Source organism: Nothobranchius furzeri, chromosome 1 (genome assembly GCF_043380555.1).
Source record: "Nothobranchius furzeri strain GRZ-AD chromosome 1, NfurGRZ-RIMD1, whole genome shotgun sequence".
In the NCBI taxonomy this organism is placed as follows: domain Eukaryota; kingdom Metazoa; phylum Chordata; class Actinopteri; order Cyprinodontiformes; family Nothobranchiidae; genus Nothobranchius; species Nothobranchius furzeri.
In genome coordinates, this window is record NC_091741.1 from 100,389,143 (window position 1) to 100,461,231 (window position 72,089).

The following is a 72,089-nucleotide window of genomic DNA, read 5'->3' on the forward strand; positions in this document are numbered from 1 at the left end:
ACACACACACACACACACACGGGACTGTCTCAGCTGTTATTTTTGTTAAGGTGTGTGCACGTACAGCATGTGCGCCTCGTGCACGAGCCTACTATTGAAGCTGCCATTATGCTTTTGGCCTGAGGGGGCAATCGCGAGCATAAAAATTCAAAACTCAGTAAAGTCCCTTTAAAACCACAACAAGAAGAAGTGATGAAAGCCTTTCTGCTAAAGAAAGATGTTTACGTGTTAAAAATAGCGCTCCCCCTTTTCAACAGATGAGTATGTTAAAAAGCCAAAAATTACTATTTTAGCTGGATACATTTGTGAGCACAAGTCATTTTGTGTTCAGTTTATGTTTGGTAGGTGCCTACCTCCATTTGACTGTGTAGCATTTGTATTAACAGGGTACAAAGTCAATAAAGTAGCTTGATAAGCTATCATCTTGTTTTTATTTTTAGATGGCACATAACTGACCACACTTCAAAATAGAAGCTAATGATGGGTATATTAGAGCATCCTGGTGCACTAAGCTAAACTTTTATGCATGACACGAATAAACGACTAATCATCAACAAAGCAGCGGTCTCATTTATCAAACATTGCGTAGAATCCTTACTAAAACCGTACTTAAGCTCAGCAAAAAAAAAATGTACTCACGCCAAGTAGGTTTGTGATCTATCAAACATGGAGTACGCACAGCTGCATGCAATCTCCGCTTCATAAATCGGAGACTAACAAGAATGTTTCTCAGCTGCATTTTAGTCACATCCTCACCACGCCCACTTACTGCCATAAATGGTCAATGCAAAGTGCCTTGTGGATCTCATGCATATACATAAGCCAGCTGTTGTAGCGCTCCGCCAATGACATGGCGACCGTAGATCAAGGCAGATCAAGGAAGCGCAATTTCACAGAAGCAGAAATTGAGGTACTTGTGGGTGAGGTGGAGAAATGAAAGGAAGTGCTTTTGCCAAACAAATAAGAGAAAATCCACGGAGTGGCACAGCGTTGCTGAAGCTGTCAATGTTGTGAGTTCTTCAGAGAGATCTGTGGCGGATATGGTCCAATCAGTATTCAATCCCCCGAGTCCCGGGTGAAAGTCACACACGCTAAACAGTCACCCAAACGAAGATCTCCCTTGACCAAGTAGCCAGGGCACATGATTAATCTTGTCAGTGACAGGACACACACACTGTCACAGACACATGACATTCTGTCTCAATCTGTCCCCCTGCTGATATTCTGCATTCCGTATTCTGCGCTTCAGGCTGTGTGTGTGTGTGTGTGTGTGTGTGTGTGTGTGTGTGTGTGTGTGTGTGTGTGTGTGTGTGTGTGTGTGTGTGTGTGTGTGTGTGTGTGCGCTGTTGGGGTTATTAGGAGCGAACAATTAGTAAGCTTCAACTTACTTTTGGATTCTTCAATAAATTCTGTAAATATGTAAATATTTACTGATTTATTAATTAATTAAGATATTCTTAGATATACGGGGCACCATTCCCCTTTAACCGGGGAAAAATTGAATCCAAAACTCTTATCAGTCTTTCTTGAAGTTCGTAGAATCCTTGGAGCAGAGACTTCTCTTCGACACAACAAAGCTACTGGAGACGAAAATCTGACTTTTATAACGTTTAATTAACAATTTGTCAAATGAATAAACAGTGGCATAAATGAATAATAACCATGTGATATAATAAAAGGATGTATATTCAAAATAATGTTCAAGGTGTTTTGTGTGTATGTATGTGTGTGTGTTTCTAAAATGGAGTCTGTATGCAAGATGGCTGACCCCTCTGTCTGCCTAAAGTGTGAGTGGCAACTTGCACTTTAACTTCCAAAGCACTTAAAATCAGTAGTAACTTAACCTTAAATCACTCAAAACATTTCAAAGGATCATGAAACAACACAAAAGATTAATCACAAGTTAATATCCTTAGTTTATCAGCCTGGCCATGGCCGAAACATTTAAAGATACCAAACAATGATTAATAAGCAGTTTATTCTTTCAAAATGACCCGAAGGACGAATTGGGAGCGAAAGAGGAAAACACGAAGCTACTTTTTAAGCAATAGCGCGGTTTTATTGCTTATTCTGGACTATAGAGGAAACGGGAGAAGAAAAGGAGAGAGAGAAATGAGTTTTCTGATCACCAGATGAGCGAGGCGTCCCCCGCTGTTATGATTTGACGGTTCTCCGTTTTTCTCCGCAGTTTTCAGCGTCATCCGTCGGTTTGATGCTTTCTCCGTTGTTTGGCGTTCTCCGGGAGTGTTTCTCCACGGGCTGGACACAAAGAGAACGAAGTTTCTTTTGTGCTGAGTTTGACAACTTACAGCGTCTCTGAGAGCTGGATGGAGCTCCGCTCGTTCCCAGTCAGGTCCCGATGATGGTTAGAGTGGTTTCCAGCGGTTGCGTGGCTCAACTTGGGCACTTAGAGCTTCCGCGTGCTCAAGTTGTCGGAGCGTTCGACAAGCGTGTCCTTACCGCCAGTTATCCTGGGCAAAAGAACGAGGTTTCTTTGTCTCTGCTGAAGATTTATGGTCTTAGTTCGCGGGAAAAGCTCCACGGCTTCCCGCACATGCGCAGAACGTGTTTCTGGTACTAGGCGGTGACGTCATCACAATGCTTCCGTGTGCAAAGCATCATGGGAAATGAAGTTTCTTGGCGCTGATGTGATTATTTGCTTTTCAGAGCAATTTAAGCACAGTCATTTTGGAGAAAATCACTGCATAGTAATTTCCTCATGAGGTCAGACCCTCAACAGCGCACATGTGTGTGTACACACGCGTGTGTGTGCGTGTGGGGGTCTTGTTCTGTGAGAAAACGAAGCAGTACAAGTGATAATGCTGCAGGATTTCATAATTGTATCTTCTCAGCAGCAGCACTGCAGGTGCTTTCCATGTCCAAAATGTGCGTAAGCCAGGTCCTTAGTCAACTTTAAGTTGCGCACATTTTTCCGCTAAGGTTTCTTTCATAAATCCCAAAGTTTGCGTGGAAAGTTGCTTACGCAGTTTTCCAACCCCGTTTTGTGCGTCAGCAAGCTTGATAAATGAGGCCCCTGGTGATTAGTCGACTATTAAAATAGTCATTAGTGGAAGCCCTGTGTGTCTTGACAAGTAGAAGCTAACCGTTAGCATTAGCAACTCCACTACATGGCAGAAATCCTTCATGCTTGAGTTATTTGTGTTATGTGCTGTTAGCAAATGAGAGACGAGATAACCGAAAATTAGGAAATAAGACTCCAAATTTTGCCACCTTCTGCTCACCTTTACTCTGGCTAACTTTTAGCTACTGAAACAGGAGCGCCAGAGCTGTCCTCCCACAGAGATTGACTCACAAGCCATTCATTTATACTAGAGACCACTGCAAAGGTGTTGAAAAAATGTGTTAACTTGCTCTTTAAATGTAACTGCAAATTCACGTCTGGGTCTTAGTACCTTTGACCCGGTCGTGCAAATTTCCGAGCAAGTGAGGGAGGCAAAAGCTGCGCGCAGAAGTCTGTGGTGATCTCCTTAATTAGTAAACAAAGATGGCCATGAGCAGTGTTGCTTTAAGAGAATCTGATATTACTTCCTGCTTTCTGTCCCAGCGAGAGTGCTGTTGGTGACAGCAGTCTGTCCTCATGCTACGCACACACACAGTCTCAGAGAGAGAGAGGGGGGGGGGTCAACTCGGAGATGTTTACTCCACAGTGTGATAATGAAATGCGCATGCGGGAGGCCCCCCGCTGGCTGATTCTATCCACCAATCTAAGGCTCCCTCTCGGAGGCGTGGATTTCAGCCAACCAATCAGTCGACAGTGGGTGTGTTCAGTCACCTCAGCCCCAGCCAGAACACTGAGGCGGAGGTTGGCTAAGGCAAACAAAAAAATACCACAGTATACACTAGCCAGGGTGGGTGCGTGCTGACCCAGATGTGAAAGCGTTATGTTTGACATCAGACCAGAAGTGAAAAACTGTGGCTGGTTCCAGTACATACTACAAATAAAACGTTCTCTTCACTTAATTACACATGTAAGTTCACAGTTGCTAAATAGTAATTTGTAAAATTCACTCAGTCAATTTAGCATAAATAATTCACTTTTGCATCATTTCCAGCAAGATTTTTTTTAATTGTTCCCTTTCTTCTCCATGATGACTGTTGGGAAGAGTTTGGTTGGTTGTCCTGTGTGTCTTTGTGTGGCCCTGCGATGAACTGGCAACCTGTCCAGGGTGCACCTGCCTGCTTGACCGAAGACAGCTGGAGAGGCACCAGCCCCCCACGACCCTGTGTGGATTAGCAGGTATAGAAAATGGATGAATGGATAATAAACTTTAAACTGACATGCAGACTCATACACAGAGTTTTTATTTTGGGTGTGTCATCGGGACTTCATAGGAGAATTGTTTACAAAAAACAATCTTGGTAACCTCACAACCTCAGCACAGACAATCTCGTGGGAACTCCCTTGAGGGCAATCTGCTGATCTGATGAACTTCTGCTCATGCTCATTCAGTAGTGGGTTCCTGTGTTATCCCTCACCATTCCTCCAATGCTCCTTTATTTTCCTTACTCATGATCACATTGTTTGTTTTTTAACATTTAACTGTTATCAGACTATTTGATTTTTTTCTTGTTCTTTGCGTATAAAGATTTTCCTTTTACTAACTTCTAAAATCCAGCTAGCTGGGTGATGTTTCACAATGTTTGTTGTTTCTCTATTTTAACACATCATTCCCAGCGTTTCTGTCCTCGCGCTGCAGGTTTTTATTAGTAAACGTTGCCAAGGTCTAGTTTTCTGAACTAGACCTTGGCTAGACTTTTTAGATAAAACTTGAACAGCTGATTTTGAACAGTAAAAACATCCTTTTCCTCATTTAATATTTTCCACAGGCTTCATCAGCTGCTTTTAATCAGCAGATGGGTTTCCTTCTCCTCTACCGTGGAACCAAAGATGTCCATTTCTATTTTTGTCTTTGCACTTTAGGGACTTCTTGTCCGTTCTTGTCCCAATCATGGAAACAGCAGTGCGGCGGGACAGACTTGCCACACACTGCTTAGGATCTTCCTGTCGCACCACATGATCTTGATCAGCAGACACTTTGCCAGCAGCACAAACTCCGAGTTTATACCGATCCTCTAAAAGCTGAACTCTGTTTGAGAGCGGGTGTTCAGTTGTCTACTTACACCTTCCCAAAAGAATCTGATTCTTCTTACACAGATGATGAAAATATTCATCCGTCCATGTTTGAATGTTTTGGGGTTTCTAAATAAAAAATAAGAAGACCTGCTTATAAAAAACAGAGTGAGGGAGTAAATGCCATTTCTCTGAGGCTCTATAAAGGTATAAACAAAGAAATAATGATTCAGAGCGGAAGAACAAAACAAGGAAGACAAAAAAACAAGCTTCTCCTTGAAAATCTGCGTCTTCTGGGACATGTTTTATGTTTGGATAAAATCTCTCAGGCTTCCAGCTCCAGGACAAACATTAATGACTGTCAGATTGTTACTTCATGAGGGACAACAGCTCTCTAAAAATAATTTATCTTGTCTTCTTCTTGACATTCCTCTTCCATCCTGAGCAAAAGGTCAGAGGGTGAGGTTTATGCATCCAGAGCCAAATACAGCAGCCACGGTGCCAGAGACGTCTTCACCGACCAGAGACAGCTTACTGCTCCTAATGACGTCTCAGAAATCTGAAAGAAAACTCAAACACAAACACATGCACACATTTCACTCAACCCCCAATCCTCCACATGTAATGAAAAGCAATCTGATTATTTCATTAAGATTGTATGAACAGCACTAAGGAAACTAGGAGATTGTGTTGAAGCTAAGCAAAAGAAGAAAATGCATGTTTTGAAGTGGATGGAAGGGAAGAACAGACAAAACACAATCCAAAAATGGGGGTAAAAGTCTCTTCTCCTCTAGAGAGCATTTTCCACCTGGTTAAGCTGCACAATCTACTCCAGTATGAGCAGAACATTAAAATCAGCTTCTCAAAGATGAGCCGGCTGAGATCAAAGCAGGCGCAGTGCTGCAGGAGAGCGGTAACCAAGGAAGCACAGGTTGTTCTGTCTCAGAAGCACATACAAGACACTGCCAGCTGCAGTTCACGTTGTCAAAATTAGCACTCCCATGGCTGCAAATTCATGCATCCTGAGGTTTGAGGCAACGTTTTAGGCAGCTCCAGGTGGCCTGTTTTTACCTTTTTGCACGCAGGCTTCATTGACAAGCTTTGAAAATGGTTCCACTCTTCTGCACACAGATTCCAACGTTAGCTGACATTGACGCGCGCTGGAAAATACAACAAAACTGGGCATAAGGGGGAAATAAAAGAGCCAAATGTGTTAGTGTGCTTTGTTTAGATTTAACAGCGTTTTGTTTCGTGCTGTGTTGTCATTTCAGTGTTACGACAGCTCAAATTGAGCGTTAAAAATCCCTCGCTTGTTTTCAGAAAGGCCAAAAGTCTCTGTGTGTGTGGTCTGTCAAGTCCAAATTAAAATCTAAATCTCAAACTGTCATGTTGGGTGGGAGTTTCTTGACCCACGACATGCAGAATCATCACAAAGAAACCGGCAAGTAAGTAAAACGCTTTTATTATTTAATGAGAGGAACGGGAACGGACGACGTGCAGGCTGGCAGCAAGAGTCCAGGAGAGGATTCTGAGGAGGGAGACGGAGAGAGTATATGGAGGGAATGACGGAGGATAATCTTAGGAGTGGAGCTTACTGATTGCAGATAGTGGTGAGGGCCTCAGGAAGGGCTAGGTCAGGTCCGGTTGAGCAGGAAGGCTCCAGAAGGAGAAGGAACTGTTGAACCAGAGAGGAGGTAGGAGCAGAGGCTTGGTGAGGGCAGGTGAGCGGCTGAGAGCGGGTGGCCAGGGGAGGAGACAGCGTGATCTGGGTTGCAGGAATCCAAGCAGGTATGGAGATAGTGGAGTGTGGAGTGAAACCTGGAGCAGAGCAGGGAAGAGTAGTCAGGGTCTTTTCTGGCGATAGGACATTCAGCAAATATTTACAAGATCAGGTAAACAAACTGGAACCAGAAAAACCACAGGACCAATACAGGTCAAAGGCTAGAGCTACCCAAAACAGCGTAATCATCCAGCGAAGTGAAGTGTCACACTGCTCCTTAAATCCCCTGGACCGTGATGACAGGATTAGCTGCAGCTGGTGGCTCTCAGACACGCCCACCTGAAACAATGCTCAGAGAAAAACAGGTTACATGCAGGAGGCTCACCACGGACCGTGACACAAACTCTCATCAGTCTGACTTACTGCAATCTAGCCACAACAATGGTGCATTTCTTTATGTGCTCCCGCCATCCTGTTGCTCCATCCCTGCAGTGGTGTGAGTGATGCTTCTGAATAAAGTGTCAGAGCTGACACGCTCCAGGACCTCCAGCCATCTGGCCTCTCCCCAGTGTGGCGATACAGACATTAGTGAACGACAGCGTGTGAACAGCCTCTTGTGGATTTGGAGGGATTGTACATCAACAACGGACAGCACGGACAATCCAATTAGCCTGGTTTGGTTCTTCAGTTTGTTTTCTCTGAAACATTCAAGCTGTTAGTTTTGTGAATCACAGACACCAGCCTCCAACCTCGAAGCTGCAAACCAACATAATTAATACTTTAGCAGACTTATGTGTCTGTTCTTTTCTTCTCTCTGTGCTGCTCGTCTCCCTTTACACTCTCATAATAGCTCACACCCTAACAGGCTTTCATTTGGGGCACTTATCCTCAGAGAAGTGGGGAACATTGGTGGGAAAAAAAAAGCTGCAGAAAATGTTCAAGGTAATTGAGAATATGTTGGCTTGGCTTCTGGCTGATTAGCTAGTGTGGTTCCATCCAATTCTCTGAAATGCTCATTGATTAGTTCTGTTTGTCTGGTTAAATCTCACTGAAACACAAGTAAACATATCAAAGGTTGTGTCTTATTGGTTGGATTCAGAAAGTGCTCTTCAGCTGAGAACAAACGTTAATCAAACAACGTTTCGTCCATCAGTCTTTGTCGAGAACAAAGGATGTGGCACATCTTATAAAGGAACAACAAATGTGGAAACCTGGTGATGATTTAGACATTCTTCCACTTCCGGTTGGATGGAAGAGCATTACACAAAAGTCTGAAACTCATCAAAATTTGTTTCAATGGTAATTCAACTGGAGACGGAATTTTGTCTATGAAAGTCACACACACACACACACACACACACACACACACACACACACACACACACACACACACACACACACACACACACACACACATAATCTTGTATTTCTATCCATATTAGGACTTTGCATTGACTTCCACTCAGTTTAGGCATTTATGCCTAACCCTTACCCTAACCCTAACCCTAACCATAACCAGTGTATTCCTAAACTTAACTGTAACAAAAATGCAATTCACATCTAATGTGTACACTTCACCCCTAAGCCTAAAACATGGACTCCACCATATCAGGACCGGGTTTTGGTCCTATCACAGCCCATCGGTCTTCAGAACATTAGTGAATATCCCTTTGATGCATGAATTATTATGAAATCTTCAACCATGATTTTTTAACAACTTTTTTCATTCATCTTTAGGTGTTAATGAAACAAAATTCATATTTACATATTTTTTGTAACATTTAATTTACACATAGTTTATTACATGTCCATCTCAGTGGACAGCGTGCATTCTGAACATGAAATACGTTGGCTTGACTTGCTGAAGTCCAAATGGAGGGGCTCAAATGCAATAAAGTCTTCAACAGCTGTGCTTAATAGCAAAAAATAAATAAATAACAATTTTGAGTACCTGTCCACTGTAGTGACGATTATGCATCAAAGGGTTATGCCATTTCTGGTCCTAAGTAGGGTAGCTGTGCAAGTACACACACATGCATGCACACACTCATGAGGTAGCCGTGTTGGATTTTGAGGTAAAAGTTGATCATGAGCTCTGATTTCAGGAAATGACGTCCAAACACAGTGCAGCAATACGTCAGACAGATTACAACCCTCTCTCTGCAGGTAAGTAAATGAGTGTTATTTTCCCAAATGTCAAATGTAGCGTGAGATCCAGGTGTCCTCGGGAGGAAAAGACAGTTCAGGCTGCCTTGCAACTTCCTTTTGCTATCATGTTTTTTTCATCCCAATCCTTTTGCTTTCATTTCAGTTCAAGGGTTCTAAATTCTCCCAGTTTCTGTCTTTTTTAACCACTTCATACACTCTTTCCATCGGTCTCCCAGTACCATGCTTTCTGCTTTGCTCTGAGTCCTGTTTTGTTATCAACACAGACATCAGTCCTTTTCTCTGCTCAGTGCTCCTTTGCAATCTCATTTCTACTCTCTCTCTCAGCTGGAACAGTTTGACTGGAATGCTGAACTGCAGCTTTTTCTGTCTCACTAGCTGCAGGCCTTTTTTTTCCCGAGTGGAGCTTTTTTATCTTTAATCAAGGAGAAGGAGAATATTCCTGGTTTCTTGACTGAACAAGTGTTTCCTGGCCTCACAGACTTTCATCCAGAACAGCATCAAACCAACAGCAAGAGGGAGGAGAGGACAAGGGGAATGAAAATGCAAAGCTGAGATCAAGGTCCTAACGGAGACCGTCCCTCCCACATGCCCCACGCTGATGATTCAGAGAAAGGATGTCTGTCTGCTTCCCCTCAAGTGCACATGTATGTGAAACAGGAAGAGAGAGAATCTCACCTCCTTCACCAAATATCAAAGATCAGGGTCGATGTGGGACTGCAGAGTGAACAAAACATCTACGCTCACAGCACATTACTGAAGTCAGAATCAGTGGTGCAGCATTAGTAGATATACAGTGATCCCTTGCTACTTCGCGGTTCGTTTATCGCAGATTCACGACTTTGCGGATTTTTTCTTTGGAGCCTTATTCAAGGGAAATTCGCAGATTTGCGGTATTTTTCACCAATTCGCTGCATTTTTGTATGCGAAATATCAAGAAATTCCTGTTTTTTTCATCAATTTCATCATAAAATGCACTTTTTGTAATAAAACTATAAAAAAACCAAGTAAAAAAATTTTTTTCTTGAGTTTTACCCACAAAAAGAGAATGTGATCATACGTCGTCGTCGTCGTCTTCGTCTTCCTCCGCTTATCCGGGTCCGGGTCGCGGGGGCAGCATCCCAACTAGGGAGCTCCAGGCCGTCCTCTCCCCGGCCTTGTCCACCAGCTCCTCCGGCAGGACCCCAAGGCGTTCCCGGACCAGATTGGAGATGTAACCTCTCCAACGTGTCCTGGGTCGACCCGGGGGCCTTCTGCCGGCAGGACATGCCCGAAACACCTCCCCGGGGAGGCGTCCAGGAGGCATCCTGACCAGATGCCCAAACCACCTCAACTGGCTCCTTTCGATCCGGAGGAGCAGCGGTTCTACTCCGAGTCCCTCCCGAATGTCCGAGCTCCTCACCCTATCTCTAAGGCTGAGCCCGGCCACCCTACGGAGGAAACTCATTTCGGCCGCTTGTATCCGCGATCTCGTTCTTTCGGTCATTACCCAAAGCTCATGACCATAGGTGAGGATTGGGACGTAGATCGACCGGTAAATCGAGAGCCTGGCTTTCTGGCTCAGCTCCCTCTTCCCCACGACAGATCGGCTCAGCGTCCGCATCACTGCAGTCGCCGAACCAATCCGCCTGTCGATCTCCCGATCCCTCCTACCCTCACTCGTGAACAAGACCCCGAGATACTTAAACTCCTCCACTTGAGGTAGGACCTCTCCCCCGACCCGGAGGTGGCAAGCCACCCTTTTCCGGTCGAGAACCATGGTCTCAGATTTGGAGGTGCTGATCCTCATCCCAGCCGCTTCACATTCGGCCGCGAACCTACCCAGCAAGAGCTGAAGGTCAGAGCTGGATGAAGCTAGGAGGACCACATCATCCGCAAAAAGCAGAGACGAGATTCTCCTGCCACCAAACTCGACACACTCCACACCACGGCTGCGTCTAGAAATTCTGTCCATAAAAGTTATGAACAGAACCGGTGACAAAGGGCAGCCCTGGCGGTGTCCAACCCTCACTGGGAACAGGTCCGACTTACTACCGGCTATGCGGACCAAACTCACGCTCCTCTGGTAAAGGGACTGAATGGCCCTTAACAGAAAGCCACCCACCCCATACCCCTGGAGCGTCCCCCACAGGGTGCCCCTGGGGACACGGTCATAAGCCTTCTCCAAATCCACAAAGCACATGTGGATTGGTTGGGCAAACTCCCATGCCCCCTCCATCACCCTTGCAAGGGTATAGAGCTGGTCCACAGTTCCACGGCCAGGACGAAAACCACATTGCTCCTCCTCTATCTGAGATTCAACTATCGATCGGACCCTCCTCTCCAGTACCTTGGAGTAGACCTTTCCAGGGAGGCTGAGGAGTGTGATCCCCCTATAGTTGGAACACACCCTCAGGTCACCCTTCTTAAAGATGGGGACCACCACCCCGGTCTGCCACTCCCTAGGAACTGCCCCCGATGACCACGCAATGTTGTAGAGACGTGTCAACCATGACAGCCCTACAACATCCATAGCCTTGAGATACCCAGGACGAACCTCATCCGCCCCCGGGGCTCCGCCGCTGTGTAGTTGTTTGACTACCTCAGCAACTTCTGCCCCCGAGATCGGACAGTCCATCCCCAGGCCTCCCAGCTCTGGTTCCTCCTCGGAATGCGCATTGGTGGGATTGAGGAGCTCCTCAAAGTATTCCTTCCACCGTCCGACTATAGCCTCAGTTGACGTCAGCAGCTCCCCATCCCCACTGTAAACAGTGTGAGCGAGTTGCTGCCTTCCTCTCCTGAGGCGCCGGACAGTTTGCCAGAACCTCTTCGGAGCCGATCGATAGTCTTTCTCCAAGGCCTCACCAAACTCCTCCCACGCCCGAGATTTTGCCTCGGCAACTGCCACTGCTGCACCCCGCTTGGCTATCCGGTACCTGTCTGCTGCCTCCGGAGACCCACAGACCAGCCACGCCCTGTAGGCCTCCTTCTTCAGCCTGACGGCTCCCCGAACCTCTGGTGTCCACCAGCGGGTACGGGAGTTGCCACCACGACTGGCACCGGCCACCTTACGACCACAGCTAGCAACAGCCGCCTCGACAATCGCAGAGTGGAACAAGGCCCACTCGGACTCAATGTCCCCCACTGCTCTCGGGATGTGGTCAAAGCTCTGCCGGAGGTGGGAGTTGAAGACCGTCTTGACAGGTTCTTCTGCCAGGCGTTCCCAGCAGACCCTCACTATGCGTTTGGGTCTGCCAGGTCTACGCGGCATGTTCCCTTGCCATCTGATCCAACTCACCACCAGGTGGTGATCAGTTGACAGCTCCGCCCCTCTCTTCACTCGGGTGTCCAAAACATACGGCCGCAGGTCAGATGATACGACTACAAAATCTATCATCGACCTGTGACCTAGGCTGCCCTGGTACCAAGTGTACCGGTGGGCATCCTTATGTTCGAACATGGTGTTCGTTATGGCCAAACTGCGGCTTGCACAGAAGTCCAATAACAAAACACCGCTCGAGTTCAGATTAGGTGGGCCGTTCCTCCCAGTCACACCCCTCCAGGTCAAGCTGTCATTGCCCACGTGAGCATTGAAGTCCCCCAGCAGGACAATGGAGTCCCCTGATGGAGCACTATCTAGCACTCGTCCCAGGGACTCCAAAAAGGGTGGGTACTCTGAACTGATATTTGGCCCATAAGCACAAACAACAGTCAGGACCCGTTCCCCGACCCGAAGGCGCAAGGAAGCTACCCTCTTGTCCCCCGGGGTAAACCCCAACACACAGGCAGAGAGTCTCGGGGCTAACAAAAAGCCAACCCCAGCCCTCCGCCTCTCACCCGGAGCAACTCCAGCAAAGTAGTGTCCAACCCCTCTCCAGGTCTCGGGTTCCAGAGCCAATGCAATGTGTCGAGGTGAGTCCGACTATATCTAGCCGGTACCGCTCAACCTCTGCCATAAGCTCCGGCTCCTTCCCCGCCAGCGAGGTGACGTTCCATGTCCCAAAAACTAGTTTTCTTGTCCGGGGATTGGACCGCCAAGGCTCCCGCCTTGGTCTGCCACCCGATTCGCATTGCACCGGACCCTTCATGTTCCTCCTGCGGGTGGTGGGTCCACAGTTGGACGAGCCCATGTATCCGGTTCGGGCTGGGCCCGGCCGGGCCCCATGGGCGAAAGCCCGGCCACCAGGCGCTCGCTCACGGGCCCCAACCCCAGGCCTGGCTCCAGGGTGGGACCCCGGTAACCCTCCGGGCCGGGTACTCCGACTCTTCGTTTTAACCGCCATGAAAGATCCTTCGAACCGTTCTTTGTCTCACCCTTCACCTAAGACCAATTTGTCATGGGAGACCCTACCAGGGGCACTAAGTGCCCCAGACAACATAGCTCCTAGGATCATTAGGGCACTCAAACTCCTCCACCACGATAAGGTGACGGTTCAAGGAGGAGCTCCAGGCCGTCCTCTCCCCGGCCTTGTCCACCAGCTCCTCCGGCACAAATGTGATCATACGATAATTCAATATAGTACTGTACTGTAAATATGGTGTCCCTACTTCACGGATTTTCACCTATCGCGGCCTGGTCTGGAACGCATCTACCGCGATAAACGAGGGATCACCTGTATATCCTGATTTGAGCTTTTGTGACATTTTTGCAATGTTTGATGATGTCGATGCATGTTAAGAGTCGTGAAACCTTCAAACTCTTCTTGTTGTCTTTGTAATCTTGGTGTGGTAGCTGAGTCCTTCACAACACAGTCTCCATGCTAATGGAGAAAGATGGTGTTGGTGTCATGATGTGACCAAAACAGCTTCCTCCATCATTTTTCAACTAATGATGATCTTCTGTGAAAGAAGAAGTGCTTAGTATGGATCACAGGGTTACCCTACCCCTAACCCTCACAAGCCAAAACCTGTAGCCTGTTGTTGAGCTTCTCAAACACGTTGAACCATTTATCCTGTTAGAAAAGGTCACTGCCTTCAGGGGATGCCGTTTCCATCGTGGTTTGTGCCCAACAGTTTTATGTGATACGCGTCAAAGTAGCTTGTATATAAATGGCAGGACTGAAGGTCTTCACATAGAAAACTGATCAAAGCAACGACTTTCTTTAGTTTCATTATTTGACTTGTCTAGTTTACCCATCTATGATGTAGGGGAAAGCACAGTTCGTCAGACCTGACTATGGCTTCCATCATCCCTCACTGGTTTCCATCAGCAGCAGGAAGTGAAAACGACAATTTAGTGGTCATTTTCATGAGGCTCTGATCAACAGTGACTCTCCTATTAGATGATGCAACACCAATGAGCCTTCTCTCCCTCGGCTCACCTGTAACACTGGTCTTCCCGCTCTGATGCTGCTTGTCTTGGTATCCCACCCAATAAGCAGGAAGAGGTGGCTGCAGAGGACCGTTTGGCATTCCTTTCTAGAGCTGCTGTCCACACGACCCAGACAGAAACATTTGTCAAGATGAAAACTGGTTACTACATCTTTATAAGTTCGGCCATAAAATCTTGTTGCTATGACTACATCTTCTTTGTGATTTGCTTTGCAGATGTTAAAACCTCTAAGGTTAACAATCAAGTCACTGCCAACCAACAAGGAGAGTGAAGCGTGACTTGTTTAGTTAAGGAAAGGGTTTGTAGTAACAGGAAAGTGTAGCCACCTATCTGAAGTTCACTCAAAATGAAAACCTTAACCGGCCTGTCTGTCTGCTTTTATTGAGCATGTTGCAGATTTGAAGCTGAACTTCTCTCATTTTATTGAGTAATGACTGCTTGGTGAAACCACAGCAGAGATTTTCACAAGTCTTGGCAGCGTTCACATAAATAGTTTATCCTCCACAAGCACAGGCAATGACTCAACTTCTACAAGCTGTAAACATTCAGCCGTCCTCGTTGTGCAGCATTTAGAGGCAGGCCGCAGAGGAAATGGGCTCTGAATGCTGCTACGGCGATGCTGTAATGAGCCCTTGGTAGAGTTCAACACATCTGTCATCTGTCAGCGCCAACAGCCATAAAGGTCAAAGACATTTTTCACAGTAGGCAGCAGCCTGCTGATTTTTTAAGATCCTAAATCAGATTTAAGTTGTTGGCATCTGCTATTTGTTGAATGATGGCGCTTGAATGAGTTATGGACCATTAACTCTAAATGTACAGAAGAGGGGGAAAAAATGGAAGAATATTACTCACACAGGCTTGTAGAATACTGAGCCATAGAGGGTTGTGTCCATCTAGTGGTAAAATGTGGTACTGACACGAACATCAAGAGAACACAATGTGGGTTTCCTGTGCCAAAAACAAGTGTTGTGTAAACATGTGACTCATCATGCTTCTTCACCTCAACATGACGTGTTCTGCAGTTTTTTCCACACTTCTGTGCAGCTATAAGGCAGCTGGGTGCTGCTTGAACAAACTTGTAAAAAACTGGCTTGTTTCATTTATTTTATTTTATTTTATTTAACCAGGTGAGTGGATTGAGAACTCATTCTCATTTACAACGACGATCTGGCCAAGAGGCAGCAGCAACAGACACATGAGCTTAACAGCTAATTACACTTGTAATTTAACTTTAATGCTAATTAATATTCATTCATTTCATTCATTTATAGAGCACCTTCCATGACCTTTAGCAGAAGCCCAAGGTGCTAAACACAACAATAAACAGGCAATCGCATAAATAAAAACAATCAAAAATAAAAACAGAATATAAAACAGCATGAAAAACAGATGAGAACAATTGTTAAACAATTAAAATCAAGACAAAATTGCCTGGACATAATAATGGGCCTTCATACGTGACTTAAAAATTTGGAAGGAAGGCGCCAACCTAACAGTCAAAGGTAGACCGTTCCACAAAGTTGGAGCAAGGACCACAAATGCACAATCTCCCCTAGATTTGCATCTGGAACGAGGGGCCACCAGTGATTCCTGGTCACCAGAGTAAAGAGAGCAGGTGTGGACATGCCTTTGTAGCAGTGCTGATAAATAGGCAGGAGCAGTACCGTGAAGAGCCCTGAACACGAGCATCAGCACTTTAAATTTTGCTCTGTACTGCATAGGAAGCCAGTGGTGTTCCGCCAACATTGGTGCGATATAGACATGACGTCTTGTGCCTGTCAGAAAACTAGCAGCGGAGTTCTGAACCAGCTGTAGGTGAGCAATCTCACCCTAACTCAAATCGGCAAACAGTACATTGCAGTAGTCAGGTCTGGATAGGACGAATGCACTTAAACCAGATTGTAGGTGCTCCCTAGACAACAGCGGCTTGATCTTAGCCAAGCGTGTCAAATGAAAAAATCTGGTACGTACTACTGTGTTCATGTGTGCATCAAATTTTAGTGCTGAATCAATTTTTTACACTCAGACTGGTAACAACATTTTTCTCATAGTGTGCCAAAGGGCCAAGGTCCACAGTGGAGGCTGAGCCCACTGCCGTACCTGGACGGAGTACTATGACCTCGGTTTTTGTCGCTGTTCAGATGCAAGAAGCTGGATGCCATCCAGGAAACAACATCGTTTAAACAGTCCAGCAGAGGATAAACGGATCCGCTAGTCCCACGGAGAATAGGGAGATATAACTGTCAGTCATCAGCATATAGATGGAATCTCACACCATGTCGATGGAGTAAATTCCCCAAAGGTAGGAGGTATAATGCAAACACTAGAGGCAGTGGCGGTTCTACATCAAATTACTCCCCGGGCGAGGCCCCCTTTGAGCCCCCCCCCCCACCACCACCACCACCACACCACCCCACCTGCATGAACACACGCATGTTTTCTACAAACAGGAATGTTTTATTAGAACGACTATTGAACATTCATTTTTCTAAGTTGCACATATTTACATTAATTACTATGAAGTTGTCAGAATGTAAAGCACTATACATTATATACTGTATCAAAATATATAGAATCAAATATACAAAAACAAACAATAACTAAATATTAAGAATATATGAACATAATAGATAATAAATATTCTAAATTGCAAAAATATTTCACACGTAACAAACTAAAGATAATCACTACAGCACTGCACTTAGAATAGAAAACACAAACTAAAATTAAAACCTAACCTTGATGCAACGTCATCAATAATGTCATCATATGAAATCTGCTCCCCTACTGAGTGATTGATACTAATCAGAGCCAGGTGAGTGAGCCGCCCCTGAAACATAGGTGACCTCAGGTATGACTTGATCAAGTTTTGAAAGCTCCTCTCAGCTTGAGCCACAGTGACTGGCAGAGCAGTCCAAAAGTTGGGGTAGATCTCCAATAGATCTCATGATCCATAATATTTTAGAATTGCCTCTGAAATTGTAATTTAAACTGACATAAAAAACTGTAGACTACCAAAAATGCCAACTTTTACAGAACAAATCATGTAAAAAATAATCAGTGCAGCCATCTGCAATAAATAAACAGGATAGTTAGTGGTGACTGGGGTGTTTTCTTCTGCTTGTACAGTTGTTTTATTTATTATTATGTGAACATGATCAACATGTGTTTGTTGTTGTTCAGGCAGGCCACAGGCTGCAGTGAGCATTTAACAAATCCTAGTTTGAATCAGTAAAAAACCATTCAAGGAATTTTTTCAAACCATTTGAATATTCGTTTCAATATTTCAGCCCTATTAGCTCTGTTAGCAATTAGTTGACCACATTTAACCGTTAAAATCCCAGTTAACTGGTTCAAAAAATTGAAAACATGCATCATGAGAGCTACATACCTTTATCTTTTTGCTCGTTTTTCTTTTTTTCCCCCTGAAAGGGGGCACCTGGTGGTTTTAGCCTTTTTATGTTCATCTCTTCTGTTTGGCTCCTGACTCAGTAAGTTTCCTTTAGTCAGGACTAAACTATGTAACCTTGATGTGGGGGTGACCACAAAATCGTTTTGTTTTTCCTTTTTTTATTCGGCCATTTCACACAATTCAGAGAAACCTGAAAGAATGATAGGCCTGTGTTTATGATATTATGAATGAAATATGGAAGAACGTTAAGATGTGATTGACTTTAGCCATGTTAATACAGTTGATTCAGCCCCTACCCGCTCATTTCATTTGGGAAAGACGCAGAGGTGAATTCCCCCGCCGCACCCCTCCCCTTCCTGTTCTTCATAGACACACGGTGCACGTGAACGTTCTCAGTCAGCAGGAGCGCCTGCAGCTGCAGGGGGCGCCAACTTGCTGTTTCCAATCCAGACACTGTCATATGACAGATAATAGAAAACCTCGGTGCGGCGCAGATTTCCTTTTTTTTTTTACTCCGCGCTTGTGCGCCCCTTTTGTGTCATGAAAAAATGCCGCCCCGGGCAACTGCCCTGTCTGCCCGTGCCTAAAACCGCTACTGACTAGAGGGGCAGAACAGATCCCTGCGGCACACCCCATTGCAGATCCACCCAGGGAAAAGATGCCTCATCCATCTTCACACAAAAACTCCTGCCCTGAAGGTATGATTGAAACCAATCCAGGGCTAGTCCCGAGATCCCCACCCAGCTCCACAGTCGGTCCAGAAGAATGTTGTGATCGACCGTATCAAAGGCCGCAGACAGATCTAACATTAACAGGACAACTGCATCACTTGCATCACTTGCCAAATAGGTGTCATTTAAGACCATAAGGAGAGCGGTCTCAGTACTGGGACCAGCCCTGAACCCTGACTGGTAAGTCCAGCAGATAGTTAACTCAGTTATCTCATAGACACAAATGCACCTTTATGTTCCAAAATGTGGATAATAAGGTAAAAAGATAAAGATAAACATGTTTAAGTACAAAAAATGATCTGAAAACCGACAGAAGCCACCAGTTGGTCTCCTGGCTTCTGTGGATCTCCATTGTAGGATCTGTAAGTTGAGTGCTTTAAGAGCTTAATATATTACCTCTACTTATGACAAATAAGCTGTGATACTCTATATAAATATAGAATATCAACCTGCTTGGTCTTTGGATGTTTAATCAGAAGATTCTAGGATTCTTGTTTATTCAGTGATTGTAAACACTTTGTTTTGATTCAAGGAAAGAGTCAGGTTTATAAAGGTAAGTATTTATTTTCCAAACAATTAAAACATGACAAGTTAACTAATATTTACTGTGAAGGATGAATCTAGATGGAGGAGATGTGGTATATGGTGCTGATAGGTAAATTTAGATTTATCGCATATTACCTTAAAGGACGACACACAGAGAGAGAGAGAGATTATTTGTAATGTCCATGAATCGTCATGCGAGAGCTGGGATGCAGAAACCCCCTCCATGGAGCTAATCAGGCCCCCTCTGCTCCTAGGGAAAGCCTTCAGCTCACTAGCTCTGCATCCCCAGCATCTCCACCAAATGTTAAGTAATTACATGTGGGGTAATATTTAATCTCCATAACCCTGGAACCTGAAATAAACACTCTTGACAACATGGAAGACATTTTACCCTGAGTCCCCAAAATAAATGGAGAGTTAACGCAGGGAAAAACCTCCTCCGAGGCTTTTCCCCCGTCACTCCCCTGTGCTCCCAGTTTGTCAGGGGCTTTATTCACAAAGGATGGAGGAGAAGGCGGGCCTTCACTATAGTAGCCTCCTGCTGCTGGGCAGTAGTCTTAATTTTGGCCCCCATACCGCGCCATATTCAGAGGCATGAAGAGTCCTGTAGAACGATAAGGAAAGCTTGAGGCCTTGAGGAGGGAACATGATTGTTGACAATACGTTATCATGTGTTCAGAGCTGCAGAGAGGCTCTGAACTCCAGCTGATGGGATGCAGGATCCGGCTGATTAAAGCAAACACATGCAGACTCCTGTCTCCATGTCGACCAGATATTGAAGGGCCAAACTGTACTTAAAACTGACCATTACTGGACATTACACCATCATCCTTCTTCATTTTCCAAATCTGGGAACTATTTATTACATCAGCACACACTTTTTGTACTTCTTTTGGTACAACCCCGCCCTCACAGCTTCAGCGAATGCATCTCTGACGCCACCCTGCTGCATCAGACGTGCATCATGAGTGCAGAACACTCCATGTATTTAACTGCCCCGATCTGCTTGGACAGCGTTGTCCTGCTAGTTGGTGGTAGGGGCCAGACCCTGCTCCTTTAGCTTTTTCACTGTTTCTGCGTCACCTCTCAGGTCCTTCTTGGTGCCCACCAGCAGGATGGGTACATTTGGACAGTGGTGAGACACCTCGGGTGCCACTTGTGTCTGACGTTGGCATAGGAGGAAGGACTGCCAATGGAGAAGCAGATTATGAAAATGTTGGTATCAGGATAGGCGAGAGCACGCGGACGTTCGTACCCATCATGACCCGCCGTGTCCCACAAGAGGAGGTTGACATCATGTCCATCCACATTTATTTGACCGTTGTAGTTGTCAAACGGAGCAGAATGATATTTCTCCTTGAAGACGTTGGTTCTGTAGGAGATGACAAGAAAGGTTTTACCCACTTCCTCGTCACCAACCAGCACACACTTAATGGTCTGTATCCTGCCAACAACCACTGAGACTACAGCACCTGAGAACACAATCATGATAATGACAATACGTGTACCTCTCACAAACATGCAAGTAAATTCATTCCTAATGTCGGACGTGCATCATGAGAACACGGGAAATCTCCCCATAACCTCGCTCTGTCCGACGTCTAAAACATCTGTATATGACCCAGTTATCTTCCAGTCTCTCTAAATTTCACTTGAGCCTATTAAAAAGCCCCAAACCTGAACATTATCTAACTTACCTCCTCTTGGGTTTGATGTAAAGGCACATCGGGGGCTGACGCGGTGCAAGATGGGACTTGTGATCTCTGCCCTAATCCAAGGGTTGTCCAATAACGGATGAATACACACAAAGGCATGTCTGGGTCTAGAGAGCATGGACTTCCTGCACTGTCCCCAGTGGATGGTGGCCCTGAGAATGGAAATTGTTATTTTCAAGCTAATTAAACAAAATCATGTCATGTTTCTATACGTACATCTTTCCTAACAGCATATCTTTGTAATGTGTTGCAGAAAAATGCAGCAAGGAGTTAATTGTTTTTCCTACTTTCTCTATTATTATTATTATTATTATTAATAATAATAATAATAATATTAATATTAATACTGCTGGTGGTTTGTCGGAGGGACCGGTGGCGCCAGTGCTCGGCAGCCTCGCCTTTGTCAGTGCGCCCCAGGGCAGCTGTGGCTACATCGTAGCTCATCACCATCAGTGTGTGAATGTGTGTGTGACTGGATGAATGATACACTGTAGTGTAAAGCTCTTTGGAGTCCTTACTCTGAGAGGCACTATACAAGTGCAGGTCATTTATTATTTATTTATTGTTGTTAATAATATTATTATTATTATTGTTGTTGTTGTTGTTGTTGCTGGTGTCCAGTTGCATTTGCATCTTACTATGTATGTTCTACCCATTAGATATTTTACTTGCATATCTGTTTGTAGCATTACAGGCTAACGGCTGTCCCCAGGGGAACGATGAGGATAAAACAGTGACTGAAAATGCACTGAACAGTCTTTCTGTTCTTGTCTGATTAATCCTGCTCAGAGCTGATGATGATGGCTGGTTATTATCTCATTATCATCACCGGGTCGACACACCACATCACACAGCTGTCAATTTAAAATTCACACTTTCCATCACACATGCATATTTTTATTCAGTGGAAGACAACTGGAAAAAGCTCACACATGGATTCCCAGACAGAAAGACCCAAACTGTCATCCTTTAGCTGTGCATCAAAGTGCTAACCACCTGTTCTGAACATCATAAAATCAGTTATTTCATGTTAAATAAAATATAATAAATCTGATGAGAATCTGCTTTACATAATGCAGAGATCAAGAACACTATAGTTTCCTACTGATGGCCATTGGATGCAACATGAATTTAACTGAAGATACAGATGGGAAGGCTGGATGATTTGTATTTGTTTTTGAATTTTCATTTTGTGTGAGTGGCTACACCTCTGCCTTTGAAGGTGATGGGCTGGAAACAGAAAGAGGACAGATTGTGGGATCCTGGTCTGCAGGGGTCAGGATTTACAGACAAAACTACTGAACCAGTGTGAGCAGCCAGAGGTCACTGATGCACATCAGGAGTTGCATGTTGTTGTTGAATTTTAACCTATTCTTATGAGAAAAGACCTCTCTGTGTAGGCTGCTGCCGATGGAAAATGGATAGATGGGAGGAAAAAGAAGACTCCATCTGCTGTTGAACTTACAATCAAGCAGGTATATATATATATATATATATATATATATATATATATATATATATATATATATTGGTCTCCATAAAGAATCAAATTTTAAAGCATTCCAAAATATAATGAAAAATACGTTTTTGTTGTGTTCGTTATTGTAAACTAGCATTCAAGTACAATTTGTTCCAGAAATCTCAATTTTCCTCAAAATCTAACAATGTGATTATAGTTCTTGGTATTGCATTTACATGTAAAAACTCCTAACATGGGGGCATAAAAACATTTACAGCGTAGCCTATTTTCTGGACTATAAGTCGCTCTGGAGTATAAACATGGACGTAATTTTGGGGGGGACAGGGGGGACATGTCCCCCCCACTTTCTCCAAAGTCAAGTTTTCAACCCTGCACTTTTTACCAATACTTTATATTAAATTGGCACTGGTTGAGCTCTAGGACCAAGCAGAAAACAACCATTTGTGTTGAAGCCTGTTTCCCATTAGAACATACTGTAAAGACCCCCCCCCCCCCCCACACACACACACACACACACACACACGTGTCCCCCCCACTTCTAAAGTGAAAATTACGTCCATGAGTATAAATCGCATTTTGGGGGGAAATTTTATTATTTTTCTTACAAATTTTGACACCAAGCGTTTCACATTGCAAGACAAGTACCGGTGTCAATAACAGAATAAACAACACGGCGCAGCAGCGCGCCACGGTCTCCAGCAGAGGATGGTGGTGTTTGAAACCCTCCCAGCGGGACAGGGGAGCTCATTCCTGGGTCGGATCCAGCCCGCAGCTGCGTGCCACGGTCTCCAGCAGGTGATGGCTGTGTGTTTTTAGTTTCCTGCGGGTCAGGGGAGCTCACTCCTGTGCTGGATCAGGTGCGTAATGGTGCGCCGCAGGCTCCAGCAGGTGATGGCTGTGTGTTTTTTATTCCCAGCGGGGCAGGGGAGCTCATTCCTGGTCCGGAGCCAGGCCCGCAGCAGCGTGGTTAGCCTACATAATTTGATATACATGTTGCTCCGGAGTATAAGTCGCAGGACCGGCCAGACTATGAAAAAAAGTGCAACGTATAGTCTGGAAAATACGGTAATTATAAGTTCCTGTAGTTACAAAATTCTTTTGGAAGCCTTGTGTTTATAAATTATACAATAAATCACAAAACAAAGAGAGAAAACAGTTCAGTCTAGTCATATATAAATGGACACCTGTGCTGATCTAAGCGTGTGTAATCCATCTGCTTTGGTTGTGTGTTGCAGATGTTCAGCCTCTTCTATCTCATTTAGAAAGGTCTGATTAGTCAAACCACAGCCGAGGCTTTCACAAGTCAGACTCAGCAGAGTTCATGTTTATCACCCATAAACACATGCATGACTCGACTTCCACAAGCTGTACACATTCAGTTGTCATCGTTGTGCAGCGTCTAGAGGCCGATCACAGAGGAAATGGGCTCTGAATGAATGCTGTTCCTGCTTGACTTCAGCTCATCTGTCAGAGCCACCGCCCATTAACGGTCAAGGAAATGCAAGCAGCAGCGTGCTGGATTGAAGGCCCCGTAATGGCTTGGATTTCTTGGTGTCTGCTTTGTTCAATGGGCTGTAGACCATTAGCTCCAAATGTACAAAAGCTAAAAAAAAAAAAGGTGAAAAATGTTAGTCATTCAGGTGCAGAGGGCTGTGTCCACCTAGTGCTCATGCATGGTAACTACAACAGCAGACTCAAAGATAATCCCACCCTGTAGTTTCCTGATAAAGCATGAACAGTGGCGCATCAGAGTGGCTGTGCATCTCTGACTCAGTATATTCCCTCTTCTGTAACTTCCTCATGGAGACAGTAATGTAGTGTTGGGTGTTCCCGAATGACAAGGCAACAAATCAAACAAAACTAAAACAGCTTGTTTGGGTTTAGGCACCATTTTATTTGGCATAATTTAAAATCATTTCACTGTTAGTTCATTTATACACATATGCTTTTTGTTATTTATAAAACAATTAGATTTCTACAGATCAAGTTCCCAGTGTAAAAGCATAGTACCACACACACGGTATCATACTGCTCCAGGACACAGGCTAAAGAGCCCACAGGTGTTTCTTCCACTTTTACTCAACTGACTGAAATAGGGACAAAAATAATACCTTACCACAGATGACTGTTTTACACATCGTGCATACATTCAACCTTTTTGCCACATCTTTTAGTTTTCAAAGCACATCAGGGGTCAAACATAACCCTGTGCTTATACTGTTCTTCATTTACTTCACACTTTGCCACAATTGAAGTTCATTTATTTACCACCTTACACAGGAAAGTACATCAAAAGTACACCAGGAGGGCTGCCATTATTGCTGGTCGGCGTTGCACTGAAATGTTAGAAAAATATTTTAGAAAAATATATAAACTTTTCAAAAGTGGCACCATGACACCAATGCAGCTCTGATAAGTTAACTTGCACTTTTGCTTTGCCCTCGATGCAACACGCAGAGCAGGGACGTAAACCACAATCTGTTAAGAGCTGTTAACCCCGTCTCTAATGCACACAGTTGCAGCGCAAGATGTCAGATTAGCACCCGTGTGTCACAAAAAAGGCTGCGGGGGAGTGTCGACTGACAGGAAGTGAGGCAGAAAGCGTCAATCTGAAATCTCGGAGCCTGAGCTTGTCACATAGTGCAGAATAACCTTTGGGTTGGAGCAGTTGTAAGGTCTTTGGTTTAGACAAGGCACCTGACCAAAGTAAAGGGCTCCTTCAATAATAAACTTGGGCTTACAGCTGTGGCGCTGCTGCTTCTATGGCAAAGTCACATTTAACCCAGCCAAACAACACAGGGACATAACCTGATGCAAACCAGCTAGAACATATTCTGGTAATATACACCACACTGAAATGATTATACAGTGGTATCTGTCTGCTGATCTTTCAACAATCATGTTAACTGACAAGGGAAGTGTTATGGAGTTCTAGTTCATCATAATTAACAATAGTAAATGTACAATTTACTGATCAAATAAACACGAGTTATTACAAAAATATATTCAACTTTGGCCATAACTGCATGTGGAAGTTAAAAACCTCACAGGATTAAGAAAAAAGTCATGTACAGAGTAAATTCACCATTAGACAAATAGTTTTCTGTGAAATTCTTAGGCATGTATAATAGCACTCGATGGGAGCCCTTCAGATGCAGACAGGCGAGCAGAGCAGAGCCGGTCTGACTAAATATGAATACATAGAGTCCTGAGGAATCCTGTACCAGTATGGTTAATTTGGCATTTACTCTTCTTTTACCAACAGGAGAAAGGCTTCGCTGCTCTTACAGAGTCCAGATTATTTTTTGAAGGCACACTGGCTCTTCCGTGAAGGGAAGCAAGAGCAGTGAAGGGAGTTGGAAGTGCCACCTGCCACACAACATACCAAACTTGGCACATACTATTGGGAAATCAATCTTTAATTTTTGCATTTGGTGAAGGGATGCTGGTATCTGTCCAGGAGTCGTAACGCCTCATGGACATCACTTGAAGTTTAAATCTTGTTCAACTTATGTTTGAATGTTTACTCCATCTTAAGAGGCAAGTAAAAAGATCTAGAAGGCATCTTGGCTCAAGACCCAATGAGATGCAATGTAGGTGAGAATATGAGGTAGTCATTAGTTCTCCACCTGCACAAACGCAGATCTCCTCTCTCCAGTCAATTGGGGAAGCTTTGTCGGTTTGTTTAGATGTTATGGCTTTTGGTAACCATGATCAGCATTATATAAGGCAAAGCGTAAAAGCTATAAATCAAGAACAGATGTAAAATTAAAATGTGTAAATATCAAAAGTTAAAAATGTAAGGAAATTTGAGGAGATGTGGTCTGTTGCCTTCATTCTGAGTCACTTTGGTGAATATGGCAACGCAGAGAGATCCTCCAGGAGATGAGTGAAAGGAGTAAACCAGGTGCTGAAAAGTGACAGGCAGAGCTGGAAGCAACCAGATATCATTTGCTGCTCAACCTTTAATTTGCATCTGTGGATCTCCATCATCCCCCTTCATAGTCCAAATCTGGGAACCATTCATTACAACAGCACACACTTCTTGTGATTCTTTTTTGTGACTGGATACAACACCGCCCTCACAGCTTCAGCGAACACATCTCTGACACCATCCTGCTGCAGCGCAGAACACTCCATGTATTTAACTGCCCCGATCTGCTTGGCCAGAGCGTTGCCCTGCTGGTTGGTGGTAGGGGCCAGACCCTGCTCCTTTAGCTTCTTCACTGTTTCTGCGTCGCCTCTCAGGTCCTTCTTGGTGCCCACCAGAAGGATGGGTACATTTGGACAGTGATGGGACACCTCAGGGTGCCACTTGTGTCTGACGTTGGCATGGGAGGAAGGACTTCCAATGGAGAAGCAGATTATGAAAACGTTGGTTTGAGGATAGGACAGGGTGCGCAGACGGTCATACTCCTCCTGGCCTGCTGTGTCCCACAGGTTTAGACTCACAGTGCGGCCATCCACACTCATTTGGGCACTGTAGTTGTCAAACACTGTGGGAATGTATTCTTCTGGGAAGGCATTGGTTGTATAGGAGATCAGCAGGCAGGTTTTTCCCACTGCCCCATCACCCACAACCACGCACTTAATGGTCTGCATCCTACCTACGACCACTCGGGCTGCAGCACCTGGCAGGAGAAAGAAAAACACCTGAATATAATACAATACCCTTTATTCTAGCAGACTAATACCAAGCCATTTTACTCTGAACACAGAAAAAATCGTGTTTCTAAAAAAAAGTCGATTAAATTGTTGGACTCATGGGTCTGAAACTTAAAACAGAAGTACCGATTTTAAACAAGTTAGCACCCAAGTTAGCCGTAGCTACCGTTAGCCCTTTGACGTAGCGTTATTTACCGTTACAGACGTAAGTAAGGTACAGCAGTTACGGTTCGGTAAATAAAAGCGGCAAAACAATAACAGCGACCAACGGCTAACACGTGAAGTCATAGTTAGACAGACTTTTTTTCTGTTGTTTATTATCTTTGGTTTTTCGCTAATAATACTAGGCGTTCCCCCAAGCTAAGGAACTAGCGCATTTGATACTAAACAGGCTAACTAGTTAGCAAACAAGCCAAGCAATTATTTGAAAACACCTCATAAAAAGTCGATATCTGGACCAGCAACTTCATAACAAGTAATCTAAAAAATATTATTTATCAAAATACACATCATACTGGCAGCATACAAGTATATTGTTGAGTAGTTAGTAACTTACCGCCACTTAGCTTTCGATCTTTTCTAGCCTGCTTTAGTCAATCACAGCCGCATCCGGGGAGTCGCCCTTTACGTAAATGCTGGCGTAAGCGTAAATGTGTGCTGGTAAATGTAGTTTTTTCCCCCACATTATCTTCCATCTTTATTTTTGACACTAGATGTCGGTGTTTAGCCTTTCTGGGAGTTTTTCCCTTAACTTTCTAAAACAAAGAGGATGTGAAAAACAAAATAAAGCGTATAAAATGATTCAGTTTCCCACACTTACGCTTAAAATGTAATCAGTTCTTTTCAGATCACTGTTGTTAAGTTTCCAAATCATATTTAGACAACTGAAATGCGTTGCTGAACTTTGCTCCAAAGACATGTCAACAGCTTCTCACATGTTTTTGAATACAAAAAATGTGAAAATATTCCAAAGTTTTCAGAATATTTAATGGATTTTGATGCAGCATGTTATCCATCACGCTATTGATTTATCAAAATAATATAAAAAATGTGTTTGCAGAATTATTATTATTAATCTCTGTGAACATTGTGCCGTTCTTCCAAAGGGAAAAAATTAAATCAACAAAACTAAATGAATATCAAGTAAAAATTAGCCTAGTAGTTAACCTAAAACTAAAATATAAGCATTAACACAACCGTGTTTGGTTTGATCACAAAAAAAAAGTCGGATCAAAATTAGATGGGCATCATAGTTTTTGTAACACGGTATTTCTTCTGCAACACGTGTAAGCTTTTTCAACAGTTTCATTCTTTTATATGAATGAAAAGAAATACCTTTTAAGTTATTTTGTTTTTACCTTCACTCAACCCTTAAAGCGGTTTGGTGCACATTTCAAGTGTACTTTTTTACATTTTCTCCTGAACAAGCAACATTTTAGTCACCTGCTATATGCTTATTGCATAAAGGTGTTCCCAGCATTGTTATCTCATCCTGTCTGCAATTATCTTTTAACCCCAGATTCACTTTTTCATGTTCAGGCATCTTATGATCTCACTCACCACTTGCTTTCAAATCAGTGCACAGATCTAACTTTAAAAACAGAAATGGCTTTAAACCCCTCCATCTTGTTGATGATGTCACCTTTATACACTACAGCAGGTTAAAAGGTCACCGCTGACCAACAGACTGAGACTCAAGAACACAAAGAGGCACCGGTTTATTGCCTTTCCCAAGAAGTTTTGGCGTCACTGCTGCCTTTAAAAAGGGAATTCCCGCTGGGACCCTTACCCATAGTCACCCTCCTCCGCAGCTCTTACACCCTCTCAATTCTGCCAGAAGATTCCCCCGGATGGCTGTAGCATTTCCATGACGACAGTCCCTAAAAGGATTGGGGGGAGACTGTGTCGAGAGATGCAATGAGCGGGAGTTGAGACGACAGAGAGTGAAATATGAAGGTGGCCGACAAGAGGGCAAGAGCAACTGTTGCTTTGGAGGGTGGAAACATGAATAGAAAACGTGATGGGGGGTAGGGGTGGGGGTTATACACATGACACTTTTATGGTCTTTATTTGTCACCTTTTTACAAATTCATGAGACATAGTGAAAAAGCTATACAATAAAGTTATAGATACTTTATATAAAATAAAACTGACAGCAAGCATCTTCTTACAGCCTCTTCTTCAGTTTGTAAAGTGCATCATTAGAACGAGGCCTGTCAATGGGAACAAAACAACAGTATTGTACCGAGTGCAGTTTTAAAACAATGGTCATTCAGGTGAGGAAGCCACAGTCAACATTTGGACAACCCTCTAAAAGAAAAGAATTAGACTTCTTCCCTTGGCTAAACATCTAGGACAGGTTTTCACCTCCAAATGACAGCACTTCATAGACACAGAGTTATGTTCACTTGGTGGAACTTTAATAAGGGTTACGGCTGTTCTATAAAGGAGGAGAAGGCATCGTCCATGGCTGCCCTGTTGCCTGCAAAGGACATGAATGAGTTTGGAAAGAGGTAGAATGCAGAGAATCCACTATCCTGCTATTATATTCAATGCAAAACATAAAATCGCATCACAACTTTCAGTGCAGCCTCCTTTAACACACAGAACCCTGCATGCAAATATACAGACAATTTCAGTGAGGTTGAACATTAAATAAAGATTTAGGAGGAACCATAAATCCACACCACAAAAATATGACAGTATCGGTTTAAGGTGGCCCTTCCATCACCTCCACATTGGCTGAGATGATGTAGCTCGAGCAATCTTTGGACCAGGTATCCGTGAAGTTGCTGGACTTTTAGAATTGGTAGGGGAAGCGCCTGAACTTGACGTCTTGGCAGTTTTAATGTGAGCAGCTGAAATAACAGCTGTGCGTATGGTCTTAGCCGTTGCTGAGGATTGGCTTTGAGCAGTCTGAGGCTGGGATGGGAGGTGTGTCTCAGTGTTCGAAGCGAGTCGTTTGGACACACGGACAGGAGCTCCTCGAATAAAGTTTATCTGGGTACTTCCAGAGACCTTATCCAGAACAGTTCTGGCTTTTGACCTGGGGGTCAAAGAGGGCTTTTCTAGAACTGACAGCTCAACAGTGCTTCTCTCCCGTGTGCTGCTGCTTCGTTTAACCTCTGCCTGAGCTGTTGGGCGAGATACAGCAGAGCGCCCTGAAACGCTGCGAGTTATGGACAGCCTTGTGGGTGGGTTTGGAGGAATTGGGGCTCCATTTAAAGGCTCAGTTTTTGAGCGCACTCTGGGAATGCCTGTGCTGCTTGAAGGGGCTGTCCGTGACACAAACCCCCTTTTGGACCCTATCCCACTGCGCACAGGAGTCTTCATGCCTCTTGTGTCTTCCTTTGATGCCGGAGACCCTGCAGTTGTCCCCTCCTCAAGGTCAACCTCCCTCTCCTTCCTCCATTTAGAGCAAAGGCTCGATGTGGGTCGTGGGAGTGGGGAGGTCGGGGGTGACAAGGCCTCGTAGGATCGGAGGCCTTTCACCAGAGTGTGGCACTCCAGTGTTTCCCCTACTCGTGAATATGACCTTGCCATCTCCCTCTCAGCAGTTGACATGTCAGAGGCTTCTTCTGGCTGTGACTGGCTGAAACCTGGAAGACCAGAGGGCATCCAGCCCTCCTCCACAGGTGTCAAAACCACTTCTGTCTGTTTTGATATACCTACATCATGAATTGCCTCGCTTATTTCAACAGATGGAATGTCTCTAGTTCCAGGTTGGGACGGTACTTCTTCAGTAGATGATTCCAATTTGGTCTCAGATTTTGGGTGCTTCAGCAGCTCAGCCTTGGTGTTGCTGTCAGAAAGAGTTCTGCTGGCATCATTGGACTCGCCGAATTGCAAGCTTTCAGTTTTATCCCGAGGAGAACATTTTGTGTCCGTCACTGGCAGGCCTAACAAAAGCCTGCAAGGGGAGACATGGTTCTGAACATCGTAGGCTGGTGTGTCAGTATTTATAGCAGCAGATTTTGTCCTGGAGCTGTTCTGCATGTGTTTTTGAAGTTCTGTTGTCTTCTGTTGGCCTTGTAGCAAGTAAGAAATGCTCTCAGGCCCATGTTGTTTTCCAGGCAAGCGATTTTCATGAGGAGAGGACGTAAGTGATGCAACCTGTGAGTCTTCAACCGTTTCCATGCCCTTGTTTGTTGCCCTGCTCTCTCTGCCTTGAGCGGATTCTTTTCGGTCACTGGGGGAGCATGTGCCGTCGGCCTCTGGTGAGCTGCGGAGCACAGTGCTGGCCTCGTGGTCAGACGAGCTGTTTGAGTAACAGCCGGCTGACGTGGGGCTACTGCCCAGCACAGGGAAGTTCTTGGGCATAGATGAGGTGTTAGGATGCATGTCATTTCTGAGGTGGTGAGTGAATCTGTGGGAATCAAAGCTTCTAAGACTACGACGACTCCATGTGTAGCTCAGATTCTTTTCTAGAAGTCTTTCCAGCTCATCTTTGTCCTCTTGACATTGTGGTTCTCTGGCAAGACTTAGACCCAAGTCCAGTCCCGTACAGACAGCCAGAGAGCGACGCTTTTCCACCATCTCACGTTGACGCTCTAGACGTTTCTGCTCCTTAAGCTCCCGTTCTTCATTTTCCTGTATAAAATGAATTGAGCAAAAGGAATATTGGTCATTTTAAAGGGTTCACTGGTTAAAGGGAATTGGTGGTTACTGCAGTATTTAACCTGGACAGCTCTTTGGAACCGATGACAAAACAAATGGAAGGTTTTACAAGCCTCCTCCAATTTGAAAGAGATGTCATCTTCACAGAGGAAGTCCATCAGAGCACGACTCGACATCCTCATACCCTCCACCTCATCATCTGCCTCCATCAGACGCTCCTCAGCCATCTGCAAACGTTTTCAAAAGATGTGCATCACGCCTGTTGGATTTTTGGAGAATTTTTGTTATGTTAGACTATAGATCCCATAGTGTGTTGACTACCTTCAGAAAAGACTGTGCATGCTGCAGAATCTCTGCCTCGGTTTGTATATTGGCCTTCAGGGCAGCCACTCTGCTTTTTAACTTTGCCAAGTCATCCAGCACAGCCTCCTCACACAACCTGCAGAGATTTACAACTATAATTAGAAATGTAGTAAAACAGATGTGTTTTTCTTCTGAAGAAAGGTTGCATGACAAAAATGGGCTGTAAATAGCTGACAGCTGAATGTGCATCATTCAAAGTGGACGGGGGTTATTACTTAGCACCTTCCTCTGGGTAAGAATCAAAGAATAACAGCATTACACTCAGACTGGCCCAGACTGTACTCTTAACCTTCTTTCCAAAGGCACTTAGCAACAAGTATCAAGAATATTAGATAACAGTAGTAGATTTAAATCCAGTTTAGGAGGTACTGTTTTTTTGAGCAGTGTTGGTATGTCCCCTCAGACTTATTCACAGCAGTATTGGAAGCAACCAACCTGGAGGCGGAGCCAACGTGGCCTAGTTGGCTGGGAAATGACAGTAAACTCTGGTATTTCTTCACTGCTTCCTGCGGAGACAAACACAATTGATTATCCAGCCATTGTCTGCAAAGAAAAAAAACCAATATCATTTAATGGTGACAAAACTCACCAGCCTATCAGCCTCTGTTCTGAACTTCAGCTCAGCTATGCTGACTGTTATGTCCCAGAATTTAGGTTTAGCACTGAACTTACGCGTCTAAACAGGTGAGAAGTTACTTAGTTATCTTTCACATGAATTCTATTGAATTACCCACTGGGGTAAGAATTTAATGAACAACATTTGTGTCATTGAATGTTTTAAAAAAATGCCAATCTTAGATGCATTTTAAGACTTAATTGTATTTGAATATTATCCAGAGTGCCAATTGTAAACTAATAGAGAAATGGGTTTATTATTGTTTGCAGAAAAAGTCATTAAAGTACAAAAATGACACATAAACTGCAGTTTTAGTTTGATGATTGAATCTGAAAAGTTGCTTCATTTGATAAATTTAATACCCCTCAGTCATGGGTCAATCTGACGATCCTCACTGGGATCAAACCTTGTATTCTCATACATACATACAGGCATCTATCCAACAGTCAGTCAGTCCATCCGTCCATCCATCCATGTTTATGTTTATTTATGTTTATTTATTTGGCAGACGCTTTTATCCAAAGCGACTTACAATTTATAACCTATAGGGCATGTTGTGAACTGTGGGGGAAACCGGAGTACCCGGAGGAAACCCACGCATGCATGGGGAGAACACGCAACTCCACGCAGAAAGGCCGCAGCCGAGTTTAAAACCTGCAACCTTCGTGCTGCGAGGCAACAGTGCTAACAACTGCGCCACCATGCAGCCTGTACATACATACATACATTTATTCATCCAGCAATCCATCCATCCATCCAACAATCCACCCAACAAGCAATCCATCAATCCCCTTCAATGAGGTACAAGATTCAGGAAGGAAAGTCAGACATCCTTCTCCCTAGCAACAGTGTCTAGTTGCTTCTAAGAAACAACAAAGCATTTCCAGACCAGAGGAAGTATAATCCATAAAGTTGGATCTGATTTCTTCCTAGTGGGGATGTGCCCAATAAACCTCAGGAGGAAGGTGACCAGGAGACATCCAAGTCCAAAGTGTAGACCACCACATCTGACATGTGCAAGAGCAGTGACTCCCTTATGCAAGAAAAATATATGCAACCATGTATTGATAAACAATATATGGAAGCAAAAATGTAGGAAAATCTGAGGTATTTGACAATATACCAGCATAATATATAACGATAATCTTCGTCTTTGTCTTCGTCTTCCTCCGCTTATCCGGGTCCGGGTCGCGGGGGCAGCATCCCAATTAGGGAGCTCCAGGCTGTCCTCTCCCCGGCCTTGTCCACCAGCTCCTCCGGCAGGACCCCAAGGCGTTCCCGGACCAGATTGGAGATGTAACCTCTCCAACGTGTCCTGGGTCGACCCGGGGGCCTTCTGCCCGCAGGACATGCCCGAAACACCTCCCCGGGGAGGCGTCCAGGAGGCATCCTGACCAGATGCCCAAACCACCTCAACTGGCTCCTTTCGATCCGGAGGAGCAGCGGTTCTACTCCGAGTCCCTCCCGAATGTCCGAGCTCCTCACCCTATCTCTAAGGCTGAGCCCGGCCACCCTACGGAGGAAACTCATTTCGGCCGCTTGTATCCGCGATCTCGTTCTTTCGGTCATTACCCAAAGCTCATGACCATAGGTGAGGATTGGGACGTAGATCGACCGGTAAATCGAGAGCCTGGCTATAACGATAATACATAAGGAATTGCTGCTGTTCTTTTATTGGTGAATATATTCCGTTATCTATTTAAGTAAGTGACCCATCATACAAGAAATAATATACCACTGAAATATATTGTCATATATATCTAATTATATATCTTTATAATATATTGCAATACTTGTGATAGTACATAAGTGCTGGTTTTCATATATTAGGATTTACATAAAATTATATGTTACATATAGATATGTGATAGAATAATACTTTACACATTGATACATTTTGTCATATCGTTCATTAATTAAAATTGCTGAACTAAATAGACAAATTTTTATATTATATAATTTCTTGCTATATATGACCTATATCTCCACTTAATACATGATTACACCTGGCTGTTTATTCTTTAATAAATATATATTTTAACCTGTGTCTGAATGCTATACCTCTCTCTCATAAATATTTAAGTACACACATATTTGTATGTGTATGAATATATTATATATATTCTCACATATATTCAGATATTTGGTGTTCATGTAACTTTGCATTTATTTTGGAATCAGTTATCAGATTTCTATATGTTGGATTATATTGTTCAACACGTTACTGTATATTGTACAGCATATTCCAATATGTTTTTCTTCCGTAAGGGCTCTTCTCTCTAGGTGACTGAGCATCTAAAATTTCCTCTAAAGCCGAGCCCAACCACCCCTTGGGGAAAGCTCCGTTAAGGTGCTTGTAGTCAGGATCAAATTGTTTCTGTTAAAATCAAAACTTTGAGACCAGAGGTAGGGTTGAAATATTAGCAGACCACTGAACAGGAGTTTTGCCATTTGGTTCAGAGGCAAAGACAAAGCCCTGATCAGCTGGCTAAGATTGCCTGTGGCAAAGACATATTCTCAACTCAAAGGTACAAATTTGCTTTTTCCAAGATGAAAACTACACTGTAAAACCTGTTTTAATGAAACTGATTACATTAAAAAAATGCTGAGTTAGTGAAACTCAAAAATAGTTGAAAAAACATATTTTATTTTGTTGCTTTAGATTCCTATTTTTAAGTTACGTGATTTTTTAAGTACATATATTTTTCTGGGTGTTCTCTACCTCATATTCTTAGTTTGTAGTTTTAATTTAAATCAAGTATAAAATACTTGAAATTTTGATTACCCTGCACTGTTAACCCAGATAAGTTGAATTGATGGGACGTTCGTAAACAAATCAAATCAAATCTTTTGAACAAGTTTTCAAAGTGAACGATTAGAGTCCAGTCCCTGTGGAAAGCCGTACATCTTTTCTTACAGGTAACAAACCTCCCTGGAAGTCGGTAAAGAGCACACGCTCAACCCCCACCCACTGCTGTGACGGATGTTGGCCTCACACACCCATAACTGCTGACAGCCTGGGAGAATAACACACATAGCCAAATCCAGAAAATTTGGTGTAAACCACCAAGTCATCATTGACATTGAACAGCACAGCGTGGTCATTCACTTGACCAACCTCCTCACTTACGGTGCCAACATGACACAACAGTAACTCCACATTTGCAACACTGAGCAAAGTAGTAACTACAAACAACACAACCCCTCTCAATAAACATGCATAAACACCCCCAAACAGAAAAAAATAACTCAAAACAAGATTTCCCACAATGCACCTCACCCACCAGTTCTTTATTGTTCCTGAAATCCATCAAAACTGATTGTCCTTGGTTGTTTCTTCTATAGGTCCACAAAAAACTATATATATATATATATATATATATATATATATATATATATATATATATATATATATATATATAATTCAGTTTATCAGGCACACTTAAGGTGACGTACAGATGAATAGAATAAAATAAAAACCTAAAATGATAAATAAATCCTTTTTTAGTTATTACTAATTCCAGTGAAGTTGTTCTTTATTAATTTTTTTAAGTTATGTTTACTAAAAAAAATAGCTTACAAAGTCTGAGTTCTATGTAATTAAAACAAGGAAAGGCCAGAACTAACTCAACAGATTGAGGCCTAGTCCACACGTAGCCGGGTTTTTTTTAAACGAATATCCGCCCCTCCAGAAACTTGCATCCACACCACCTCCTTTAAAAAAAAACCCTAGTCCACACGTACCCGGATAAATACGTTGTTAAGGACATGCCAGACCTGTAGGCGGCAGTACTTCCCCCGTTCTTAACCTCGTCCTTCACCTGTGGTCTTCCGCAAGGAGCAGTAATTCCACTTGCAAAAACAAACAAGCAAAAAGCGCTTGGACAATTGATAAAGCGAGCGCAGCTCTGAGGGTATCCATGCTGTCGGCTAGTGTAAACACAGGTCTCACACGTGATGTCAGCATTTTTTTGTCGCGGAAAGTGACGTTGCGGACCTTAAAACTCCGGTTTTGTCTGTCCACACGCAGACACCCAAAACGGAGAAAACGCAGATCTTCACTTTGGCCAGAGATTTTAAAAAGATCCGTTTTTGTGTGAAAAAACTCCGTTTTCGTGTGGATGACAGGCCAAAACGTAGAAAAATATCTACGTTTTGGCAGATCCCCGGCTATGTGTGGACAGGGCCTAAGTTCTAAAAGCTATTTTAAAATGATGGGTTTCACCTGCTCAAAATGTTTGGGTTTACAGTGGTGTCATTTTTGGAGGAGCGGACTTCCCACACAACTGCCTCAGAGCACACTGAAGCCCATCTAGCACACCTCAGTTCTTACTTGTTTCATTCCAAACACAAAGAAACCAATCATCATTCTTGTAAAATGTTTCTCTGATAATCTATTGACAATGATAACTTTTTCAGACCATTTCATACTTTCAGAACATACCATAGCAACAAAATGGAGCAGATTCATCCCTGGCTTGTTGGCTTTAGTGTCAGCCAGTTTGAGTAGCGATGAAATTCGAAAGCCAGCTGCATTCCCTGCATATCCACCCTGAGAAACCACGCAGAAGACAACTTTAAACAAACAGTGAATCAAAAACCACATGCAAGACCAGAGTGATGGCCCTGGACCTAAATCCTAGTGCATCTGAAGTATACGCAAATACAATAATCTTTTCTGTTTAAAAAGGACTCACAGCATTCATATAGTTCCCAGCTCGCAGCACCAAACGCAGGATGGAGTGTAATTCTGGACAGCTGAGTAGTTCTAGAACAGCAAGATCAATGATTATGAAACAGTTGCTTGGAACTGAGACCAAGACTACAAAAACAAATCAGCAACTTTTATACAAAAAGTAGATTTCTCCAAAATCATTCAGTGGAAAGCAAGTCCATTGTGGCGCCTGACACCACCACACAAGAATCAACAGAAGAATTCTAGCTGGTCAACAAAGTCCCAGGTCTTAATGGAGGTGGAGTGCACAATCCCATGCTGTTGCTTTACCTCTGGCTGCCTCCCTCAGACATCTGGCTGCCACACACAGAGAGGTCACAGCAGGGTCAAACTCCTGTTGCAGGATCATGGCATCCAAACGTAGCCGAAGACTAAAGAGAGACAAAGGAGAGATGGACCCCTCAACGGGGATGTTTGAGTGATGACAGAGACTAAAAAGGTACTCAAGATCAGTCATCAGTTTAAAAAAACACGGCAAGAAATAAGGAAAAACAAAAACAAGGAAAAGGGTTTGAAAACAGCTTTAAAACAGGGCATTCTTTTGGAACATATTCATGCATTTTAATAGATGAGAAGAAGCATACCTGGGGACTTCCACCAACAGCAGCATAAAATGATCAGGCTCTCCCAGGCAGCTCCGCTCTCCACTGAACCTCCTCAGGCGGGATTCCTGAGAGAGAGTGAGAGAGAAAGAGAGGAAAGATGCTGCATTAAAAAAAAACACCTTTTGTTAAAAAACAAAACACGATGTTAACAAAGTAAATTAAGATATATTTTGGGGGTGGATCTCGTCTACAAACAGACCACATCATACAGCATGGTGTACTGGCAAACGTTTGATCATCCTAACCAAAGCCAGATGAGTGGTGGGGGTGGGGGAGAGGAAGGAGCTTGACACTGACATAGGAAAAGAAAAACATTACCTCCTCAGTGTCAGGCAGCAATTTGCAGAGCTCAGAGAGCTTTTCTGCTCCGTAACGATCTCCAGCACCACGTCTAATGTCCTTAACCATCTCCTTAGCAGGCCTGTGGAGATACACCGACATGTTTTAAAGCGAGATGTCCACCAGAAAAGCATTTTTCAGCTTGAAAGCAGGTGTGATCCTAACAGAGAAACAGGCTATTTTCCACTTTTTCTACAACTGTAGGTGAATGGGGTGAATGGGGTTATGCAGGGAGAGCAGTCTGATGCTAAAACGGAGGAAACAGAGCGCTTCCAGCCCATCATAATCAAACAGAAAAGTCTTTATACTCATATACATGTGACTGAGATCCAAAACAGCTGAAGACTGAAGCATTTTCTAAAGGACTTCCTCCAGAAACGGAAGCTCAACTTTTTAAACCCAATGAAAACAAAACATTCAATGGCCATGAAGTACAAAGGCCATGACATGAAATGAGTTTTAAGTCTTTACTCCAGCACTGATGACACAAAAACTGGATTTTGTTTCAACCACTTTTTAAAAGCTCCACGACAGAGAGCAAACAGGGGCCCGAGAAGACAAATGTTTGACTACAGATGAGGAGTCTTTTCTCATTAAAGCTCTCCCTACAAGTCTCAACAACTCCGAGTTTAGAAAGGAAAACCATCTCCAGTTGGCGTGGTGGCATGGCGGTTTTGTTACTCTGCTGTCTTCAGACTATACCAAAGGTTAAAGATAATGTAAACTGGCTTAAATGATTATGAAACGGCCTTTTCCATGACAGTACACGCAGCTTTGTTTGAACCAGGCAAACGGACTAATGAGGCTTTGGAGGATGGATGAATATGACAAACCACCGGTGAGGTCTCTCTCTGTGGGGGGTGGGGCTTTAAGATTAGACACTCTTTATGGGCGCCAGCAGGTGTCAACTTTGAAACTGAAAGAGCCACTTACTCATCACCCCTCCCTAAACCCCAGCTGCTCAGGGTGCAACCTCTCCCACAATACACCAGACATCCCCTCTTCTAACAGGACTTCACACTTGTGACGTTGTTTGGGCCACTGTTGACACATGGCTGGTTTTCCACAGATCAAATCAAGGAAGTGCTGTTTCCCTTGGGAACAGTTTGATACAATAAAGTCTTTTTGTTTTCAACATTAAATTTGATCTCGATTGATCTGGACACAGTTACACCATAAATCCTAATGAACAAGGCTGCAGCTGTTTCTTTCTCAATAATAATTTAATCTGTTAAGGACCAAAAAAATGTCATCAAAAGACAACCAGTTTTTTTTTCTTGGTGCCCCAGGAAACGCTCCAATGTCCAAAGATATTTGGATTACTGTAATCTGATAAGCTAAAAACTTTCAACGTTTTACCTGATCAGTCAACTCTTCAGCTCTTTGATTTCTAGAAGGACTGCATGTTGCCCATCGCTTTTCATGCCAGAATTGTGAAGTAAGATTTTTTTAATGTAGATGTGTAGTGGTGTTATGGTCAAATCTTGAGACTCAGATTTTGCAGGACCAGTTTAGGCTTTAATTCAATTCAATTCAATTCAAGTTTATTTATATAGCGCCAAATCACGACAAGAGTCGTCTCAAGGCACTTCACATAATAAACATTCCAATTCAGGTCAGTTCATTAAGCCAATCAGAAATAATGTTTCCTATATAAGGAACCCAGCAAATTGCATCAAGTCACTGACGAGTGTCAGTGACTATACAGCAATCCTTATACTAAGCAAGCATGCAGCGACAGTGGAGAGGAAAACTTTTGCGGCTGTAAAAGCGACTTGGGTAATGCCATTGTTGTGCTGAGGGGCTAAAATGAGCTAGGACTAGCTATTGGGCCATTGTGAATCAGAATGACTTCAAGAGTGAATCAACCGTAGGTAAACTTTTATTTATTACTTCATAGCATTTCCTGTGGTTTATGAGATATTTTGCTAACGGACAAAGTTGATGCCAATGGTAAATTGTTAACTGGTGCACGGTCTGTTAGCACTTAGAACATTAGTTCGGAATAAATCTCAACCACTACCACGCCAGCATTTAGCCCAACAGCGGTACCACTTTCTAAGTCACAGTCATGCGTTTGCTAATGTTGATTAGCCCCTTGAAGCAGGCTGACACAGGCTGTAAATGTGCACCCAATGATTATTTTACAAGTTTTATTAAAGCCCAGTGCTTTGTGAAATATTTGATCCTCGCATTTAAGAAGCTTACGTTTTGAAGTGACGCAGGAATATTCCAATATTCATACTGCGTTTGGAATCCAAGAGGGAGATCTGTAAATAGGAACACCGACATGTAAGGCCAGCAAAATGGAAAGAAAACAATGTTGCTGTTTTTTATAGTTTGGGAGGTCTCACCTGTTCCGGGCTATCCTGTACAGATCTGCAGTGCGTTAGATCAGACCGCCGCCTCATGATTCTGGTTCTGTCTCTCAGCTTGCAGTCCTTCTGACCAAACAGCTCATCCAGAGAATGAAGGTCTATGGGGAACTCATCCTCGCCTGGAGCAGCCCCACTCCACACACTCTTTCTCCCCTCTACCTTCTCTTTGGGGATCCTCTCCCAGTTTAACTTCCTCAGCTGGCTCTGGCGAATACTATCTGTCTGGCGAAATGGTGAGGACTCTGCAGGAGGAGGAGGAGGAGGAAGAGGAGGAGGAGGAGGGGGTGGCAGAGGGGTGAGCAGCACCTGATGTGACTCCATGGCTGTCACTTCCAGGGTAGCGGGCACAGTTCCATGAAAGGCACGAGTTTCTTTGATGGCCACAGTGAGGCTGATGTGCACAGAGGCAGTCAGGTTGGTTATGGGAAGGGCTGCAGCAGGTGATCAGGCTCCGCTGCTCTTTAATCCAGGATGCCTCCTCAGGATCAAAGTTCAACCAATAAATCTAGACCACAAAATGACAAAATAAACACATTTAAACAAAAACATTACCAATCGGGAACCCCCGCTATTCCAAAGTCTTGCTGCAGAATCATCAGCTTACGAGAAGTTAATGGCTCACCTGAAACTTGGCCTTTCCCTTTCATTATAAACCTGACTTTGCTCTGCAGAATGAAAGTCCCACCAGAACATAAAGATGGCCCTTTTAAATAAGATGAGCTATTTCCATATGTGGGTTGTTTGAACAGCTTGTCCCATCCTGTTCAGTTTCACCCCTCTGCACAAACACACACCTCCACCTTACATGCTGCATGCTAATTACAAAATATGGAAACACCAAAGCCAGGGAAGGAGCAAAGCTAACTGCAACGCTGGGAAATGAACGGTCTGTATCTCAGATCTTTATCAGTTTAACTCACTTTGCATCAGCAGCTTTTCAGCAGGATAAGTTTTACATTTGACTCAAATTCACAGCAAATTAGCTCATTTATAGCTTTTGTTCCCGCTTGGCCCAAACACATTGCCTCGTCCCTTCTTGCATGAGTCAGTCAGTCATAATAACACCTGAACCTGCAGGGATGCACTTGCCAGCCAAGCGGTTCCGCGGTGATGCGCATGAGCGCGCTGCAAAAACAGCACGGGCTGATCACAGCTCTGCATCAACACCAGTTCAGCAGACTTTTACATTTTTAAAGATAAAAAAATCACTTGTCAAATCTTGCTGGCAAGGCAGAGTGAAAGAGAAGCTAAACAGAAACCCGACTTTATTTTTCCTTAAAAAATACTTTTTAGATGTCTGTGTGGAAGTAGGAGAAGTGAAAACTGATAAAGTGCAGGTTAACGCAGCCCACTAAATAATAACCATAATAAACAATTAAAAATATACGCAAGTTTAAAAATAGACACTGTTTTAATCATTTTCGTGTCTCTAATCCGAATCTCGTAGCCTACCTGTTGACGAATCCTTTTCCAGCAAGCTGAGGATAAAACTCCTGACTAAAGTCAGACCCAGTCTCGCGACGTCCATGCGCGTTAGTTTGTGATCCTGTGTCTGCTGCTCTCTGGTGCTCCTCAACTTTCAGGGAAACTTCCACACGCTCCTCACGGTGCGAACGCGCACGCGCGCTCTCCGAATCCGAGTCCTCCCAGTTTTCCCATGAGGAAGATTGGGTGTGTGAGTGGGAAAAAAAAAAAGGGGGGGGGGGGGGGCGCTTGTTCTTTTCTCTACTTTTTATCCACTTTTAGACTTGTCTCGATTAGTTTAAAAATATTTATTACAAATAAGATGAAGCTCTGATTTTATGAAAATTGAAGGGGTGTGTGACGGAACTCTGTATCAAAGTCCACTGTCAGGAGCTGTGCAGACAACTTGATCTGTCTCCATTTCAGGGTTATCACCATACATCTCTGATCTGTGGTTGGTGCAGAGGGCCTTGATCATGCAATAAACCCGAAAGATGGAGCAGATGGCTATCAGACGAGGAAACTCTGTCCATATCTCCTTACTGACACCAAAGTGACACACTGAGGTAGAGCTAAGAGGCCATGAGACCCTTCAGGGTGCTGACGTGGCTCCAGGTGCTATAGGATGCAGACCCACAACAGCCACCTTTCATCTAAGGTGCCTGAGCTCTCCTGGCCCATGTCACCTTCAGTTCTCCAAAGTCCGGCTCAGGTAGCCCCCTTCACCTACTGCGCTGACAGACGGCCGTCATCACTTCATGAGGCTGAAGTAATTAGCAGGTTACGACCCCAAATATCTGGATTTTATTGTGAATGAACCAGGAGGTATGTCATGGAGCACCCTGCCAGAATAAACCGCTCTCAGGAAACTTCACTTTCTATTCACTCACATCTCAGAGTACAGAGCACTTCTCAGAATACGAGGAAATGCCTCTGTTGAGAGACAGCAGCTTTATAGTCCATCAGGGGACTGAACAACCCTGAACAAATCCACCTGTTATGTCTGCATCCATGCAGCGCAGGCGTGCTGACAGTGATTAATAAATAAGGAGGACTTGGCACTTCTCAATTGTTATACCAACATAGTTAAGTTGCACAGAGACAAATTGTCTCATGTTAACAATCCCAGTAGCGCTTTGAGCTGTTTGACCCTGTTGTGCTTATTTTTCCTGAACAGATCCAAAAGATTACAGCAGACATCTCTGTAGCTCAGCTCTAAGTTCAGGGGGCGAACGCAGCTTTGCAGCAAGCTTCAACCCTCCGTCGTCTCCACTTCTTAATCTCACTTTGAAGTCCCAGAGAGGTTGCGCAAAGGTGAAGCCTATTAGCTTCTGCATACCCTACTTTCCATGCAGAACTCAAGTCCATGCACTACCCCCCAATCAGCCTCAAATGTGAAACAAAACCAAAATACAAAAAACAGTGGTTGAGAATTCTTTCCTCACACAGCAATCACATACCTGTGCTGCAGAAACAAATGCCAAAAATAAATGCAATAGAATAATTTTTTTCCCAGATGCTCCTTTTTCTTTCATGTGTAAAAGGGGCTGTGAAAGGGCTCCGTATGGAACTATTGATATCACAAACCACAGCTTCATGTTAGGCGGTCTCTGCTGAGTCCAGTCTGCCTCCTATAGGCCACTTCCATAGCTGAGCACATGGGTCAGTGGGGCTCTGCGGGAGTATCAAACTCCTGTGTAGACTTTGTGTGTGTGTGTGCGTGCATGCGTGCGTGCACGTGAGGAAATGGCATACACATGTGCACACCTGGGTTTCATTCCAGACTGGGACAGCAGGTCTGGGGAGGTCTTCCTAATCAAACCCAGCCTCCACAGACCTTTCTCCATTTCCCAGCTGCTCTCAGATCACATGTGGTTGTCTCGAAAGGCCCGACAAGGATCTCTGCCTTTGGTCCGACAGTCTGATGAGGAGTGACGTGCAAAAGCAACCCAACAGATGACACAAACCCTTCTGTTGTTTGCTGTGCGTACACATTAGAAAGCATTTCATGGTTTATTATCATTATTATGTGTGTGTACTACAGATTTCTTAAAAATAACTTATTGTATATGCTAAGCAGCAATCCCCCTGATTGGTTGGATTAAAATTGCAGACAGCAGAACTACTAAACTTTGCACCTCAGTTTATTTTCATAGCACAACTGATGCTTTGCTGTGTTTTCCAAGCTGTCTGTCTTCACCACATTTTTAGCCTTTGGGTGCGTGTGCATGCATCAGAATGTATGTTGTCTTGTGTTTTCAGCGAGTTAAATTCCTCTCAGGTTGCAAAGAGTGGATGTTTGTGGTGAGGAGGCCTTGCATACATTGTATGTGTTGAAAGAATCTCAGCAGGGTGGAGGGGAGACTTGAGGTGCTTGTGGTCAGTTGTCCTTGTGGAGACATTTGTGTTGACTCTCTTGGTCTTTGCACATCTGGACACTGACGCCACTTCCGACTCCAATTAGGATTTCCTGAGACTCAAAAGGGGATTATTGAGCAGACTTCCCCAACTTTCTTTCTTGCTGCAGCTGCTGCAGGCATTGCACTTGTCAGAACTACAGTCGCACTCCACTAGCTGTTCATAATGTCACGGACACATTCATTCACATAGACAGATGACCTTTTCATTTCCCTCTGTCTCTCTCACTTGGTTGTGAGACGTAAAACGTTTGTATCTGGCGAAATGACTCAAATGCCTTGTAAAGGAATCACAAAAAGAAAGCTAAATAAATGTCTCCCTAAGTGGTGGATGTGAGACCAGCCACAGTGTTTTTACCAACCTGTGGTTGGGCACAAAGCCCTGCAGCAGAGTGCAGGGAAGTTGGGATGCACTGGTTGGTCCTGAGCGGCTGCTTGTGTGGCAAGAGTGATCACACAGTTAATGTTCAAAGGGCTGAGTCTGTTGTAAAGAAGCTACTAAATAGAGATTGACAAAGCGCATCGGTCAAACAAAGGCTTCTCCCTAAAGTAGGCTGTGTGTGTAGCTAGAGGAGTAGTGCGGTGGACTTTGCTGGGTCGGCCATGTATGGAGTCTATAGAGAGTTATTAAAGCAGGGCCTCTTTCCATTTATCCATTTACCTCCAAACCCAACCACATGGGACTCTAGGCTTTAATTGGTTTTTAATTCTGACAGGAAAAAGGTCATGCTGTTTAAAATCACAGCAAATGCAGCTCAATTTATCGCTTGTTTTGCATTAAAATTTCCATCAGAGAGATCGACATTAACATTGTTCCCAGTGGTCCCACATGGCTGTCACGTCTACGTGCTTTACGTTGAGTGATTCCCTCCAACACACACACACACACACACACACACACACACACACACACACACACACACACACACACACACACTTCAAGTGAACCTAATTATTCCACTCCTGCTTCTCTGTGCCAATGAGTGATGTCACCCACCGAGCGACGGTGTTGGCCCTGGGCCCGAGGGCGGTCATGCTGACAGGGAGGAGAGGAGGAAGTTAAAAAGAAGATTAGCAGTTCAGAGGTTCCCAAAGTAGGGAAATGTGGGGAGACCCCAAGAGTTTTGGCCAGCCCAGCGGAGCAGGGATTAACCACCCCACTCTGCTGCTGAACCCACAGTACCTGGTCTCCCTACTGCTCCATCTGCATCACCCATAAAGACACTAAAGCAAACGTTTAGGGCTGAAAGGAAAACACAGAGGGGCCATGAGAGCAGGTCTCAGGGGACTCTCTTCAGGATTATTCTAGCTGCCACCCTCTTCCCATCATTTCCACTGGAATTTATCAGGCCTTGGCAGAAGCTTATTCATCATGTCTAACTTGTTGCATAACAATGCAGGATGCCTTGTCCTGCAGCACTGGAACTGTTGGTAAAACAAGGCACCCTTGGGCCCCAGGAGCCCCTGAGCCAAGGCCGAATTTCTGGTGTTGTGGGGGGAATCTTTTGACGCTGTAGCTGTTGTGTGTTTTACTGGAAATTTGGGGCAGACGTCATAACGGCAAGAGGAAATAATGAGTGGTGTAACAGCGTGGGACAGCTCTGAGTTTCATAATTATGGAAATGTTTCTTATCTGCTCTCTCGTTAGAGGAAAAGACCTATTCCACTTCTGTCTGAATGCTTCTATTGGACCAAAATGTGTGTCTTCTGCCTGGCTTGGCTCTCCACAAACACCATGTAGAATCCCAGTTGCATTCAGAGTGAACTAAACACTTGTGGTGAGTGATGATCAGCCCCAGCTCACCAGAACAAACAGCAAACTCTTCAGTGTGACCCGGTGTCCTCTAAAGGGGACATTGGTTTCTTGCTCTATAACATTTAACTGTCTTCCACTTAGACCTGTCTGTCTAAGAAAACATACTCACACCAAAAAAATCTATAGGTCTGAGGAGGTTAAACTGGGATGGCTTGATTTTGTTTGGCCAAGATGTAGTTTAGAGTGTCTGACATTAGTCTGGTCAGAAGTTCTACATCCAAAGTATAAAATGTTGTCATTGCCCAGCTCCTATGAACATTCACTGACCTCACAAGGTCTTTGTTTCAAACGTTCCCATTAAATCAACGGTGTTCATCTGTTCTTCTCAATCACAAAACTGATTCCAGAGAAACTCAGAAACAATCACTGGATGTACATTTTCTGATTAACGACAGGAGTCAACCCAATTGAAGATGGCCAACACACTTATTCAGCATTAGCCAACAAATAAATGGCTACACTTTTGTCCGTTTTACAAACACTGAGCTAACAATTGTCGTATAACTAGATGAGAGTCATTCAAAACATGCTTTCACTGCTAACCAATGAAACCAGAACTGGTGATATTTTGTGAGAGTCTGCAACACGATTTGTCATATTTGACCACAGTGGCCATAAACCTATCAGTTTTCTATGCAGATTATTTCATTTGGTAACACTGTACAATAAGGGACCCTTTTTAACGTTACCATTATTGTTAACAGTGTCCTTAATGTTAGGACAGAGGACAAGGGGGTGTTTATGTTTTTGCTTATGTATTTAGCAGACGCTTTTGTCCAAAGTGACTTACAAGTGATAATCGGCATGTTGCCCTTGAGGCTAACAACAAGAATAACAACTACAACTTGACATCAATCATGGAGAGGAGGGAACAAGGAGTGGACAGTAGAGAGGGGGGACGGGTGCAGGGAGGGTGCTAGTTTAAAAGATGCTGTCTGAAGAGCAGGGTCTTCAGGAGTTTCTTGAAAATTGAAAAGGAAGCTGCTGTTCTGGTAGTGCTTGGAAGGTCATTCCACATTTGTGGAACGATGCATGAGGAGAGTCTGGATTGTCCTGAGCGTGGTGTAGGCACTGCTAGCCGACGATCTTGTGATGACCGGAGCGGCCGGGTCGAGACGTAAGCCTTTGCAAGAGGATTCAGGTAGATGGGAGCCGTACCATCTCGGACTTTGTATGCTAGTGTTAGCAATTTGAATTTGATGCGTGCTGCTAGCGGTAGCCAGTGGAGCTCAATGAACAGAGGGGTGACGTGTGCTCTTTTGGCTGATTGAAGACCAGACGCGCCGCTGCGTTCTGGACCATTTGAAGAGGTCTCACAGTACAGGCTGGAAGACCAGTTAGAAGGGCATTGCAGTAATCGAGGCGGGAGATGACAGTAGATTGCACCAGGAGCTGGGTGGCATGTTGTGTTAGGTATGGTCTGATCTTTTGTATGCTATACAGTGCAAAGCGGCATGAACAAGCAACAGAGGCAACATGATCTTTACCTAATCTAACCTAATCGGTTAGTTAGATTACAGGCTTGTCTTGAAGACATAAAAAATTGGATGACTTAAAACTTTTTGCTTTTAAATCAAAGACAAGACTGAAGTTCTTATCTTTGGACCTGAAATTCAGAAAAGGAAATTGCTTAGTCAGTCACCTGACTTGAATGGAATTAAATTAATCTCAGAGAACAAAGTAAGGAACCTTGGTCTTATCTTCGACCAGGACATGTCATTCAAATCCCACGTTAAACAGGTTTGTAGGCTTTCCTTTTTCCACCTTCAGAACATTGCTAAGATTAGAAGCATCCTTTCCAGGAGTGATGCTGAAAAACTAGTTCATGCATATATTACCTCAACACTTGATTACTGTAATTCATTGCTCTCTGGAAGTCCACAGAATGTAGATAAAAGTCTTCAGCTTGTCCAAAATGCAGCAGCTAGAGTTCTGATTAGAAGTAAAAAGAAAGATCATATCTCTCCTGTCTTAGCTTCCCTACATTGGCTGCCTGTTAAATTCAGAATAGATTTTAAGATCCTCCTTCTCACATAAAAAGCTCTTAATAATCAAGCTCCATCATACATCAGTGATCTGATTGTTCCATACGTTCCTAACCGAGCACTTCGCTCTCAGTCTGCAGGTTTACTGGTGCTTCCCAGAATATCTAAAAATAGGATGGGAGGCAGATCCTTTAGCTTTCAGGCTCCTCTCTTGTGGAACCAAGTCCCAGCTTTAGTCCATGAGGCAGACACCTTGTCTACTTTTAAGACTAGGCTTAAAACATTTTTATTTGATATGGCCTATGGTTAAAATCTGATGTTAGCCTAGATCTGGACAAGTGGCGGAGTAGAGGGAGGTGGAGTGTACAGTAGGTAAAGACGGCTCTCCCTTGCACTGCCTCCAACATGCCTCCATTTAAAAGGCTAGGTTATCCAGAGTTATCTCTGTAGTTATGCTGCTATAGGCTTAGACTGCTGGAGGACATACTGACTACTTTCCACACTCTACTACTTTCTTCTGCAATTTGCTCTTTAACTGTATTATTTCCTGCTATTTCAGCTGTTAACTTTTTTTTTCTCTAAGCGTTTTTCTCTTCAGAAGATGCTACAATGATACGAGTAACAACAGTAACAGCAGTAACACAAGTAACACCAGTAACACCAGTGACAGCAGTAACAGGGGTAACACCAGTAACAGCAGTAACTCCAGTAAAAGCAGTAACACTAGTAACACCAGTAACAGAAGTAACACTAGTAACAGCAGTGTAGGGGGTAAATATTGTTGCTTTTAAGCTTCATATATTACCTTTACTTATGACCAATAAGATGTGATATTCTATATAAATATAGAATATCAACCTGCTTGGTCTTTGGATTTTTAATCAGAAGATTCTAGGATTCTTTGTTTTTTCAGGGATCAAATGTACTTCATATCAATTCAGACAGAGAGTCAATTTTATAAAAAGTAAGAATTTATTTTCTAAACAATTAAAAACATGACCAGTTAACTAAGACTGCTGTGATGGATGAATCTAAGTGGATGGGATGTGATGCATGGTGATTGAATGGTATGTAATAATCAGAACCTTCTACAGTATCTGGAAGAACTGAGTTCTGGGTGTGAAAAGAATTTGGTTTGCATTAAACTATGAAGTTGGTTCTTATCAAAACGGCATCAGATGAAAACTTGCTGTGTTCTACGTACCCCTGAGGAAACTCCATTTTGGATCCGAGATGTCGGGGGGGGTCGGGTGACCCCAAGGTACTGAAGTTCGTAGAAAAGACCGAAGTAAGACCAGGTTGGTCCAGAGTAGTCTCCCGGATCACAACAGATAGATGAAATCGTTTGCATCAAGAACAGCTGTTTCTGAATAGCTGAAGGAATCGTTTTGCTGTGTCAGATGTAGCTTATAACAGGTTTTTGACAGCTTGTCAAGAGATGCGATGGGAGCAGAGTTTCCCTCCGATGGCCAGGCCAGTCAGAGTTAGCTCAACTAACAGAATGCTGGAATGCTGAATCACTCCGAAAGTGATACTGTTTTAATATTCTCATATTATGATTTACTTGGCCAATCAGGACGTGCCATGTTAAGAGGTGTTAACAAACAAACCCTCAGAACATCACACCTTCTCAGATACAGAATGCTCTGATTTGTGGGTAAGAAAATATCTATGTCACGAGATGGTGTAGGAGGATGTTTGGGACCCAAGATACAGATAACTAGATGAACGAGGCAGGAGGTGGATGATGAAAACAAAATCCTTTTATTTAGGATTAGTCCAAGAGGCAGAGAGCCAAAATCAAAAATCCTAAATCTAAACTGAGTAATGAAAAACACTAGAGAACTAGAAACACTGGAAACACTAGAAGCTAGCAGCAGGAACCAGACGAGACTGACAAGAACAATGGACCGACAAACACACACAGACAGGGTTATATACACTGGGGAGGATGAGAGGGAGATGAACTGCAGGTGTGTGGGGAGAGAGAGAACAGGTGAACTCAATTACTAATCAGAGAGGAAACTAACCTGACCTAAGAATAAAACCTAAAGACAAGAAGAGCAGGAAACATAACTAATAATCTAAGGGGGGAGAAAAACCACAAACACCGGTGGGAAAAGCACACTAAAGAGACTAATAACACGAACAGCTGTAACTAAAGGAAAATGACCTAAGAGAAAAACCTAAAGACCAGAAGGGCAGCAACCATAACTAATAGTCTAAGGGGGAAGCTGAAACTAAAAGAAAACACTACAGAAAGAAAAACTACAGGGGCGTGACTAAAAGGGCGCCAAGGGAGCACAGGACCTGGGAGGGGGATGCCTGAGGAGGGAAACCTAGAGGGCTGAAGATCTGGGTGCAAATGGGGAACACCAGGAGACACAAGAGGAAGACGCAGACAAGGACACATGAGGGTGCTAGGAGACACAAAAGGAGAACCTAGAGAGGGATGGAAAACACAAGGAGAAACATGAGGGGAGACGCCGACTCAGACCATAACAATCTATGTGCAGTGGCGTTACTTTAACTTTACTTTATCTCTACAGTAATGCAAGCTGTGTCTGAGTGTCGATAATGATTCACTTGTTAAAGCAAACATTGCTGATCATAACACCAAAATGTTTCACTGTAATAATAATAAAATTCATTTCAACCACAGTAATTGAAGCACAGATTAATCAAAACATTTCATTAGTATTCATATAACATTTGTTCATTCAACCATATTATTATTTAATGATTATTTAACTTACGAGCTGAAAATAATCAAGTTGTTCAGAGGCATGAGGAATCCTGTAGAAGCGATAAGGGAAGCTTAGGGCTTGAAACGGGAACAGTTTGTTGACAATGTCATCATTTGTTCAGAGTTGCAGAATTTTCTGCGCTCGTTGGAAGATAGAAAATAAAATCCACCTTAGAGAATGGAATTTATGTCTGCAGATGACCGGTGGCTTGTAGGTCAATATGTAGGTGAAAACTGACCATTTCTGGGTATTACAGCAGTAACACTAGTATCACCAGTAACAGTAGTAACACTAGTAACACCAGTAACAGCAGGTATCACCAGTAACAGTAGTAACACTAGTAACACCAGTAACAGCGGGTAACACCAGTAACAGCAGTAACTCTAGTAACACCAGTAACAGCGGGTAACACCAGTAACAGCAGTAACTCTAGTAACACCAGTAACAGCGGGTAACACCAGTAACAGCAGTAACTCTAGTAACACCAGTAACAGCGGGTAACACCAGTAACAGCAGTAACTCTAGTAACACCAGTAACAGCGGGTAACACCAGTAACAGCAGTAACTCTAGTAACAACAGTAACACTAGTAACAGCAATAACTCCAGTGACAGCAATAACACCTGTAACAGCAGTAACTCCAGTAACACTAGTAACACTGGTAACAGCAGTAACTCTAGTAACAGCAGAAACAGCACCAGTAAAGTTCATATTTTGAGAAAACCTGAAGTTCCTAACGTTTTTAGCTGCTATTTGCTAAAAATTTCACGTTCTTCCATTTAAATGACCAATGCCGTTTTATTTAGCATTGAGGAAATTGTTTAACATATCTGTTCATGTTTTATCTGTTAATGTTCTTTCAAAGAAATTAGTTGTTTAGTTAGGAAATTTGAAGAGGGGACAAAGAATGTTTGGAATGAAAATTTTCTTTCTTTCACCAAGATGTTACTGTTGAGCCTGTTTTACATTAATCTTATATGTAAATCTGAAATATCAACATTCATTATACTGAATGCAAGTAAAGTGTGTTAAAGTATGAGAGACGCTTTAAACAAAAGAAACAAATCAAAAAGTCCAGCTACTGTCTTCAGTGCAGCAGACCGTACCACGTTGTCTTTCTAAATTGACAAAAATAGCATCCTCACTTTCTCAAAGCTTTAGGATAAAGGATGGAACACAAATAACTTAATGTGGATCTGATAAATAAAAAGTCAGCATGAGTTTTCTGCTGCTGCTCTCAGAAAATCACGTGCAGCCTTTCTTTCCCTTCCTTCCTCACCCTCTGACTCATGGAGATCTGGCGTGTTTGGCTGGGGGAGCGAAGCAGCAAACAAAGAGATGAGTGGCCAAAGACGTGGTGGCCAGCTGAGTTATTTGGTCGAACCCCAGTAAAACAGAGGGACGGGCTGTTGCTAGGCTGAGCTGTGAGAAACAGAGAGCAGTCTGGCTGTGCTGCATTGAAAAGAACGACCCCTCTGTTTACTCACATGGATCTACCACATTAGAAACTCAGTGATTAACACCAATTACCATCTATTACCTCTTATCACTCGCTAAGCCTTTGTTATACACTCAACCTGTTGGGGGATTTCCAAAAGACTCAACAAGAGAATGGAGGGGAGCCCAATGCTAAGAGGTGTTTGTAAAAAGTAAAAATAAAATTAGATACATACAGTAGAAATATCAATCTATTTTGGAATTTTTATCACTCACGTCATCCATATTTTAAAAGATGCCCTGAATCCAAATGGGTTTAAATGTTTGTCCACTCCATATTTTATTTACTGCTTTAAAAGTTTAGATTGGCTCAGTTAAATAGGTCAAATCACTGTCATAAATTTCGGAATAAAAGCCTCCGACAGGTTAGCAATCTCTATTGACAAGAGACATCAGGAACTGAGACGATCGGCTCCCAGGTCTCAATCACCACTGATGCAAAATCAGCTACAGGGAGTAGGAAACCGCTCCTCAGCTGACTCAACAAAGGAACCTGTGCGGATGGGACGGACTCCCCTCACACCAGAGGAAAGACAACACCGTCTCAGTTCAGGGTTGTGCATGTACTGTGGTCTTTCTGGACGTTTTGTAAACAGCTGCCCATCTTTGTTAGAAGGCAGAGCCCACCGGTAAAACCGGGACTATTGGTGGGCAGTAAAACAGGATCGTCTAGTTCTCGGTGTTCGCTCCCTTGCTATGTGTGTTTTAATAAGAGGCACTATCAACTCGAGGCCTTGCTGGACTCTGGCTGTGAACAGTCCTAGCTGGATCCAAGTTTGGTTGAAAAGTGGAGGATTCCTACCACTCGGCTAACGACACCTCATTCCGTTTCTTCTCTGGTTGACAGAGACCTCTTCACCATCACCCACCAAACGGTTCCTCGTTAATTGAGAGTATCAGGTAACCACACTGAATCTCTGATTTTCTATGTTTTCCCCTCTCCACAGTCTCCGTTGGTTTTAGGACACTCTTGGTTAGTTCTCCATAACCCACACCTGGATTGGCGGTCGAACAGAGTAGAAGGTCAGAGCCTGGAGTGCTCACAAAGATGACTTCGCTCCGTATCTCCTATACCCTGTGAACCAACACCACCACCAGCCGAGAACATAGACCTTTCTGAAGTTCCACTGGCATACCATGACCTGCGACAAGTTTTCAGTAAGGATCGTGCATCTTCATTACCACCCCACAGGCCTTTTGATTGCAGTATTGACTTGTTGCCAGGGGCACTTCTCCCTTCTAGCCACCTGTATCACCTCTCAAGACCAGCGAGAGCAAGCATGGAGAGATACATCCAGGAGTCTTTGGCCACCGGTACCATCAGACCGTCTTCTTCACCCTTGGGAGCAGGGTTTTTCTTTGTTCCCAAGAAGGAAGGGTCCCTCAGACCCTGCATTGATAGAGGATTAAATCAAATTACAGTAAAGAACAAGTATCCTCTACCATTACTTTCCTCTATTTTTGAACCTACTCAGGACACCACCATTTTCACTCATCTGGACCTCAGGAACGCCTATCACCTGATGCGGATTCAGCAAGGGGATGAGTGGAAAACGGTGTTTAAAACCCTCCTTGGCCACTTCAAGTATTTTGTTATGCCTTTTGGATTAACCAACGCACCAGCCGTTTTCCAAGCCTTGGTAAAGTCAGTTCTGGGTGACTATATAAATAAATTTGTGACAGTTTATCTGGATGACATCTTGATTTTCTCTAAGTCTGTGAATCAACACAAAGAACATGTCCGAGCGGTTTTACAGCACCTGTTGGAGAACAGGTATACGTAAAAGCAGAAAAATGTGTGTTCCATGTTCCAACTGTCAAGTTCTTAGGATTCGTGATAGAGAGTGGGTGGTTGAAGGCAGATACAGAGAAGGTACGGGCAGTCACGGAGTGGCCCACACCTTCCACCAGAAAGCAGTTACAAAGATTCCTGGGATTTGCAAATTTTTATTGACGATTCATCAAAAATTATAGTGAGACAGCTGCCCCATTGACTAATCTAATGTCGATCAGCAAACCTTTCAGATGGTCTCCAGAAGTGGATGCAGCCTTCCAGGCATTAAAGAGAAGGTTCACTAATGCTCCTGTTCTTCACAGACCGGATACCAGGCAGCAGTTCATCCTAGAGGTAAACGCCTCTGACACCGGGGTTGGGGCTGTTTTGTCACAGGTATCCTCTTCTGATCATCGCCTCCACCCTTGTGCCTTTTTTCTCACGCCACCTGGCACCTGCCAAGAGCAGGTACGACATTGGGGACAAGGAACTACTCACCGTTAAACTGGCTATTGAGGAATGGAGACATTGGTTGGAGGGCGCTGAGCAACCCTTGGTCATCTGGACTGACCACAAGAACTTGATGTGTCTTAAGGAGGCCAAGAGACTCAACCCTCGTCAATACAGGTGGCCTCTATTTTTTTCGCGCTTTAATTTTGTGATCTTCTATCGCCCAAGTCCTGAGAACACCAAACACAACTCCCTTTCCAGACAGTATGCTCCAGACCAGGATTCTGAACCCACTACTTTTCTACCTCCTGCATGCATCATTGGTGGTGTCACCTCGGAAACAAGAGACCAAGTTGTGGAAGCCCTCAAGACAGACCCTGGCCCAGGTAATGGCCCTCCAGGAAAACTCTTTGTGCCACAGCCTCTGAGGAATAAGGTCATTCATTGGGCACACACCGGGAAGTTCACCCTCCATCCCAAAGTGGGACGCACAATCGCCCTAATAAAACGTACCTTCTGGTGGCCATCCATATTCCAGGATGTGAAGGACTACATATCAGGTTGCCATACCTGCACCCAACAAAAGGGAAACAATCGTCCACCAGCAGGTCTGTTATGTCCTTTACCCACTCCATCTCGCCCCTGGTTTCATATAGCCTTAGACTTTGTGTGGTTTACCTGACTCTCGTGGATTCAATACCATTCTCACTATTATAGACCGTTTCTCAAAAGCTTGTCACCTGGTCCCATTAAAGTCTCTTCCCTCCTCTGCTGTCACAGCCCAACTTCTCACAAAACATGTTTTTCGTCTTCATGGTATCCCCGAGGAGATCTTGTCAGATCGTGGCTCCCAGTTCATTTCCAGGGTGTGGAAGGAGTTTGCTGCAGCCTTGGGGGCTCAGGTCGCCCTCACCTCCAGATTTCACCCTCAAACCAACGGCCAGTGTGAGCGCATGAACCAAGAGCTAGAAACCCTGCTGTGTTTTGTTTGTTCCACACACCTGTCCACCTGGAGTACAGTCCCCTTTTGAGTCCTCTATTGGTTTTAAACCCTCACTCTTCCCCCTTTAGTCTCCCGTCACCTCCACCGTCCCGCAATTCCTCCATGGTGCCAGGCACGCTTGGTCCACTACCAAGGCAGCGCTGGACCGTACTGCCCGGAGGAACCAACTTCTGGCCGATCGCCATCGGCGACCAGCTCCTGTTTACACTCCCGGACAGATGGTCTGGTTATCCAAGGATATCCCTCTGAAGGCTATGACCTGGAAACTGGTGCCACGGTTCATCTGTCCATTCAAGATTATTGCAGTCCCAACTCCCTGCACAGTTCATCTGGATCTTCCTCGTTCCCTTCGTGTCCATCCTGTGTTCCATGTATCCCTAGTCAAACCCTTGGTTTCCAGTCCCTTGTGTCCTGCACCTGCACCTCCTCCACCAGCTCGCCTCAACAAAAGAGGTCTTGTTTACACGGTCAACAGGATCTTGGACTCTTGTCCCCGTGGTAGGGGCATCCAGTACCTCGTAGACCGAGAGGGTTATGGTCAGGAGGAGAGGTCCTGGGTGCCCTGGTCCTCCATTGATGATCTGTCCCTCATCCGGGACTTTGAGGCTGCCTCTGCTAAGACACCAGGGGGCGTCCGTTTGGGGGGGGGGGGGGGGGGGGGTACTGTCATGAGCCGGGGGAGTACTCCTCTCACTAAACTATCTGTCAGTATGTGTTTGAAGGAGAGGGAGAAGGCGAGGCCCAAGCTGCACCTGATCAACAATCAGCGGGTGTGATACTTAAGGTGGATGGAGAACACAGTTCGACGCCAGATGATTGCTACTGTTTGGTAGTTTCCAGCCCTTTGTCTCGTTCTCAGGTTTTTGGTATCCGTGTGTTTTGTATCTCGTGTGATTTTTGTATCTTGCTCACCTGCCTCAGGTCTCAGCACTTCAGGATTCACCACCCGCTACTCCATAGAACTCCGGAATCTCTCTGCCACGTTCCTCCATCTCTCCTGACTGACCCACTCTCTCGCCACGCTCCCTCTCCATTCCTGGACCCCTAATCCAACCCGGCTATACCTCCCCCTCAGCCTTTAAGACCCTTCCGATCAGTAAGTCTCTGCACTGCAACATCCTGTAGCGACTTACCTCCCAGGACTCACCTGATTCTGCTCTCCCCCTCCAGATGCTGTGATCCCCAGCTCCTGACCACTGGAAATCCCAGTGCGCTTTAAGTTATCGTTTGTCCCAAAATAAATCTTATTTTTTCGATCGTTCTACTGTCAGTGGTTGATTCTGCATGTCTTGGGTTGGATTCATCCCTCAAAACATGACAAAAGTACAGTGGGACTGTTACATGCAGAGCAGGCGGTTGCAGCTGTGCTCAACTGGTTAATTAGCCTGAACCAGAGTTCTGGGAGCCATACCCAGTTTGTCAGTCTTTTGCTCATACTGGAGAGGTGCTGATGGGGTGCTGGCTGATGGAGTGTTTGGTCTGACAATAAACCCACACCTAGCTGCTGCATGAGGTGACCATTCCTTTTCTAAAAAAGGTGATCTGACCCCTACTTTGTGTAGTAGACCAGGTGATTTGGAACTGCGCTGCTCTGGGTGGCTGCATGTTGGAGTAGCTCTGTTGACTATATGTAAGTTTTGCCTTTTCGTGGACATTTTTTCTTCTAGTTTCTCAAGAAAAACGGTATTTTTTGGGGACATTTTACTTTTCTGTTTCTGGTGCTGTGAAGCTTGGAGGATTTTTGCTGCTATTTTTTCACTTTTTTCACTTTCTGAGCATTTGTTATGATGCGTAATCATGGCAACAAGCTGGTTTACAATCGGGAGCAGCTAATTAACATTGGGAAGGCTGAAATAATACCTCAACTGAAGCCACAAATCCCAAATGAGCTAAAATGCAAGAAGCGTGGGTGCAGAGCGGGAGCAAAACGGAGACAGAGAAAGAGGAAATTCAAACCATCTCTTCCGTCGATAATAATGGGCAGTGTGAGATCACTGGCCAACAAGATGGATGAACTCCAAGCCCTTTCAAGGACTCAGCCAGAGTATCGGCAGCGTAGTGTTATGTGTTTCACTGAGACGTTGCTGCAGGACCATATTCCCAATTCCAGCATCTCTCTGCCTGGATTCCTGATTGTACGAGCAGACAGAGATCTGAAGAGGAGCGGGAAAAGAAAAGGAGGTGGAGTGGCAGTGCTTGTCAACAACAGATGGTGCCATCCATGTAATGTTTCAGTGAAATGTCGTCTCTGCAGCCCAGATGTTGAACTCTTGGCAGTAAGTTGTCGCCCATACTATTTGCCAAGAGAGTTCACCAGTGTTGTCTTGGCAACCATTTATATTCCACCTTCAGCCAGTGCTGAAAATGCATGTGATGCCATCAGTTACGTTGTCGCTAAGCTACAAACCCAGCACCCAAATGCATTTGTGGCTATATCTTGTGATTTTAATCATGCCTCGCTCTCTGCTACACTTCCAACATTTCAACAGCTTGTCAGCTGCTCCACCAGAGAAAACAAGACATTGGATTTGTGTTATGCAAATGTAAAGAATGCATACATGTCCAAAACAAGACCTCCTCTGGGACAATCAGATCACAATCTTGTTTTTCTCTGCTCAGAATACAAACCACTTGTTCAGAGGCAACCTGTGACAAGAAGAACTGTGAGAAAATGGTCACAGGATGCTGAAGAAGCCCTGCAGAGTTGTTTTGAGACCTCAGATTCGATGACTCTCTGCGAAGGATATGAAGAGGACATCAATGCCATGACTGGATGTGTCAATGACTATATGAACTTCTGTGTGGACAACATCATACCCACCAGAACAGTTAGACGCTTCGCTATTAACAAACCCTGGATCACCCGTGAACTGAAGAATCTGCTAAATGAGAAAAAAGAGCCTTCAAGGAGGGAGACAGGAAATTATTGAGGAACATACAGAAGTAACTGAAGAATAAGATACGAGACAGCAAGGAGGCATACAGGATGAAGCTGGAGAACAAACACAGAGGAACAATATCAGAGATGTCTGGTCAGGGATGAAGAAGATCACAGGCTTCAAGCAGAGGAAGGATTGTACAGACAGCAGCCTGGACACAGCCAATGAACTGAACAAGTTCTTCAATAAGTTCAGTTCAGGAACAAACCCACCATCCTCCTCGCCTGTCCCCAGCCAATCAGACATCCCGTCCTCCTCTGATCAAACATTTTCCTGTCACACACCAGCTCTTTTGTCCTCTAACGCAGTCATGGACTCTTCTGGTTCTATAAATCTGTCTTCAACCAAGTCAGGAGATGCCGCTGCCCCATTTACCTGCCCCTCGCACATATCTGTCTCTAGAAGTCAGGTGAAGAGGCAGCTGGAGAGACTGAACAGGAACAAGGCTGCAGGTCGAGATGGTGTCAGCCCCAGAGTATTGAAGGCCTGTGCAGAGCAGCTCTGTGGGATTCTGCAGCACCTCTTCAACCTCAGCCTGGCCCAGGAGAAGGTTACAGTCCTGTGGAAGACATCCTGCCATGTTCCAGTTCCAAAGAGAACTCGCCCATCAGTCAATGACGACTACAGACCGGTTGCCCTCACATCCCACATCATGAAGGTCCTGGAGAGACTCCTGTTGGTCCACCTGAATTAGCAAACTAGAACATATCAGGACCCGCTGCAGTTTGCTTATCGCCATGGAGTTGGAGTTGAAGATGCCATCATCCAGCTGCTTCAACCAATCCACTGACATCTGAACAAAGCAGGCAGCACTGTGAGGGTCACGTTCTTTGATTTCTCCAGTGCATTTAACACAGTCCAGCCTGATGTACCTTTCCAGAAACTCCAGAAGACACAGGTGGGGGCCTCAACTATCGCCTGGATTAAAGACTACCTGACAAACAGACCACAGTTTGTGAGGCTGAAGAACTGCACATCAAACCAGGCGATCAGTAACATTGGAGCAGCACAGGGGACTGTACTCTCACCATTTCTTTTCACCCTGTACACCTCAGACTTCCAATACAAATCAGAGACCTGTCATCTACAGAAATACTCAGATGACTCTGTAGTCGTCGGGTGTATCAGCGATGGACAGGAAGCTGAGTACAGAGAGCTGGTGGAGCGCTTTGTGGCATGTTGTGGAAACAATCATCTGACCTTGAATGTGAATAAAACAAAGGAGATGATTTTAGAGTTCAGAAGAAACAGGGTGGAGTCAAACACTGTTTCCATCATGGGAGAAGAAGTGGAGGTGGTTGAGGAATACAAATACCTTGGAGTTCACCTGGACAACAGACTGGACTGGAGAAAGAACAGCCAAGCTGTTTACAAGAAGGGACACAGCAGACTGCACTTCTTGAGGACGCTTAGGTCCTTCAATGTCTGTAGCAAGATGCTGCAGATCATCTACAAGTCTGTTGTTAAGAGTGTAATCTCTTCAGCCATCGTCTGTTGGGGTAGTAACATCAGAAGCAGGGACCTGAAAAGGATCAACAGCCTAATATAAAAGGCCGGTTCTGTTCTGGGGACGACTGTGGAACCACTGGAGGAGATAATGCAAAAAAGGATTCTCCAGAGAATCAAGAAAATTATGGACAACGCTGAGCATTCTCTTCACAAGACTGTCCAACAACGGAAGAGTGTCTTCAGTCAAGCCCCCTTCAGACAGGCCATGAAAAACGGAAATGTTCCAGACTCTGTCCGTAAGACCTCTGTGTCTGAATACAAACATCCGGATAACGTGTTCCGGAATTTATCCGGACGAAGCCCCTAGTAACAGGTCCGGACATGTTACGGACAGGGTGGCTGCTTCAGACTGGTGAGGTAGAGTTCCGGACAGGGGGGGGACTGGGGGACGCTAGATAGCCCGCTGCTGTAGCATGCGGCGAACTACGGCAGCTCGCCTCCTACGGTACCGCCTAGACGCGCAACGGAGCGCTTCACACCGCTTCAGTGATTCCTTTAACCATTGAGCTTCATCATCCAGGTCTCTTATGCGTCTTCGTGTGTGCAGAATTATGCTTAAGCGCCTCGTGATTTTTATCTTGTGAGGCGCTATAGAAATGATATTTTCTATTTTATCTTAATGGTGGAGAGTCCCAGATTAAACTTTAAATCTGGGACTCTCCACCATTTGACCTTAGAACTGACGAAGCCTCTCGGATGAGAGGTGAAACGTCTTCAAGCAACTCAAAGAAGTCCAGACGCTTTTCTTTCAAAGCTCATCAGACCATTGGAAGCTATAGGAAGCATTTAGAGGCTGTTCTTTCTGCAAAAGGAGGATTCACTAAATACTGAGGTAATTTCTTTTATTTGGCGCCCAAATTTATTCACCTGCCTAATTTTGTTTAAACAATTATTGCATACTTTCTGTAAATCCTATAAACTTCATTTCACTTCTTAAACATGTGTGTCTCCTCCATGATCTATTAAACGTTTTTTAACATAATCAACAATTCATACAGGGAAACCATGAAGATTAACATGGCTTCCCAAACTTTCACATCCCACTATTTGGAAAATATGAATTGAAATCAAAGTTAAGAAATAATCGTTTTAAAAAATGAAGGATTTCAATTGCATTTAACAACATCCATCCACAAAGTGGCAGCTATAAGCAAACAGTTTACTCAACTGGCCACTCCTGAGCATTCATTACCCACAAACTCTTTCTAGCCCAACCATCTCAAGCCCTACTGCTTCATTTTCCTCTTTTTCCCCTCTCACCGAGAACTGTGTGTCCAAGCTTCTCACGTGCAGCCGCCCTACTACATGCCAACTCGACCCCATTCCGATTAAGTCAAGCCATTGCTCCTGCAGCAGCCGCAGCAGTCACACATGTGATCAACGCTTCACTGATATCCGGTACATTTCCCACCTCTCTCAAGCATGCTCAGGTTAAACCGCTGCTAAAAAAAACCCATCTCTTCCTCCAAATCATGTGGAGAACTACCGACCTATCGCTCTCCTCCCTTTTCTGTCCAAAATCATTGAAAGGGTGGCTTTCAAGCAGATCACAGAATACCTCTCACAAAACTGTCTGCCTGACACTTACCAATCTGGGTTCAAAAAGGGCCACTCCAGTGAAACTGCTCTGTTAGCAGTGACGGAATTCTTAAAACAAGATAGAGTGACTGCTAAATCCTCAGTGCTTATCCTGCTCGACTTATCGGCTGCATTTGACACTGTCAGCCATGGCTTCCTTTTGTCCACACTCTCTAGCATGGGCATCACAGAGAAAGCACACGCCTGGTTTAAATCGTACCTCATAGGACGATCATTCAGTGTATCTTGGCTTGGACAATCCTCTACCGTGCACCATATTGCCACAGGAGTCCCCCAGGGCTCTGTACTAGGACCTCCTCTCTTTGCCATATACACCACCTCACTGGGTGAGATCATTCGATCACATGGCTTCTCCTACCACTGCTATGCAGATGACACCCAGCTCTATCTGTCATCTCCACCAGACGACCACACTGTCTCTGCACGAATATCAAACTGTCTCTCTGACATATCAAAATGGATGAAATCCTACCATCTCCAACTCAACCTCTCTAAAACTGAACTACTTGTCATCCCAGCAAAACCATCCACACAGCACAATATCTCAATCCAAAATGACTTCCTATCTCTGGGTCCTTCAAAGGCAGTTCGAAATCTGGGTGTTGTGATTGAACACCTGACCTTTAAAGATCATGTTACCTCTGTTGCTCGTTCATGCCGCTTTGCGCTGTATAACATATGAAAGATCAGACCATACCTAACACAACATGCCACCCAGCTCCTGGTGCAATCTACCATCATCTACCACCTTGATTACTGCAATGCCCTTCTAACTGGTCTTCCAGCCTGTACTGTGAGACCTCTTCAAATGGTCCAGAACGCAGCTGTGCGTCTGGTCTTCAATCAGCCATAAAAACGCACACGCCACCCCTCTGTTCATTGAGCTCCACTGGCTACCGCTAGCAGCACGCATCAAATTCAAATTGCTAACACTAGCATACAAAGTCCGAGATGGTACGGCTCCCATCTACCTGAATCCTCTTGCAAAGGCTTACGTCTCGGCCCGGCCGCTCCGGTCATCACAGGATCGTCGGCTAACAGTGCCTACACCACGCTCAGGACAATCCAGACTCTTCTCATGCATCGTTCCACAAATGTGGAATGACCTTCCAAGCACTACCAGAACAGGGGCTTACTTTTCAATTTTCAAGAAACTCCTGAAGACCCTGCTCTTCAGAGAGCATCTTCTAAACTAGCACCCTCCCTGCACCCATCCCCCCTCTCTACTGTCCACTCCTTGTTCCCTCCTCTCCATGATTCATTATGCTGCCTCACTGCCACCTACGACTGACTGGAAATTGTTTGTTGTTGTTGTTATTGTTGTTATTAGCCTATAGGGCAACATGCCGATTATCACTTGTTAGTCGTTTTGGAAAAAAGCGTCTGCTAAATACATAAACATAAACATACACATAAACAAAAGCCCTGGAGGATTACTGTGGACTGGTCCTGAACAGAAACCAGAAGTGTGCATGATATAGGAGTTTAGAGAGACTTTAAAAAGTATGAAGAAACAAAGTGAAAGAAGAAACCAATTTAGATTTGTGTGTTCTACTCCTTGGGGCCAATGTCTCATTTGAAGAGCCCTGAGGACAAAGTCGGAGGTCACGGGTCAGACTCAGGGGTTATCAGCAACTGTTTGTGGTAAAACACATGTGGTGGATGAGCTTTCTCATTGATTAACCTGGTGGAGGTATTCAGGGATTAAGCGTGCCACTGCTCCACATTCATTCCACACATGCAAACACACACACACACACACACACACACACACACACAGCAGAGCATTGCTGTGTTCTGGCAGAGTAACTGATGATTGTGTGCCTGGTCACTCTGGGTGTGTCTGAATTTAGTGCTGGGGTGTGAGAGGAAGTGAGTGGAGAGAGGAGGTGTTGAACCCTGTCATCCTGTTGTTAGTGGTCACACCTGCTTGTTGTTCCCAGTGTTGGGAGTCCACAGGAGGACTCATGTTTAGATAATGAAAGTTAATATAGAGGAACCTGCTAATTATTCAGAATTTTTGGCTTGAGGGCTTTGCAGAACACATGCCGCACTAATCTACTCACAAACACACTTGTGTAAATGTTAAAAACAAGGCTCACGGTTTACACACCTCCTTCTTTTTTTAACAGGATGCACTGGAGGACAGCTAGTAGTAGTTTTGAAAGTGTGAGCAAAAGGTTTCAAAGGCAGAGGACAAAAGGAGCTGTTGTGGAGAGGGGAAGGTGTAATTTCACCCCGTCCCTTCTTTTTCAGCTGTTCTACATTTTGCCCATAGGGACTTAGAAGGGGGTGCGCGGCTAAATAAGTTTGGAAACCGCTGGCCTAAGCCGAAAGGCCCAGACTTCCCTCTCCCCAGCCACCTGGGCCAGCTCCTCCAGGGGAATCCCAAGGCGTTCCATGGCCAGCTGAGAGACATCGTCCCACCACCGTGTCCTCTGTCTTCCCTTGGGTCTTCTCCCAGTTGGATGTGCCCGGAAAACCAGGGAGGTGTCCAGGAGGCATCCTGACCAGATGCCCTACCCACCTCAACTGGCTCCTCTCAATGTTGCTTGACCTCAATCAGTCAAGCTTTTTAAATTATCTTTACAATGAGACAACAGGCCAAATTTCATGAGTAAAATATGTCCCTTGTCTCATAACAAACCTGTGTGTGTGTTTGTGTATCAGAGTCTGACAGTTGGGTCCACCATATGCTAGTTGGACAGTTATTCTACCTCACAGAAGAATATTTCACCCACTTGCGAGGAAGACCAATAAGTTGAGAGAACTTATAAATGCAATGCTAATGCAAACATTTGATTTCTCAGACACTGAAAGCTTCTTCTCTACTGCTAAATCTCAGCTAAAAGTTTTATTTGATTGGTTTTAAACTTCAATCATGTAATAATTATTTATCCCCCCTCAATGATGCCTGGGTATGTGTGATCTTTGAGAGGATCACAGTGACAACACATCATAGATCCTCACATCCCTGTCAGCTTCTCACCAGCGTTTTGGGTCTTCTCTCACAGGAAAGCATCCTGTGCATCTCAACCTGATCTCAGTCCTCTCCACTGAGGCAAAGAGAAGTCACATACGAGGCATGGCAGTCGCAATGCTGAGCCCTGGCTGGTACTGTGTTCAAGCATAAACAGAGTACGCCTGATATACTACGGAGGGACACGGTAATAATGTGGCCATCAAAGTAGCTAAGAATGGCACCATGTGGCACATCCAATCTGTGAGGTCTAGAGGCACCGACCCGGGCACAGAGCGGGTCATTCATATGTAGACCCTTTGAACCATGACTGACATGCTAATTCCTTTGAAGTTCTGTTTGGTGAGCTCTATAACATGAAGCTGGTTTGGGGTGTTGAAATGTATCCTTTGCATTCCTGCACTCTGATCCTATGCCGTGTGTAAATAGATTTCTTATATGGGAGACACATAAAGAGTCTTGATTTCTACTGAATGGGAATTAAAAAGACACGTTTCATTCTCTTTTCTAATTCTCAGCCAGGTGATTGACATGGGTAGGTATGACGGCAGGATGGCCACAAAGGGCACTCCAGTGTGAATAATAACACATTTCCCACAGAAAAACAAATAAGCTGATGCTACTTATTAAAGCAGACAGCAGTGAGGAGCTACTTAGAAATAAATCAACATGAAAGTCCATTTTAAAACTGTTGAAAATTATAAATGAAAGACTTGATTGATTTGTAAGAAGGCAATGTTCGGCAGCTTTATTGATATAGCACATTTCAAACAGGGACAATTCAATATGCTTTACGATTGGAATTAAAAGGCACAACAACAAACACGAGAGCACAAATTAAAAATATACACAGATAAAATTATAATTTAGAGCTAAAAGGAAAAGACAGAATTAAGGTTGAGCAATTACATCACAGATTACAGTGGAGACTATGCAGCATCAGAAACAATTCATTGAAAGGCTGATGAGTACATTAGGGTTTTAAGTTTTGATTTAAGCAACACTAGAGTTGGGGCACATCTGAGGTCCAGGTGGAGCTGATTCCTTATGTGAGCAGCATAATGGCTAAAAGCATCTTCACCATGTTTGGTTCTGACCCAAGGTTCTACCAGCTGATTGTTACCTAAGGATCTCAGAGCCCTATTAGGTGTATATACAGGAATGAGATCTGACATGTATTTAGGCCCCATGCCAAACTGATCTTACATATGTATTATAAATAAACTCGTAGAAGTACTTTGAAATGTATTCTGTGGTTTTCTGGTGACCAGTGTAGAGATCTAAGAACAGGAATGATGTGGGTCATTCTCCTAGTTCTTGTTAAGACTCTAGCAGCAGCATTCTGAACAAGCTGCAGTTGGTTCACAGCTTTTTTGGGAACACCAGTTAGGAGACCACAGAAGTAGTCCAACCGGCTAGAAAGAAAAGCATGAATGATTTTCTCTAAGTCTGGTCGGGACATGAGACCTCTGACTCTTGCTATTTGATGAAGGTGATAAAACACTGATTTAGTTATAGCCTTAATATGTCCAGAGAAGCTCAGATCTGAGTCATTAATCACTTATGTGCAAAAAGGGTTTTTTCCCTTCTCCGACTGCAGATCCCAATGCTATATATATATAGAGAGAGAGAGAGAGCAATGCTATATACACACACATATATATATATATATATATATATATATATATATATATATATATATATATATATATATATATATATATATATATATATATATATATATATATATGTATGTATATATAGCCATGCCCTGATGTGGGGCACCATACACCATACCATACCATGCTATACCACACCATTCCATACCATACCATACCATACCATACCATTCCACACTATACCATAGCATAACATACCATACCATACCATACCATACCATTCCACACTATACCATAGCATAACATACCATTCCACACTATACCATAGCATAACATACCATACCATACCATACCATACCATACCATTCCACACTATACCATACCATACCATACCATTCCACACTATACCATACCATACCATACCATTCCACACTATACCATAGCATAACATACCATACCATATTATACCACACCACACCACACCATACCGTACCATACCATACCATACCATACCATTCCACACTATACCATAGCATAACATACCATACCATACTATACCACACCATTCCATACCATACCATACCATACCATTCCACACTATACTATACCATACCATACCATTCCACACTATACTATACCATACCATACCATTCCACACTATACCACACCATACCATACCATACCATACTACACCACATCACACTATTCCACACCATACCATACCATACCACACCATAAAATATTCTTACCTTACTACACTACACCGCACCACACCATATTATACCGTACCATACCATGCCACACCCCACCATACCATACCATACCACACCATACCATTCCACACTATACCAGAGCATAACATACCATACCATACTACACCACACCATTCCATACCATACCATACCATACCATACCACACCATACCATACCACACCATACCATTCCACACTATACCATAGCATAACATACCATACCATACTACACCACACCATTCCATACCATACCATACCATACCATACCATACCATACCATACCATACCACACCATGCCATGCCATGCTACATCACACCACACCACATCATACCATACGATCCCATACCATACTATACCACACCACACCACACCAAACCATTCCATACCATACCATACCTTTCCATACCATACCATACCATACCATACCATACCATACCATACCATACCATACCATACCAAACCAAACCATGCCACACTATACCCTACCATACCAGAAAAGTAAGAAGGAGGAAGAAAAGAAATAAAAAGCAACACAGCAGTAAGTGATAATTAACCTTGGATACATTTGGCCTTCATGTCTTGCTCAATTTTCCAAGCTACCAGCTTGTTTTAACTATTTACCTGCAGAAAACAGATAAAATTTTGTAGCCTCTAGCCAGCATGCTACACAGCATGTAGCTTGGCAGGAACCGTTTTCTTGAAGAGGCTGTTTATATGGCTCCAAAACTTTAATATGTTAACAAGGTGCAAGAAAAAGCAATTTTTTTCTAACCTGCGTAACCAATACCTCCCACAAGAGAAATGGTGGCAACCGTACAAATAAACTTTATTTTTGCATCTATCATTTGTTTCTCAATAAAGTAGTTCCACTCTAGTCTACCTCTATCAGGGACCATGTGCCCATGTATTACTAAATGTAATTCACTGAAAGATGTAACTGACTAGAATTAACCTGGTTACTGATTAAATAGCGAAATCTGTGTTCTACATAGGAACAAAGAATATTGCATCACCCAACTTCAATTATCAATTAAATAAGCACAATTCAAAAACAAGCAAGTGAGGAAGATGAGCTGTCAGTGTTGATTAGGTAAAAATTACCCATCAAATGAACCAATTAAACTATTTCGGTTCACGCTTGCTTGTGTTCTTTTTGAAAATTGATTAAAAGGGTTAAGATTAGCTGGAATTATGTTAGTTTGCAGCTTGGGTTTGCTTGTGTTTTTCATTCCAACATCATCTAATAGCAATTGTCATATAAGCATTCAGATATAAGCCATAAAGTAGCTTAAAAATTAGTTAATAGATATTAAGTTACAGTCCAAGAAGCATCAAGCAAGCTTTGCAAGTTCACTAAGCACAGGCAACAGGATGTAATAAAATAAAGACAGTGAAGATACAAGATAACTGCTTGACTGGTTAGAGACCTGGGGGTCTGCTGGTCTGAGGTCATCTCCCTGTCCATTTGCTCAATGACCTTTGCTCTCCATCTGCAGCCCCTGGCGTTTCACCTCCATGTTTCCCCCCAGTGGACCTACCTTCAAGGGGCTGTTTCTAATCAAAGAATTATAGCTGCACTGAAAAGGAAAAGATCTTTCAAGATTGCAATCCTGCTAAGAGGATTTCATGTGGGGAATTTCTCCACATTGCAAAAAAGACCCAGTTTTACATGTTCACTCTTTTCACTTTTCATTCCTGCAGTCAGCAAGATAAAAGCTTCTTGTGGTTCCTGTAATTGTTTTCTGGAGATAACAAAGGAAACAGAAAGGATGTAATCTCCCTGTATATAAGCCGCCTGCCAATAAATTCAAAACTTACAGTAAGTCCTACTTTCTTTAAATGTTGGGATGATAAAAGAAATACTTTAAATTTATTTTGTAGGTCTTGAATTTGTTTGCAGCTTTGCAAATGTGAAAATTGCAAATGGTTTAAAGCACAAACACAATGTGCTTAAATACCATTAAACTGATCATCTGTGACAAACGTGTCACTCGGTGCAAAATGATTAAATGAAATAATTGTTTTGTTTGATTTGTTGAAAATGCCATGCAGAGTTTTTACCTTACGAGGCAATAGACAATCCATATTTGCAAATACCAAATAGCTTAATTTAGAGCCAGAACAAGAAGTGATCCTTTATTCAAACGTGTGCATGCTTCCTTTAGTTCTAAAGGCTAAAACAAAAACTTGGTCACAGTTGGGTTAATGAAGTACATTTTCAATCACTTTGGTGTTCTTATGTCTACATGTCTAGGTTGTGTGAGAAGGGAACTATTTCACCAGCAGGTTTTATTGCACTGTGTGGTAGAGGTGGTGGAAGTTGCGGTTGACAAGCAGCAGCTACGCCTTTTCCTCCAGACTTTATCCCCGTTCCCTGCACAGCCGCCTTGGCACAGCCGTCTTCCGACTTATGCTGTGTACACACAGATAAATACACTCACGCTGCTGCATCTGTAAAAAGTGTGCAACAACTGCTTTTATTTTAGAAAAAGAAATAATAAAAAATGTTTATAAATCAAACTCTGAAAGTTTTCTGTCAAAAGTGACAATTCATACAAAGCGTGGTGAAAATTTCCAGCACGGCTAACTCAAACCTGTATTGTATACTGAAGCGAGTCCCAGTTTCCGCAAGATTTTTGCAACTGTGTGTGTAATATAAACAGGAAATCTAGAGAGGAAAGCACAGGGTGGGAAAAAATGCAGAGACGTGCGACATTTGAAGGTAAGGCTGCAGCTGGATGAATAAATAATTTAAAAAGAGCTGCAAATGGGGGGTGGGGTGGGGGGCTACAGAATCACCACAGTGGATCAGAAGTTAATATAGAAATGTGGATGAGAAAACAACTGCAGACCAAAATGCTTTATATGGCTGAGAGCTGCAGGTGGAGATGGGGAACGAGATATGAAACATCCTTCAGAAATCCTGCTTTCTGCTGCTGCTTATTATTGTTGTGAGGCTTATCTTTCCAAAGTTGGTCTAATCCTTTAATTTGACACGTGAGCCTTTACATAACCTGGAACAGCATCAACAAGTCAGAGAAGGAAAGTTCTCATTTACACTGAAGGGTCAAAACAGATCAGGTGGAGCCCCTAAAGTGCGATCATTTATTGCAAACAGGAGCAATAAGTGCAGTTTAAACAAACATACACACACACACACACACACACACACACACACACACCTCCTCTTGAGCTGCTTATTTGAAGGCATGGATGTCGACCTTTGCTTTTTTGAGTGAACAGTGCCATATTGTGTCCTCCTGAGCCTGTTCAGAGGCTGATTTCTTCTCTCTGCCGTTGACCTTATTTCAGCACAAAGTGTTCTCCCCAACCGTGGCGGACTCACAAGGTACAGCCGATTACGCAACCAGGAGGCGTTAGCGATGGCTGATCCATTTTTCTACATAAAAGATTTAGTAAAGTGGATGACTTCTGCGTGCGAATGAGAAACAACAAGCCTTGTTTACTGACGGCTGGCCACAGGTCAACGATGCTGTAACTGTCACCGATGAGGAAAGCCTTCTGAGCCACAAGACACTGGAAGAGGAGGTGGCTGCCTCATGAATGACAGGGAGCCAGATCGCTGCTCGGCGTGGCTGTGTTCAGTGTTTGTGACCGCATCAGCAGCTTTCTCTCGTGTTGATCTAAAATAGGAGAGACATAGAAACAGGTATTCTATTTTCAGAAAACAGGATCGCTTTATGTGAGGAAGATGTTCTATGAGTCTCTAGCCAACTTCACTTTAATTTAAAGAGAGCTATAAAGATCTTCGTATCACTGAAATAAAGATGAACGTTTAAAGAAGTGTCAGTGTTACCAGAGAAAGAGAGAGAACTGAGGTACAGAGTCTGCATAACGACGAGCATGTAAATCTGAGAAAAGGGACTCAAATGTAATAAAAACCTATCATTACAAAACAGTGATCTGCAAGAAGAAGACTGCAACTGCTGCCTGAAGTTCAAACAAACAAAAGAAATGTTAAGGGGTCTACCACTGGCTCTTATAATTCACCATAGTTACCGCACACCTGTGTCTGTCTCACGCCCTTAACTTACTAAAGCAGAGGCGACACACACTTAAGGGGTCTGACGACCGGATAAGTACAGAGAAACATTTAGCAATTATAAAGAGTTTATCACAGAAAGATGTAACGTCCAGAAATGGTCGTTTTTTTTTAAGACTGCAGGATTGCACACTCTCATGAAAAATGAACTTTTACAACTCATAAGTTAAATAATCATTAAATAAACATATGGTTGAATGAACAAATGTTATATGAATAATAATATTAATGTTTGAATAACCTGTGCCTAATTCAATGAAGTTGAAATGAATTTTAATATTACAATGAAACATTTTTTATGTTATGATCAGTAATGTTTGGTTTAACAAGTGAATCATTATCTACACTCATACACAATATTCATAAGTTAAAGTTAACGTCACTGCACATAGATATCTGATGCCGTTTTGATAAAAACCAACTTTGTTAGTTTAATGCAGACCAAATTCTTTTCACACCCAGAACTCAGTTTCTTCTAGAAACAAGGTTCTGATAAACACACACTGTAGGAGCCATTATTGTTTTGGTTTAGATTATATTATGGTCTAAGTTTATTTTGATAATGTTTTATGTACATTTCAGTTTATTGCACTATGGTTTGTATTTCCTTTGACCACTGGTGGCACTGCGGAGCCTAGAAAGGTGTTGAGGTGGCAGTGCATTGGCGTTTTCTGGGTGACGGGAGGTCACACGGTTTTTACCGCTTCGTTTGGTTTCGTATGCCACATCTAATTTGCCGTTATAATTTTTATCATTTACATAAACCTGGACAAGAAATAGCCATTCTGGACCCAGCTTGTGATCGTCAACATATTCAATAAATGGGACAATAAACCCAAACGCGCTTTCTGCCTGGACAATATTGTTGAAGTGAGTCATTGCCTCCACCCGCACCCGAGGGTGACTAAAAGTGGGACTTGATAGTCACTACACACACCATTCCATCATCACACATCACATCCCATCCACTTATATTCATCCATC

The 72,089-nt window shown here is 43.7% G+C and overlaps 2 protein-coding genes and 1 pseudogene across 3 annotated transcripts; all 3 read right to left on the reverse strand.

Annotated features, from left to right (window-relative positions):
* Positions 1 to 19,840: 19,840 nt before the first annotated feature.
* On the reverse strand, positions 19,841 to 21,808 carry LOC107385335 (rho-related GTP-binding protein RhoG-like; annotated as a pseudogene).
* Positions 21,809 to 24,046: 2,238 nt separating this feature from the next.
* Positions 24,047 to 27,940, reverse strand: rhogd (ras homolog gene family, member Gd). Of its 2 annotated transcripts, none has more exons than XM_015976064.3 (2): positions 27,395 to 27,940; positions 24,047 to 26,804 (listed from the first exon to the last, which is right to left on the reverse strand). In XM_015976064.3, the coding sequence occupies exon 2, from the start codon at positions 26,773 to 26,775 to the stop codon at positions 26,200 to 26,202; it is 576 nt and encodes a 191-aa protein (XP_015831550.1). In that variant the 5' UTR covers positions 26,776 to 26,804; positions 27,395 to 27,940; the 3' UTR covers positions 24,047 to 26,199. The 2 variants fall into 2 exon arrangements, with proteins under 2 accessions (XP_015831550.1, XP_054594930.1); XM_054738955.2 differs by lacking the exon at positions 27,395 to 27,940 and adding an exon at positions 27,273 to 27,352.
* A 950-nt stretch (positions 27,941 to 28,890) lies between these two features.
* On the reverse strand, positions 28,891 to 42,189 carry fhdc2 (FH2 domain containing 2). Its single transcript, XM_015975944.3, has 12 exons — positions 41,944 to 42,189; positions 40,468 to 40,996; positions 40,322 to 40,383; positions 38,093 to 38,195; positions 37,754 to 37,839; positions 37,440 to 37,540; positions 37,132 to 37,202; positions 36,879 to 36,986; positions 32,254 to 32,324; positions 31,777 to 31,894; positions 31,518 to 31,682; positions 28,891 to 31,428 (listed from the first exon to the last, which is right to left on the reverse strand). The coding sequence occupies exons 2-12, from the start codon at positions 40,810 to 40,812 to the stop codon at positions 29,566 to 29,568; spliced, it is 3,093 nt and encodes a 1,030-aa protein (XP_015831430.3). The 5' UTR covers positions 40,813 to 40,996; positions 41,944 to 42,189; the 3' UTR covers positions 28,891 to 29,565.
* Positions 42,190 to 72,089: the final 29,900 nt, after the last annotated feature.

Bases quoted from the DNA above. Each gene is read 5' to 3' on its own strand.
- rhogd (XM_015976064.3), bottom strand. From the start codon at position 26,775: ATGCAGACCATTAAGTGCGTGGTTGTGGGTGATGGGGCAGTGGGAAAA.
- fhdc2 (XM_015975944.3), bottom strand. From the start codon at position 40,812: ATGGAGTCACATCAGGTGCTGCTCACCCCTCTGCCACCCCCTCCTCCT. The intron at 40,384-40,467 runs GTGAGACCTCCC...TCCTATTTACAG, and splicing joins TACAGGATAGCCCGGAACAG to ATCTCCCTCTTGGATTCCAA. The intron at 31,895-32,253 runs GTTGGTTGCTTC...AAATCTCTGCAG, and splicing joins CACGTTGGCTCCGCCTCCAG to GTTGTGTGAGGAGGCTGTGC.